This window comes from Eutrema salsugineum, unplaced genomic scaffold, assembly GCF_000478725.1.
Source record: "Eutrema salsugineum unplaced genomic scaffold, Eutsalg1_0 scaffold_15, whole genome shotgun sequence".
NCBI classification, from domain to species: Eukaryota; Viridiplantae; Streptophyta; class Magnoliopsida; order Brassicales; family Brassicaceae; genus Eutrema; species Eutrema salsugineum.
In genome coordinates, this window is record NW_006256867.1 from 889586 (window position 1) to 960106 (window position 70521).

The 70521-nt window shown below is 38.5% G+C and overlaps 8 protein-coding genes across 8 annotated transcripts; 4 read left to right on the forward strand and 4 right to left on the reverse strand.

Annotated features, from left to right (window-relative positions):
- Window positions 1-6082: 6082 nt before the first annotated feature.
- On the reverse strand, window positions 6083-9068 carry LOC112088166 (nucleolar protein 58-like). Its single transcript, XM_024158432.1, has 3 exons — window positions 9050-9068; window positions 7091-7225; window positions 6083-7028 (listed from the first exon to the last, which is right to left on the reverse strand). The coding sequence occupies exon 3, from the start codon at window positions 6982-6984 to the stop codon at window positions 6532-6534; it is 453 nt and encodes a 150-aa protein (XP_024014200.1). The 5' UTR covers window positions 6985-7028; window positions 7091-7225; window positions 9050-9068; the 3' UTR covers window positions 6083-6531.
- Window positions 9069-10121: 1053 nt separating this feature from the next.
- On the forward strand, window positions 10122-11922 carry LOC18021710 (peroxidase 17). The gene is made up of 3 exons (XM_006404633.2): window positions 10122-10541; window positions 10629-10820; window positions 10904-11922. Exons 1-3 carry the CDS (start codon window positions 10338-10340, stop codon window positions 11495-11497), a joined length of 990 nt encoding a protein of 329 aa, XP_006404696.1. The 5' UTR covers window positions 10122-10337; the 3' UTR covers window positions 11498-11922.
- Window positions 11923-22709: 10787 nt separating this feature from the next.
- On the forward strand, window positions 22710-24388 carry LOC18021712. Its single transcript, XM_006404635.2, has 5 exons — window positions 22710-22889; window positions 22977-23250; window positions 23333-23423; window positions 23509-23792; window positions 23823-24388. The coding sequence occupies exons 1-5, from the start codon at window positions 22710-22712 to the stop codon at window positions 24386-24388; spliced, it is 1395 nt and encodes a 464-aa protein (XP_006404698.2).
- A 3504-nt stretch (window positions 24389-27892) lies between these two features.
- LOC18021713 (probable signal peptidase complex subunit 1) lies at window positions 27893-28300 on the forward strand. Its single transcript, XM_024158434.1, has one exon. The coding sequence runs from the start codon at window positions 27893-27895 to the stop codon at window positions 28169-28171; it is 279 nt and encodes a 92-aa protein (XP_024014202.1). The 3' UTR covers window positions 28172-28300.
- Window positions 28301-33668: 5368 nt separating this feature from the next.
- On the reverse strand, window positions 33669-34426 carry LOC112088225. Its single transcript, XM_024158515.1, has 2 exons — window positions 34248-34426; window positions 33669-34178 (listed from the first exon to the last, which is right to left on the reverse strand). The coding sequence occupies exons 1-2, from the start codon at window positions 34401-34403 to the stop codon at window positions 33897-33899; spliced, it is 438 nt and encodes a 145-aa protein (XP_024014283.1). The 5' UTR covers window positions 34404-34426; the 3' UTR covers window positions 33669-33896.
- Window positions 34427-43964: 9538 nt separating this feature from the next.
- LOC18021714 (homeobox-leucine zipper protein ATHB-6) lies at window positions 43965-45881 on the reverse strand. Its single transcript, XM_006404637.2, has 3 exons — window positions 45500-45881; window positions 45031-45404; window positions 43965-44730 (listed from the first exon to the last, which is right to left on the reverse strand). The coding sequence occupies exons 1-3, from the start codon at window positions 45567-45569 to the stop codon at window positions 44251-44253; spliced, it is 924 nt and encodes a 307-aa protein (XP_006404700.1). The 5' UTR covers window positions 45570-45881; the 3' UTR covers window positions 43965-44250.
- Window positions 45882-53550: 7669 nt separating this feature from the next.
- On the forward strand, window positions 53551-56059 carry LOC18021715 (monofunctional riboflavin biosynthesis protein RIBA 2, chloroplastic). The gene is made up of 7 exons (XM_006404638.2): window positions 53551-53804; window positions 54045-54354; window positions 54441-54662; window positions 54745-55067; window positions 55181-55310; window positions 55386-55658; window positions 55751-56059. Exons 1-7 carry the CDS (start codon window positions 53749-53751, stop codon window positions 55868-55870), a joined length of 1434 nt encoding a protein of 477 aa, XP_006404701.1. The 5' UTR covers window positions 53551-53748; the 3' UTR covers window positions 55871-56059.
- A 2506-nt stretch (window positions 56060-58565) lies between these two features.
- LOC18021716 (protein MIZU-KUSSEI 1) lies at window positions 58566-59294 on the reverse strand. Its single transcript, XM_006404639.2, has one exon. The coding sequence runs from the start codon at window positions 59292-59294 to the stop codon at window positions 58566-58568; it is 729 nt and encodes a 242-aa protein (XP_006404702.1).
- Window positions 59295-70521: the final 11227 nt, after the last annotated feature.

The window sequence follows — 70521 nt, forward strand, 5'->3', positions numbered from 1 at the left end:
GAGCTTTGTTCCCAGCTTAGCCCAAAGCGTTCGCCGAAAATGTCCTAAGAACTTTGTGTCTCGATCTGAAACGATGACCTGTGGCATTCCATGCAATCTTACTACTTCCCTGAAAAACAAGTTAGCTACATTCACAGCATCATCTGTCTTGTGGCTAGCGATGAAGTGGGCCATCTTGCTAAACCTGTCAACAACTACAAAAATAGAATCTCTACCATTTCTGATTCGAGGTAAGCCAACTACGAAATCCATAGCGATATTAGTCCAAGGTTGAGAAGGAATAGGCAAAGGAGTATACAAACCGTGAGGTTGAACTTTACTTTTAGCCATCTTACATACGACACATCTAGAGCAGATTTTCTCAACGTCTTTCTTCATGTTCGGCCAGTAGAAGTGCTCTTGTAGCCCAAGAAGTGTCTTTGTGACACCAAAATGTCCAGCTAATCCATCTCCATGAGCTTCTCGTACCAGTAACTCTCGAATGGATCATTGTGGTATGCACAATCGGTTACTTAAGAACAAGTATCCATCCTGTCTATAAAATTTCTCACAGGCAAACTTATGACATTTGGCATAGCTCTCAGAAAAGTCAGTATCAGATTCATAGAGATCTATAATGTGCTCAAATCCAGTCAACTTTGATGTTAAAGTCGAAATAAGAGTGTACCTCCGGGATAATGCGTCTTTACCTTTTTTGTACTTAACAATGTAGGGGAATGTCTCAATGAACTCCATCCATCGCCCATGTCTTTTGTTAAGCTTCTGCTGACCCTTGAGGTGCTTTAGAGACTCGTGATCGGTATGAATGACGAATTCCTTAGGCCATAGGTAGTTTTGCCACGTCTGGAGAGCTCGAACCAATGCGTATAACGCCTTGTCATACGTGGGATAATTCAGCGTTGATCCTCCTAACTTTTCACTGAAGTAAACGACGGCCTTCTTATCCTGCATAAGAACTGCTCCAATACCTACACCAGAAGCATCACATTCAATCTCAAAAGTCTTAGTAAAATCAGGAAGTACTAGTAATGGTGAATTGATAAGCTTCTCTTTAAGGGCTGTAAAAGCCTGTTCTTGCGCCTCTCCCCACTTGAACCCCACGTCTTTCTTGTTTACTTCTGTTAAGGGCGCGGCTATGGTGCTGAAATCACGAACAAAACGCCTGTAGAATCCTGCTAAGCCATGGAAACTTCGGACTTCTCCAATATTCTTGGGGGTTGGCCACTCCTTGATAGCTTTTATCTTCTCTTCATCTACTTTAACTCCTCCTGCACTTACTACAAAGCCTAAGAAAACAATTTCGTTAGTGCAGAATGAACATTTAGATAAATTAGCAAAGAGAGATTGAGAGTGAAGAACATCAAGAACCGATCTGATGAGATCTAGATGTTCTTCCAAACCTTTACTGTAGATGAGGATATCGTCGAAGTAAACCACTACGAACACGCCAATGAATGGTCTCAGGGCATGGTTCATTAGTCTCATGAAGGTACTGGGAGCATTGGTGAGACCAAACGGCATAACTAGCCACTCGTAGAGTCCTTGCTTTGTCTTGAACGCCGTCTTCCATTCATCCCCTTCCTTCATTCTGATCTGATGATACCCACTCTTCAAGTCTATCTTAGAGAAGATTGTCGATCCACAGAGCTCATCCAACATATCGTCTAGTCTTGGAATCGGATGCCTATACTTCACAGTGATGTTGTTGATAGCTCGGCAGTCTACACACATCCTCCAGGAACCATCTTTCTTTGGCACCAACAGAACTGGAACCGCACATGGACTCAAGCTTTCTCGGATATGTCCCTTGCTCATCAGCTCTTCCACTTGCTTCTGCAGCTCCTAGTCTCTACAGGATTGGTTCGGTATGCTGGCCTGTTAGGTAAGGCTGATCCTGGTACCAAGTCGATCTGATGCTCTATTCCGCGAATTGGAGGTAGCCCTGGTGGAATTTCGTCTGGAAAAACGTCCTTGTATTCTTGAAAAATCTCAAACATAACACTAGGAAGCTCCTGTGAAGGGTTAGTACTAACAAGGGATTCCTTGTACACAAACATAAAAGTAGTCATTTCAGGATCAAAGAGTTTAGAAAATTCACTGTGGTTTATGTAGAGGCTGTTGGCGACTTTCTCCTTCTCCTTGAGCTTCATCTGGATCTGATCCTGGTAAATCTCGGTAGGCGTGAGAGGTAGGAGGGTAATTTTGTGACCTTTGAACTCGAATGAGTGCTTGTTGGTATAACCGTCGTGTATCACCCTACGATCTGATTGCCACGGCCTGCCTAGCTACACATGACTCGAACCCATGGGTATAACATCACATAGAATCTCATCTTCATACTTCCCAATAGATAGAGAAACCATGACTTGCTGTGATACGGTCAAGGCTCCACTGTCATTCAACCACTAAAGCTTATACAGTCTTGGATGAGGAATAGTCTTGAGCTGGAGCTTCTTAACCATCTCTTCACTTGCAGCATTAGTACAACTTCCTCAATCTATGATCAGGCTACAAACTTTTTCTTTAATGAAGCATCTCGTATGAAACAGATTCTCTCGCTGACAAGTCTCTTCAGTTTGACTCTGAACACTCAAAGTCCTTCTGGCAACCAGCATCTCGCCCACGGCATCAGCTTCTTCCTCTTCCTCCAGTTCATATTCGGCCTCTGAATCCTCTTGAGGAACTATCTCTCCTCCCTCTTGTAACAAGAATACCTTCTTGTTTGGACAATCTCGAGAGTAGTGTCCTATTCCTTGACATTTGAAACACCTCACATTGCTGATAGAAGTACCACTTCTTGGTTTGAACTCAGCTTTAACGTCTTCTTTAATTCCAGTAGAGGGTGGTTTGATGTCTCTGGAGTAAGCTGGTTTGCTGATCTCCTTAGGCTTAGGCACACTAGGCGTGAATGTGGACTTGAAATTTTGCCTCTTGACTTGAGATTCCACCAATTCAGCCTTATGCACCATCTCTTGTATATCTGCGAAATCCTGAAGTTCCACCTTGTCTTGAATTTCTCGGTTAAGTCCTCCAAGAAATCTCGACATTACCATCTCTTCTCCTTCTCGTAAATCTGCACGAATGAGCAAAGTTTCCAATTCTTGATAGTAATCTCGAACAGACTTCGTACCTTGGACGAGGCGCTTGAGCTTGTTGAGTATTTCGCGCTGATGATGGGCTGGAACGAATCTCTTCCTCATCTGTATAACAAGCTGATCCCAAGTAGCAATCGGAAGTTCCCTCAGGCGATTTCTGGTGACTCCCAACTGCTCCCACCATAGAAGCGCATACACATGAAATTCTGAAACTGCAATCTTCACCTTGGTTAGCTCGTAAGTTCCTTGGACCAGAAAATTAGACTTCATCTTCCTTTCCCAATCTAGATAAGCTTCGGGATCATTAGTTCCATGGAAAGGAGGATACTGGATTTTGATGTGACGCAGCTGCTGACGTAGAGGATCATAATCTCGACCATGTCCTCGTCCTCAATCTTGTCTCACAGTTTCTCTGCTATGATCATAAGCTTCGTCCTCCTCATAGTATTCTGGGTCTGATTCCAGGGTAACTCGATGCCCAGCAATATATTCCTCTCTGTGGTGTTGGCGTTCTACCCTTGGGCCATCTCGATCTACACCAGTAGGGTTCCTCCTCGGATTAAACGTAGTCTCTCTGCCCCCAATTTGGCTTCGGCTGGACTTAGCTTTAGTTCTGGCTTCAGAAGGTGTTGGGTGGCGTGGGAGTTTCCAGGAAGATCCTATGTGCCCTTTACCCTTCGCTAAGCGCATTGCTTCCGACGGAGTTGGAGTTTGAGACGACTCTTCTCCACTTGCACTGAGATCTTTGAGCAGATCATTCATCTTTGTCTCGAACTTTTCATTGAGTTGTTTGATTTGTTGTGTGAGCTGAGTTGCTATGGCTTGATTCGCTTCTTTAATTTGTTGAGACATTGCTCGGTTCAGAGCTTCCATCGCCTCAGCCGAAAGCTCCATGATACCTGAAAAAAACTTTTAAAAAAAAAACTCGCAGTAACTTGTTCTAGAAGGAATCACAAAAACAGCAGAACTAAACTCATCATAACAAAAAATTAAACGATCCCCACGAAATCTAAAAACAAACTTAACGAAACTAAAGAATTTTAACGAATTTTTTTTTTTTTAAACTAACAAACGAAAATATAAGACTCTCTAATCAAATCTAAACGAAACAGCCGAAAATACACGGATTCTTAACAACCTAAACGCAGACGACAACTCAAGGACTCTTATCAAATCTAAACGAAAACGAAACAATCAAAACCCTAGACACGATCTACCAAATTCGATACGAAGCGATAAGACTCGACGCAAAACAAACTCGACTTGAAATACACTTGAGACGAACACGATCTAGCAAATATCAAAAACAAAACGAATGATACGAAACTTGATACAGCGATTAAAGAGAGAATCAGTTCGATGCACGCAAACACAGAACTCGCTAAACCCTAATAACACAGATACAAAAATTTAAAGCACATAGATTAGGGTTAGAGTTTTGCTCAGCCTTTGGTTCAGAGTTGTCTCTGATACCACGTGATATGATCCAAGGTGATCTACTCTGAAGAATAAAGGCTAGAGAGGATTCGATGGACTTATGATGGTGGTGTGATGAACGCGACGATGAGTGACGATGGTGGAGAACGGATCGAGTGGATGACGATGATGGTCTGGTGGCTCGAGTCGATGGTATGGTGGAAGAGATAGAACCGATGGAATGGTGATGGTAGTATGATGGTTGAATCGATGGAATGGAGGGATAGAAGAATCTCTTGTAAACAGATTAGTTTTTAAGAGATTCGAATTTCAGAGTTTTTTTAGTTCTCAGAAATCAAAGAGAGAAGAACACGTTAAAAGTTTGATCAAAATTCTTCACTGAATATGACTTAGGCGATTTTCTCTTTTTATAGACTAAGAGAGAAAATCGCAGCCCTAATAACAAAACTACATAGCGTTTGAAAATAAAACAACAAGAAGTTTAATTTAAAAATAAAACAGCGAGGCGTCCCTTCTAAACCTAAGTGGTGCGCCTAAAACACTAGTGCACAAGTCATTGTGACTTTGCACGTTATTACCCATTAGTAACAACTTCTAAGTAACTCGACGTAGCAATGATTTCTGCCTCGTTAAAAACCTTGGAGAAGAACCTCCTTGCCTTCCAAAATCCTCACCAAGGAAAAGAGTACAGAATCATCACCTAAGTTACCTAGTCATTGTTACTGGGTTCTTCATTCTTTAAGATAGAGATGTTGAAGATGTGAGCACCAGCCTCCAGTTGATCGATGTCCTCTGCAGCTATGAGTGCGTGAGCCTCCTTAGCCACCTCTCTAGCTCTGGAACGAGTAATCCTGCCAGCTACCTCTGGTTCTTCCTCCTCTGAGCTAGTCACGATCATATCAGTTTTGTTATGCTTAGTTTTATCTCGTAACTGTTGTCCTTTTACGATTTAAATTGCGAGCTAATACTTAGAAAAAAGAACATTCATTAATGAGATTAGGTCGAGTCATTACAGAAGCGATAACAAAGAGAGAAAAGGCAGATGAGATCTATTCTTCAGGCTGAGTGCCGTCCTCGTGGTTCTCTTGATCTTCGACGTCGTCATGGTCCGAACCACCATCCGGAGTTTCAGGGTAAGGCGGAGGCAAGTCGCCCTCCTCGAGATCCGCAAGACCGAGGTTCTCCAGCTTTTGCTCGCAGTCTTGCTCCTTCAAAAGATCGAGGCACTCCAGTGTACCTCGAGCTTGAACGAGATCGAGCTTAACTTGCTCGATCGCCTCTTGTTGAGCGATGCGAGTCCTCAGTCGATCTATGCGACCTGAATACTTAGCCTCAGCATCCGTCCAAATTCGAGTCGTCTCCGCCTCGATCCTTTCTTCAGCATGTCGCTTTGCCCGGATAACCTCGGTAGCGATCGACTTCTCAGCCTGGATCTTAGCCTCATTAACCAGCTGAAGGTTATTGACTAAGTCCAGATTCTCTTGCTTCATCGCCTCGATCTTCTCAGTCAGTTCCTTCACCCCGGCATCCAGCTGCTCCGCTTTTCTTTTCATATTCTGCCAATTATCCTCGGCGACACTTCGCTGCTTGATAGAAATGTCACGCTCTTTCACTGCCTTTTCACCGGCAGCCTGGGCATTTTTCAGCCGAGCATCACCATTTCGGAGCCAGCGCATGTACTGTCCCCTTGCGCGGTTGCAGCTCGCTATGAACTAAAAAAAAATAATGATAAAAGGAACTATTTTAGTCGACCTCACAGATAGACCACGAACAAAAGTGTTAAGAATTCCAGACATACCTTGAAGGCGAAGCTCGCCATGTCCTTAAAAGCCCCATCGGTGCCAGCAGGAACCTCGGAGGTGGAGCCCCTTATCATCCCGAACAGCTCAGCACATTTGTCGACGTTGTTGACAAACGGTTTGCTCAACTCGGGGTACTCGAACGAAAAACTCCAATCGATCTCCTTGGCCTTGTCATCACCAGCTGGATCGACCTTAGTTCATTTGCTCGCCTCCTCGCCTCCGACTTGACCGCCATCGTTGCCCTCTCCAGATGGCTTCTTCCTTTTCTCTTTCGCCTTGGCCTTGGCAACCTCTTCCTTCTCAGCAAGGCGATCGGCCTCGATCTCCTCTTTCCTCTGTTTCTTCTCCTCGTGCTTCTTCTTCTTTTGCTTCTTCTCCTCACGCCTCGCCGACTGTGTGGCTTCATCGGCTTCGTCATCTGCTTGCCGAGTTGCCACTTGATCCTCAGCGATCTGAGTCTCGACCCCACCTTCAGCAACAGACTCGAGGTTTGCGTCTCGTTGGGAAACTGCCTTGACCTCCTCTTGAACTACCGGCGCCCGATCTGAATGCTCGGGCCGAGAAGCAGAAGGGCCCCGATCCTTGTTCCCGCTCTTTTTAGCCTTCAGACGTGCAGCAAGGCTGGGCGGGTTCACCTGAATTGGAGCCATTGCAATCGCTCTCTCCCTTAGAAGATTTTCTCTCCTCCAGCTAGCTGAAACAAAAGCACATGTTAGGCGATGTAAAATCTCGACTCAAAATAGACATCAAACTTACCGTTTGTGATGCGGGTGATGGCAGCCTCGATTCTTCGGCGATGTATATCGGGCCAATGTTGTATCCCAACAGCCCTGATCTTCTGAAGATTTGCGTGATAATTCTCCGGGAACGCTTCGAGCTGAACGTTTCGATCTGCAAAAGACAAAGAAACATCAGTAAGAGACAAGGGAAGACTCGAAATATGACCAAACTGACAATCTACCGATGCTTTTGCTCCACTCGTTCCAAAAATCTTTGGTCGTATCGACGACCAACGCCTCGTCCACCTTCGCGTAAAAGAATAACGCCTCCCAGCTTGGTGTTCTGTTGACAGGATATACTAGGGAACAATCCTTTCTGGCCTTTATCGTGTACGTGCCCGGGATCAAGTTGTTCTTTTGTACGTTGGTCATCTCCTCGAAGAAACGCCAATCGACATCGACCCCAACCTCGCTCCCAAATAACAGAGCCGCAACCATAAACCGGATCCCCGCAGGGAGAATTTGCGAGAAAGCAATACCCCTCCGATGGACGTAGTCTGTCAACAACCTCGGCAAGGGCACCCAGAGATGACAAAGACTGAACCATGCCTCGTAAAGCGTGACCCAGCCCTCTGGCGCTTGCCATGGCCGATCTTCGGGTCCCGGCGCCATCAGCTCGCCTCGAAAATCATATCGCGATCGAAACTCCTCTAGGTGCTGAGCCGTCATCTGGGATGGAATATTTTCCAAGCGATTCTTGATAGCACCTTTACGCTTGGAACCTTTTCGTCGAGGTCTAGCTTCCTCGCCTTGTTCTTCTTCCTCGCCCCCTTCATCAACCTCTTCCTCGGCGTGCTCCGTAGCCTCGCCATCACGTGGATCTTCCTCGAAAGGAACTATTTGAAGACCCACAGTTTCACCTCGCGGAGACGTCCCGTCGGAACGGACTCGATCCGCCAATTCGACCAATGGAGACTCTCCTCGATCCGATTGGGTGTCGGACCTCAAAGACACCTCAGGAGAAGAGCTAGCACTCCTAGAAGCTTCCTGATCGGATCTGGAGCCAGACTCTAAGCTTGACTTGATACGCTGACCCCCCAAAGACATTACTCGATGTCGGATAACAATAGAAATAAAATCGCAAAAGGATGAATTCTAGAGAGAGAAAGGAATTCTAGAGAAAAGGGAGAGCAAGATTACCTTTTGTAAACGGAGAAGAAAATGAGAAGAAGAGAAGGAGAGCAGAATATATTAAGAAAAAAATAGCGGTTACCGAGGAAGATAATAATGATCCGGACGCTTCCCAGTATCTTATTTAGATGCGGATTCCACTCGCTTCCCGCGAATCACGCTTCCACTCGCGACCCTTCGTTTCCCAAGTCGACCGTTGCTTTTTGCGACTCTTCATTTCCCAAGTCGACCGTTGCTTTTTGCGATTCTTTGTTGACAACGTTAAGGATTACACGCCATTCCCCGACTCCCAAGTATCACCTCGATTCCGAAGACCCCACATCGATATCGAGGTCCAGAGAATTGGAAGGTCTCCAACTCGATGCGTTGAATATCGAAGTAACATCTCCATCAACGGACTGGGGGGGACAATTGTTGTAGGTGGGCTGAGCACAGCCTCCTTTTCTGTAATTTCGACCAGGCCCATTAGCAAATACAAAAAGCCCAACAAGACCGAAAATGGACGAGCCCATTCGCCAAGCCAAAACGAGGTCGTTCGAAGAGATGAGCCTCCCGTATCGAAGGAGCAGCTCGCCACGTCGATGTTGATGAAACAGCTCGCCACGTCGACGTAGAGGAAATAGCTCGCCAGCGCGACATTCCGATAGACGGTCGGTCAGGTCTATCTACCCGGCCGCCCAAGCTAATCTGACCGAGATGTAACCTAATTTGAACACTATAAATAGCTCTGTAACTTTATTTATCACGGGATCCGTAATCTGAAATAAAAACTAAAAACTCGAAACTTGTGATCACTAACTCTTACCTCGCTTAGTAGATCTCGCTTAAAAAACCTCGATAAGACCACATCGACTTCACTTCTATCTAACAAGAATCTCCGAGCTCCACCTAATTATATTTACCGAATTAACCTTGTGTGGGGATACTAAACAACAACACTAATTACTCATTGGGACCAAATAGATAAGAAGGAATTAATAAAAATTTATAAATGACATTTGGAAACGACATTTGGGTTTTTATGTTCCTTTTGTGGGATGATTGTACCCTTTGCTGGGTTTTCTCTCATTTGATTTCTTAGGCATTTGGGAAGCTCACCACCACACTTAACAAAAAATCCATTTAAAGAAAAGCGTTAGAAATTTAGAAATCATTCTCGAAAACCAATTCCACAGCTATATAATTTGTTAATTTGATAGAAGCTCTTTTAAGCAGAAATATGGTAGAAAAAGAAAACTACTCTAGGTTTTGTTGAAACCAACCAATATAAAATTAAAATTAAAGTGGACAAATGTCAGAAATTTTTAGAACTACATATGTAAAAAAAAGTATATACTCTTTTGCTCGACTTATTGGAGGATCCCATTGGCGTGCATCCAGTAGGAATTGAATTTTCTTTTTTTGACAAACAATATTTTTTTATTTCGTCCTTTGCATACCATACATGCCCTCCAATTATATCTTCCAAATCGTCCACATTAAGTCATTAAATGAATATGTTTGCGACGCTGAGATGTGCCCGAATAGGTAAGATCTCATTTACTCTTACTTTTATTTCATCTTGTTTTTTCTTTATTTTATAATCAAATAAAAAAACAAATTTCCCAATTTTTTCCCACTTTCTTAAAATCAAACGAGTCAAACCCAGAGTAATCCTTTCTTCTTTTGGATAACTATAGTAGACTAAAATACTCCACTAATTAATAATTTTAATTCATTCCTCAGTTTATTTACAATGTTTGAACAAATACTACATTTATCGTCTTAATGACTACACTAATTATCCATTGGGACCAAATAGATAAGAAGGAATTAATAAAATTTATAAAATGACATTTGGACACTACCTTTGGGTTTTGATGTTTCCTTTTTGTGGGATGATTGTACCCTTTGCTGGGTTTTCTCTCATTTAATTTCCTAAGCATTTGGGAAGCTCACCACCACACTTAACACAAAATCCATTAGGAATTTAGAAATCATTCTCGAAACCCACAAAAAAAAAATTCTTTATAAAACCAACAAAGTGTCTGCTTCTTCCATCACTGAAAACCAAACACGAAAAAAAAAATATTATTATAAAATTAGAAAAAAGTATGTCTCCTCTTCTTCCCCATCTTGTCCTTTACCTACTTCTCTTGACGGTGGTTACCGGAGAAACTCTCCAACCAAGATTCTACAGCGAAACATGCCCTGAAGCTGAATCCATAGTAAGAAGAGAAATGAAGAAAGCCATGATCAAAGAAGCAAGAAGCGTCGCTTCCGTTATGCGTCTCCAATTTCACGACTGTTTCATCAATGTAAAATCATACCAATCTTTTCTTCTCTCTCTCTCTCTTCTTGATTTTTTTTTACCTTCTGATTTCTCCGATGATAAATCAAATCAGGGATGTGACGCGTCTCTGTTGCTTGACGACACACCGAACATGCTTGGTGAAAAACTATCACTTTCCAACATCAATTCACTGAGATCTTTCGAAGTTGTTGACGACATTAAAGAAGCTTTAGAGAGAGCTTGTCCTGCTACTGTTTCTTGCGCCGACATCATTATCATGGCTTCTCGTGACGCCGTTGCTCTGGTAAAAATCTCAACTTTTTCTCCAATTTCCTCCGGTTTGGTGATTTTTGTTCGGTTTCGTAAATTTTGGTTCTTGAAAACCAGACAGGAGGACCGGATTGGGAAGTGAAGTTAGGGAGGAAAGACAGTTTAACGGCGAGTCAGAAAGATTCAGACGATGTAATGCCGAGTCCAAGAGCAAACGCAACTTTCTTGATTGATCTCTTCAAAAGATTCGATCTTTCTGTTAAAGACATGGTGGCTTTATCTGGGTCACACTCAATTGGTCAAGGCCGGTGTTTTTCGATCATGTTCAGGCTTTATAACCAATCCGGGTCAGGTAAACCGGATCCAGCTCTTGAACCGGGTTACAAGAAGAAGCTTAACAAGCTTTGTCCTTTGAGTGTAGACCAGAACGTGACGGGAGATCTAGACGCAACGCCACAGGTTTTTGATAATCAGTACTTCAAAGACTTGGTTTCAGGGAGAGGGTTTCTTAACTCGGACCAGACTCTGTACACGAACAGAGAGACGAGAGAGTATGTGAAGATGTTTAGTGAGGATCAAGGAGAGTTCTTTAGAGCATTTGAAGAAGGGATGGTGAAGATGGGTGATTTGCAATCTGGGAGACCTGGTGAGGTTAGGTTTAATTGTAGGGTTGTTAATAGAAGGCCTATTCATGGATTGCTCGAGGCTTGAAATTAATAGAGACAGAGCGAGAGAGAGAGATGTTATTTGATTTCTAAATAGATGCGAATCTTTTAAAATACTTACATAAATAATTCTTTGGTCACTGTTGCAACTTTATATCCGTAAAATTGGCGAAAAGAAACAAAAGAAAAAAATATCGCGAGCTTTGCCCGTTTCGATTTTATTAAGACAATCGTTTCTTCTCTTTCTCTCTCGCAAAAACCCTAGCCGACAAATCAGATCTGATCTCCGAGCATCTCCTTCGTCCGGCGTTGCTAGCCGGCGATGTGAGAGGGCATCTCTAGCTCGATTAAAGTAGCGCTTCATCTTGGAGAGCTGGTTGCATAGTGGTTTCGAGGTTTTCTACTGTTTTCTCTCCGGCAGTGCTGAGGCGTGGTGTAATCGTGGCGGCGAGGCAATGCGGTGGCGGACTCTTACGATGAAACAGTAAATCGAGTAGGATAGATGATTCCGATCCAGAAGCTCACCGAGAGCTCGGGGAAAGGAGAATAAGGGCTAGAAGATGATCTACGAAAGAGAAGAGATCGTCTCGGAGCACCAGATTCAGGTGGAAAGAGGTTGATGATGATATGAGAGAGAAAAGATAGATTTGGGAATAAAAATGATTCTGATTACTTTCTGCAAAAGGCCGTTAGGCGGTACATAAGGTGTGACAAGATACGCACGCACGAGTCCACACGCGATCGGTACAATAAAAACCAGGAAATTAAACCGAAATACTACTAAGGTTCTCAACCAAACTTATTCAAGCAATAAATCATAAAGGTGGATAAGGAGAGTAAGGAGAATCCGATATCAATACTCCCCTCTCGACAGCAAACTTGTCCTCAAGTTTGAAACTCTGGATACTTCGCCATGAAGTCTTTGTAGAACTCCCATGTCGCTTGATTAGGAGGGTAGCCCTTCCACTGAACAAGAACCTTAGTCACTGCAGTATTCTAACGCTTAACCATCTTCTTCTCCAGAATGGCTTCAGGTGTTTTATCAGTGCCCAAGTCGACCCAAAATTGAGGCAGAGCAGGATCGGATGAAGGAGGATTTGGGCATAGTTTGAGCTGACTCACATGAAACGTGTGGTGGACAGCAGCCTCAGGAGGAAGTTGCAGCTTGTAAGCGGCTGGTCCCACAGTATCGAGAACACGAAATGGACCATAAAATCGTGGGGATAGCTTATGCGGTGCCCTTTTGCCTTTCAGTGAGTTCTGTCTGTAGGGTTGGAGCTTAAGATACACAAAATCCCCGATTTTGAACACACGGTCTGAACGATGAGAGTCAGCAATCTGCTTCATTCTGTTCTGAGCCCTGAGCAGGTGGAATTTGAGAAGATTGATGACCTCTTCTCGCTTTTGCAGGTTACGATCTACAGTAGCAGAGGAACTCTCGCCCGGAAGATAAGGGAGGTGAGTAGGGGGTGGCTGACCGTATAGGATTTCAAAAGGAGTACTTTTGATGGCGGAGTGAAATGTCGTGTTGTACCACCACTCTGCCCAGGAGAGCCACTTGCTCCATGAATGAGGTGTGTCTGAGGTCATGCAGCGTAGGTAAGTTTCGAGCGTCCGGTTGGTAACTTCGGTCTGACCATCCGTCTGGGGGTGGTACGCCGTAGAAAACTTCAGATCAACGCCGTGCACACGAAACATTACCTTCCAGGTGTCACTCAGAAAAGTGGGATCTCTATCACTGACTATATCCTTTGGCATCCCGTGTAACTTGAAGACCTGATCCAGGTAGAGCTTCGCAACATCCATTGCTGTGACGGATGAGAGAGAGGCAGAAAATGCGCATATTTACTTAACCTGTCGACGACGACCAGTATACAGTGTTTGCCCGCAGAAGGAGGGAGACCCTCTATGAAATCCATGCTTATAGATTCCCAAACAGCAAGAGGGATTGGTAAGGGGTTAAGAAGACCTGGTTTGGCTGATAAGTCATTCTTGTTCCTTTGACATACAGCACAATTCTGCACATAATTCTGAACCTTTGTACTCATCCTTGGCCAGTAAAATAGAGACTTTACTCGCTGTAAAGTTGCATCGCGACCTGAGTGCCCCCCTATAGCGGAGTCATGAAGCCACTTGAAAATGTGTAGTTTGACCTCAGTGTTGTTACCTACAACCAACTTGCCTTTCCTGCGGAGTTCGCCATTGCTGAATGTGAATGCTGGATGAGAGTGCGGGTTATTCTCGAGCTCGGTAATAATACGAAGAAGAGATGGATCTGTTTTCCACAGTAATTGCAGAGTCGTAAAACTCCTGATGAGCCTGGGAGAGTGTGATATGGAGGAGCTCAGACCCAGTGACCCGAGACAAGGCATCAGCTGCACAGTTTTCCTTACCTTGTTTATAATGGATCTCATAAGTATATCCCATGAGTTTAGAGAGCCATATCTGCTGAAACGGAGTAGATACTTTTTGCTCCAACAGATACTTGAGGCTCTTTTGATCGGTCTTGATGACGAAAGGGCGATGAGCTAAGTAGGCGTTCCAGGATTGCACTGCGTGTACTACCGCCATAAGCTCCTTCTCGTACACTGAGAGCGACTGATGACGCGGTCCAAGTGCTCTACTAATGTAACAGATGGGGTGATTATCCTGCATAAGGACAGCACCGATACCAGTGTTAGAGGCATCCATTTCCACCACAAAAGGCTTGTCAAAATCTGGCAGGGCAAGAACAGGGGATGTTGATAGGGCAGTTTTGAGAGCCGCAAAGGCAGTGGAAGCCTCAGAATTCCAAGTGAATCCGTCCTTCTTAAGCAAACTGGTTAGAGGACGTGCCACAACACTATACCCTTTAATAAACCTGCGATAATAATTAGCCAAACCAAGAAAACTCCTTAGCTGCTTCTGAGAAGTTGGAACTGGCCATTGGGCAATGCTCTGGATCTTGGAAGGATCCGTACTCACACCTGCCTCTGAAATAAAGTGTCCCAAATACTCGATAACAGTAGCTCCAAACGTACACTTTGAAGGCTTGAGGAACAGCTGGTTCCGACGTAGAATAGAGAAAACTTCAGCAAGATGGTTGAGGTGGGATTCCTAAGTGGAGCTGTAGACCAAAATATCATCAAAGAAAACCAGGATGAACTTGCGCGTCACAGCTCGAAACACATGATTCATCAGACCCTGAAAAGTGGAAGGGGCATTTGTCAGCCCAAAGGGCATGACCAGATACTCATAATGGCCTGAATGAGTTTTAAATGCGGTCTTGTAAACATCATCAGGGTGCATCCGCAGTTGGTTAAACCCAGCCCGTAAATCCAACTTGGAGAAGTACTTAGAACCACCCAACTCGTCCAACAGATCCTCCAGAAGTGGTATCGGGTATTTGTCCTTCACCGTCTGTTTGTTTAGTCCTCTGTAATCAACACATAATCGCCATGTACCATCTTTCTTCTTTACCAGGACCACAGGAGAAGCATACGGGCTGTTGCTGTATTGGATAATACCTTGGTTCAACATTTCCCGGACCATTTTATCAATCTCGTCCTTTTGGAGGGAAGAATATCAGTACGGGCGTTGGTTGACAGGGTTAGCCCCGGCTTCAAGCGGGATGTGGTGATCAAACCCATCTCGGAAAGAAGGGAGAGTTGCAGGTGCTTCAAATAGATCGCTGTATTCACTGAGGAGGGGCTGTAGTGAGCTATCCGCAGAGGGGTCGGTTTCTCCTGCTGAAAGGTGGGAGAACAACAGGTCGGGTGTAAACGGGGAATCATCATATTCCCGAACTTGTAGCATAGCTATCTGAGGTTCCTACAGCAACAGCTTGTTCAAACAACCACCCTTGACAACCTTCAAACCGGATTTAGTAACTCCTCAGAGTTTATGGTGAATACCATTATAAGTAAATTCCATACGAAGGTTCAGAAAATCCCATAAGATTGGTCCCAGAGTACAGAGCCACTGAACACCGAGAACCAAATCACAACAATCGAGGGGTAAAGTACGCACTTCTGTAGTAAAGGTGTAACGCTGCACTCCCCAAGTGAAATCTGAACACTTGAAACTGGTGAGAAGACGGTTACCATTTGCAGCTGCCACCGTCATTGGTTTGATTTGTTCTAAAAGGCAACCAAGTTCCTTGGCCATTGCGATATCCAGGAAATTGTGGGTGCTTTCGTGATCAACCAGAATGTGGATCTTTCGTTTGCCATAATCCCCTACTACTCGCATACAGTGAAAAGTTGAGGTGCCACTGAGAGCATGAACGGAAATCACAGGTGATTTCTCGGAGGAGTCATCAACTTCTTGCACCTGTACCCCTTCGGTGGTCTCTTCCTCATCAGAGAACTCCTCATCATCACACTCCATCATAGATATCCTGGCCTTCTTATGCTTGAGGTGATGTCCGGGTGTGTAAGGCTCCTCACAGAACATGCAGAGACCTTTGTTACGGCGTTCTTGCATCTCGTTGTAATACCAAGTGGTGGTCTTAGGTGGAGGTTTCTGGTAGTAGTCGGACTTGTATGTGATAGCCTTTGGTGCTTCAGAGGGCTGTGGGAGCAACGGTGGGGACTTATAAGACTGATAAGCGGAGGACCGTTGGTGGTGTGGATTGAAGGAAGCTCTTGAGGTTTTAACTGGAGTACACAAGAGAGCAGATTCGTGAAGTTGGGCTATCCGAGCTGCCTCAGAAACGTTGGTCACCGGGAACTGTCGTGTATGGAGAGAAAGATGAGGAGCCATGTTGGAGAGGAATATGCTCAACGTGTGGGCCTCAGATAGTGGTATTCCTGAAGAGGCGGTTTCAAACTTCTCTAGATATACTTCAACAGAGTCATTATCTTGCTTCAGAGCAACCAGTTCAGCCAGAGGATCATCAAAAAGCTTATTGAACCGCTTAGAAATCGCAGCGACATAGTCATTCCAAGAGGGAAAGATACCAAACCTGGTAGACATGTAGTTGCTGTGCCATTGCCAGGCTTTCCCTTGCATATGTACCGAAACAAGGCGAACCTTCAATTCCGGCGGAGTACCATCGAGACTGAAGAACTGCTCACAGCGATCTAACCATTCTCGTAGTCTCGTTCCATCAAAAACAGGAAAACCCATCTTGGTTAAGCGAGATGAGAGCCCATTGGGAAGGCGAGAAGATCCATCCAGCATAAGATCTGTGCCGTTAGTGTTTTGAAAAACCCCACTCAGACCGCGTGGATCTGGTGACTGGAACATCTCTTGAGAAGAGACTCCAACAGGAGGCAACACAGATTTACCGGCAGAGATGCGATCGACCCCACTCAGATCCGGTGGATCTGGTAACTGGACCATTCCCGAAGAGGGAACTCCAACCGGAGGTGAAAGCGAGCTGGATCCATTGAGTTGACACGATCCCGAGTCACGGATGATATCGCGTTGCTGAGGAGACGTCAAGTTGGGAGTGAAATGGGTTAAGATCAGCGATTCGAGTTTACTGAAGCGAGCTTCCAGAGCTTCGAGCTGCTTCTCATGGTGAAACCCAGAATCCCGTTGTTGATCGACCTGAGGTTGTTTCTCCGTAGCGAACTTGTCCATGGCTTGTTTCTCTTGGAGACGCGTTTCCGGAGGCATCGTCAGCGTAGTCCGAAGTCGGAAAGCTCTGATACCAATGAAACAGTAAATCGAGTAGGATAGATGATTCCGATCCAGAAGCTCACCGAGAGCTCGGGGAAAGGAGAATAAGGGCTAGAAGATGATCTACGAAAGAGAAGAGATCGTCTCGGAGCACCAGATTCAGGTGGAAAGAGGTTGATGATGATATGAGAGAGAAAAGATAGATTTGGGAATAAAAATGATTCTGATTACTTTCTGCAAAAGGCCGTTAGGCGGTACATAAGGTGTGACAAGATACGCACGCACGAGTCCACACGCGATCGGTACAATAAAAACCAGGAAATTAAACCGAAATACTACTAAGGTTCTCAACCAAACTTATTCAAGCAATAAATCATAAAGGTGGATAAGGAGAGTAAGGAGAATCCGATATCATACGACGAGACGGTTCGTATCTTCTCTGGTGCTCTGATGCTGCTAGGGGACGGCGGCGAGAGCTAGGAGGAGGTTAATCGGGGGTCGAAGAAGAAGCTGCGGCAGCGTAGCGGAAATCGGCGCGGCGGTTCGGTGGGTGGCATCGCAAGTTATGGAAGAGTGATCTTTCTTGACCGGATTGAGGACTCGGTGGATGTGCTCGGCTTGTTCGTTAGATCTTTGAAGGTAAATCGCTCATCGTTTGTGGTGGTTCATGGTTTAATTTCTCTGGTGATGTTTCCGGTTATGGCTGAGAGGGCAACCCAAACTTGTCTCGACTACGCCGGAAGGTAGTGGCGGGGATCAGGTTAGCTTGACGGTTTCGGAAGCGGCGATTGGGGTCGGTTCTCCTTTATGCCTGCTGAAGGAACCTACGGTGAGCCGCAAAGTCACTCCTTGTAACCGCCGGTGAGCTCGTCGACAGTGCGGCGGTTGCTTTAGTTTCTCTATTTTTTCTTCAATTTCGGCGATTTTTTCATTAGGTTTATTTGTAGCCGGTTCACCTTTTATCTCGGTTTTTCTCTTTGTAAACCTGCTCCAATTCCCGGTTTGGGACGATATAATATAATAAAAAATAAATAAAAGAAAAATAAAAAAAAAAATAAAAAAAATACCACAAAGAAACTTAAAATTGATTTACGATATCAAAACTTAAAAATGTTCTACACAGTTAACAAAATGGAGGTTATACCTCAAATGATAACCAAAGACGAAGCCTCGCAACCGATGAACTCACTGTGTACAAAAAATCACTCTTTGGGGTTTTTGTCGGCTTAGTTTTCTATTGATAAAACAGAGGGTTTATATTGGTTGAGTAAAGGCACATTTTAGCTGATCTCATCAGGTTGAACCGGTATCTGAAAGTCTAATCTTTTGGTTCATTATTAAACCGATTTTGAGAGAATTTTTTTTGTAATGACAATTATTCTCCAATTTTGAAAAATCAGGTTGCGAAATTCAGTGAGATAAATTAAAAAAGAGTAGGTAAACCGTAACTCAAAAATAGTTACATGAATTGGTGGTATATAATTTATTAATTACATATTGTATATAGGTTTGGTTTGTACATGTGCCAATACTAAAAAACATAACAAATAAAAATAATATTAAATAACAAATGATTGCTTTGATGAAGAACAGTTTACATAACGAAGTTAGCATCAATCTCGTTGTTCCGAGGTTTCTTAATACATCAGATAAATAACCTTATAGAAACTGTAACATCCCTATCCCAGGCTCCTAAGAGAGCGGGGAACCAGGTATGTTAGATCGGTCATCGAACCGCGTCCGGTAGGATGTCCAATTTGATGAGCACATAGGATCGCTAGGAAAACGCCCAGGTAACAATCAACAACACAGACTTAAGCTGATTTCTCTACTAAACCTGAAAGACAAGGGGAGAGGAGGGGTGAGTAATTGGGATTACTCAGTGAGGGTGGACCTTAAGGAGGCCCACAACATCATCAAACTAGCATAAATTGGTTTTAAAATATCTAATCCTAAAGCAAGCCCAAGCAACACATATATAGATATAAATTTACTTATATATATAGACAATTCATTCCTAACAATCAATCACACAGCATTCAAGGGTAACCCTACAAACAACTACACAAGCAACGGGTCCCTGGATGCGGCAGTAGTGGGCTGCCACATGGGCCCCCATGCCTCACCCGGAAAGGCAACCAGAATAATCCCATCCAATGGCTGGCCTATTACCATACCCATTAGTCAGGTTCACTCTGCCAGTCACACAGACTGATCCACAGCAATCACCGAGACAGGCTATGACACTAACGGTCACTCAGACGGCTGCTCATAGCGGTCTCACCAGAAAGCTGTACCCAGCGGTCCCTTTGGACGGCTCAATAAACAGTGGATCGCTAATCCACTCCAGCGATGGCTCTAGTCGTGCCTCACACGACAGCGATAGCCAACAAACAACACTGACTCCTGCCTCCAGGAGCCAGGGGTCCTATCAGAGATCTATATGCACAATCATCCATTTCAAAGAATCATCCATTTCTTAAAGGTCCTTCCATTATTAAGATGCACTTTCGGTGATACCAATTGTAACAAAAAGGAACATTAATCAGGTCAACATCACACAACCAATATTTTAAAGTCCAATAAGTTTAGATCCAAGTTCAGGTTAATTATCTCATTCCACCAGCAACCAGCAATCATCAACAAACAGGCAACACAGATCCAGGTCCTAACAATTCTAACAACCCTAACAAGCAGATCTAAGCCTGATCTAAGAAAAGATCACTTAAAAGACAACCATGCATATGTAAGAGAGGATGAAGCCACAGAGCCCTCACCTTGGCTTAGAAGGCTGAGAAACTGGAGGAGGAGGCAGAGGAGAAGGAGATCTAAGAGGAGATCTATCAGAATCAGCTCCCATCTCACCCAAAGGAGAAGGAGGCGGCGCAGACATCACAGCTGGGCAAGGAAGCTTCGGCGGCGAGGGAGGCTTGGAGGATGGCGGCGGCCGCGGCAAGGAGAGAGAGAGACACGGCCAAGAGAGAGAAAGAAGAAGAAGAAAACGCAGAGAGAGAGAGGAAGGGAGCAGCTCGGCGCAGAGAGGAGAGAAAGAGAGAAGAAAAAAGTGGCTAGGGTTGATTAGGAGCTTAATGAGGGTTTTAGGGATTTAATTAGGTATTTATATGGAGGTTAAATAGATGGGCTGGGCTTAATGGGCTCTTAGAAAGAAATTAGGAAAAGCCCAAATAAAAAGGAAATAAATAGAAAAGGAAATAGAGATGGTTTAATTTAATAAAACCAGAATTAGGAACTGGTAACATCCGATATTTAGTTAACTAAAGTCGGGATGTTACAGAAACGGTACAGGCATTTAAAAGAACATACTGTGGCCAGAGCCGTTCCCAGCATTTCATAGACCCTAAAGAATTTTAAAAAAAATTCTATAATAAATAAATTTTTAATACCATTATAATTTAAAAAAAATAAATATTCACTTTTAGTCCATATAATAGTTTAAATATCATTAAATTAAACTTTTTTGATTAGTCCCTGCGGCAGGCATTATCCGGGAACGATTATCGGAAGCCTACCGTAGACCCCCACACAAGACAAAGTTCACTAATAACAAAACTGTATAGGAAAAACTATATTTTGATACACCAAACTCTTTTTAAAGCAAATGTAACATAATCCTTTATTTTTTCTGAAAATATAACATAATATACGTTAAATATTATAATTGATACAATACTTTTTGCAATTGATAAAGCATTACGAAATTAAAAAAAAAATCTTAGTGATATTTTTAGAATGAATTATGATGAGGTTCTACATATAGTCAATTTTTAAAAAATATATAAATTTTTTTTCTATTTAATTAAAAGTCAAACAAAATGAGATATTGCATAAAATAGAAAGTATAAAAATGAATGATGTTTTAATTATGTTGAATTTGATCTATGTATAATAATTTAGTAGACTTATCACTATAACTAAACTTCAATATCAAAATACAGCTCCAACAAAAATTGTTCAAAAAGGTCTCTAGGTGAGTATTTACATTTTTTTTTATCTAGGCACGGCCCTGACTGTGGCGTCACCACGTCCTTCTAACCTAATTTTGGATCTCTTCCTAGCAAACATTCCATATGGAGTGTAACTCCACATTCATTGCATGCATATCATATAATCCTCTTTTTCGATTGATACCTTCCTCGCATATCTCACACCAATAACCCTCATCATCTATATCTCTTTCATAAGAAAAAGTGAGCAAATGTTCATCATGCTCATACCTCGTCTTATGTGTAAGCGTGGCGCAATGAAAACACACAAAAATATTGCATTTGTTACAAGCTAGAGGATCTCTCGTAATCAAGGGACATATGGAACAATGTTTGGCTAAATACTGTTCAGAAGTTAAGAACAAATGATGTGGATGAGAGTGATGGTCAAACGGCTCACTTATAGAAGCACAAAGTGTGTCCATCTTCCAATCACACCGTTTGATACCATACACATATTTGAAACCACTGGAAGTACGATAACATTATCTACAATAGAACCATTCTGGACTGCATTGTAGAGTCAGTGGATGTAAATGTAGCATGAATTGCTTCACACGAGGAAGATGTGCACATGGTTCGTGGAGAAAAAAATCACATTGAATGCACTGATAAACATTATCATCAACATGAAAAGGAAGTCTGCACGCTTGAGAATACTTGGTTTCACCATACACTCTTTGGATATTCTTGTCAAGGCGCATTTGATGAAGTGGACGACTCAGATGTCGTATAATCCCATTACCCTCTTCCTCAAACATTTTCATATTTTCATATACTTCTTCAGGCTCTCCTTCATATTCTTTGCCATCACACACATCCCTCCGCATTGCACATTTAGAATGAACTGCATAAGTGCATCCTTTTATGCAAGAGTATTCCTCGTACTTTTCTTCTATCTTTGCATGACAAACTCCACAATCAGTCAACTCTTTGTTAGGAAGAGTAGGGTAAAAGTGAGATGATGAATGTGACGCGACACTTTTATAACATACGGTAAGTAAACACACTGTTTGTGGACAATGAAATCACATAGGAGACATACATATAAAGAATCATTATTGTCTTCAAGCCCACAAACATCGCAAACCAAAACGAATCTCCTTGGAAAGTAATGGAGGGTATGCTCATGCCTTTTTCGATTGTCTATTGTAAGGGGTTTTGGGATTTTGGGATTTTTGCACAAATAGGACGGATCATATATTCACAAATAGAACAATAGTAATCTATTATATAATGGGAGAGTTTTCTCTCCTCTTAAGGTGTCCACATCAGTACTCTTTTTCTTATTAAAAACGTGAACAGAGCCTATTAAAAACAAAACTCTTAAAAACGTGAACAAAATCTTTCTTTCTTCACCGTCTCCATCGTTTTCTTCAACCTAAACGTAAGCTCGTCAGGGAATGCTTATCGACTGTTGTTCAACGAATTCAAAGGTAATTAATTTTGAAAATAACTTCTTCCCCCACTATCTTCTAATATGATGTTAATCTTCAATTCTAAAACTCTTCGCCTTCCAATCATCCACCTCCTTCGTAGCCGTAACAGTAATCTCTCAGACTGTATATATAAATTAGCCCCTCTTCCCCACCTTAACCACAACTACACTGCTTCATCCTGTAAAAGAAACCCAAATCAAACTCCAAAATGGCTTCAATTGATTTTGTTGCAATCCCAGCTGCCGCTAACTATGTCACATTCGATGATTTACGCTTAGGTCGCTCTTCTCAGGAAATTGTTGGCCGCCTTCTCCGTTTCTGGGATGCGAAGAATATCAAAAAAGATGGGGAGTTCATGGGCATCGTCCTCCTCCTGTTGGATGAGAAGGTCGTATATGTCAAACATTTTTAACTCATTCATGCATCTAATATTAAATTTTATATCACTGCTAATCATTTGTAATTATTTCTTCAGAACTCAGTCATACATGGATTCATACCAGCTGTCCGTGCAAGCCAATACCGTCAGCAGTTACGAGAAGGCCTCATCGTCAAACTCACCGACTTCGAAGTGGGCCGATGCACAAACCTTTACAAAATCACAGACCACCCTTTTGTGATCCGTTTTCTACCTGGGACCACAATTTCCGACGTCTCAGATGTTGGGCGGTCAATTGCAAAAGAAAAATTCATGCTACGGAAGCTAGACCACCTCCAAGCTTTGGCAAACACCAATCTTGAACTTCCTGGTAAGGCCTACTACAAAATAATTTACAACATGTTACCAATCTCAAATTCACACATGTAAACACACATATTGTGCCCGTACAGATGTTGTTGGCCAAATCCGTTTTGTTCAAGGCTCCAACCTAAGAGACGCTTCTTCCACGCAACGTCTGGTCGTCCGATTCCAAATTGATTCGTAAAACATCTAACCACTTTTGAAATTATACATTTGATGTAAAGGAAATAGATCTGCAAACTGACATTTATAACCTTCGATGCAGATCTGTTACTGTATCTCTTTCACTCTGGGATGACAACATTGAAATTGACGATGCCTTGATGCTTCCAGAAACAAATAATCCACTAGAGGTGCTATGTCAATCAGTCTTTCCATATTTTGGAAAAGCATACCAAGATTTGACCAAGCTTCGAGAATCTGCTATTTTAACACCACGGAATGAAACGGTCGATGAAATCAACGCTTATCTACTATCTAAAGTACCAGGACCACAGAAAGAGTACTTAAGCGGTGACAGTGTTGGACAAGATGAAGCATATGCAGGAGGTTCAGGGGAAGAAGAAGAAAATGCAGGAGGATTTGAGATGACTTATCCTTTGGAATATTTGAATGCATTAGAGTTCCCAGGTTTACCATCACATCGGCTGTGCCTAAAAGTTGGTGTTCCAATCAGGCTTCTAAGAAATCTAAACCCAAAAGAAGGGTTATGCAATGGAACAAGGCTTATTGTCACTCGACTGGGAGAGAAAGTAATCGAAGCAGAGATACTTTCAGACCAAGCAGAAAGAAAAAAAGTGTTGATCCCTAGAATTATTCTATCCCCTAGAGATTCTGAGCATCCATTCACTCTAAAACGGCGGCAGTTTCCAGTTCGAATTTGCTATGCAATGACTATTAATAAAAGTCAAAGACAAACCTTGAACACAGTGGCATTATATTTGCCTAACCCCGTATTCACCCATGGGCAATTATATGTCGCCTTATCAAGAGTCACTTCACCAAAGGGTCTTACAATCCTAGACACAACAAAAAACAACAGATGGAGAAGATATGTCACAAACATTGTCTACAAAGAAGCATTCAGAGATCTGCCAACAAGTTCAGGTACGTATTCTGTTAAAAGCAATTTAGTGACCAAATAATCACAAGAAAACAGGTAGAGAATTAAGTTGAAAAGGATGCCGAACAATGTAATATACATGTAATGATTGCATAGGAACTCTTATATAGAGTATTCAACATTTCATGACAAAACGATGTTTCCAAACAAACTAATTCAACATAAACCCAACAGCAACAAACGTATATTACACAAAACTAACAGAATCTTACCATCAACGAACACTATTTTTCAGGGAGGATTGAGAAAACGAAAATGGCGCAGAGAGGAGAAAGTACTCAGGCAAATGTCTTCCATCTCTCAAATACAGAGTGTCTAAATCGGTCCAGATAGAAAAAAGAGAAGATAAAGGAGAGGTAATAGTGGACATACATCTCAATAAGATATGACTATTAACCAGGATGGTGAAACAAATACATATGTAATGAAAATTTGCAGGAACAAAGACAACCACAAATAACATCGGAGATAAAAAGAGGAAGCGAGGGACATATTTATGGAGGAGCAAAACACACAAGCTACAGATCAGATGTTCTCGCAATTGTTGTTTAAATTTAGCAAATAAGAGTAACAAAACAAAAAAAAACATTTGGACATTTTTTAACGAAACAAACATACATGAATGTTGCGGAAGTAATACCACTATTAATTATTAAGAACCACAAAATCAAAGATCACAACAACAAATTTACAAAACAAATAAAGCATCGTAGAAGAAGAAATTAAAGGAATAACAATTACCGCAATTAACAATGTGGGTTTGAAAGGGATTTGCGAAGGCTTTTAACAATTACCGCAATTAAGAATGTGGGTTTCAAAGGGATATGCTAAGGAAAAGCCACAATATTTACAGACAAACAATGAGTTGCAGCGAGAGGTATCTAATTTGGGATATGTAGCAGAAGAAAATTGAACTTCAATTTCGGACGTATTTACCAACAAAATCGGTTCAACTATTTTGGGAATCATGAATATAAAGGGGAAAACAATGAAACCTGTTCTAGACACTTCGACAAATATCACCACTTTTTTTTTTGGTCAACGATATTACCAACTTCTGTTTACCAAATTAATTAACAATCAACATAAAAACCCTGCGCGCAGCGCGGGAACGATCCCTAGTATAGTATAATGTATGAGTATAGTTACTTCCACAAGAATGACATCCTTATATTACTAAAGCACAAGTCACTTCACAATTAAAAGTTGACAAATGGCAAATAATCATAAATTAAAGCCACAAAATTATATATAAAAATTTCTAAAAAAAATCTCTAAATTTTCTCATTCAAAGCCACGATTTCACGATCTTTGAAACGGTTTCTATTTTCTATATCATAATCTCACGAAGAAACTGTAATTCAATCTCATCATGATTTCAAACTGTTTCATGTTTCCTTTCTCTATCTTCTTCTCCATCAATCTATCTTTTGTTTCTCATATTCACCTTTATCTTTTGGTTTCTAATCTCTGTTTACGGTGCTCTATTTTGCATAATTTCTTATGTGACAGAGAGATAATATTCAAATTTCTGTAAAATCGGGTAAAGCACGAAATGCAACTAGCAAGTGCTCAAGCTTTTTGACAGACGGAGAACGGTAACAAAGTACTGATCACGCAAACTTCAACAAAAAAAAACTTATTGAATTTTTGTTTTCTAACAGGAAGCATCAAAGAGAAAAAAGTTATGGGACTCATGGTAATATTTTACACACACGGGAGATCCAACAATAGAAAGCTAGGATGATTATCTAATTATAACTCCCTTCTCGCATCTCAGCGCAATTATCTAATTATGTTTATCTCTTGAAGGTAGGATGATTATCTGAACAACTATTATGACATAAACAATGGCGTGGAATAGAGAAGACTATTCCCCCGGCTGGCAAGTAAAACAAGGATAACACCAGCAAAGAATGACATCTGTCTATGTTGTATCTTAGATAACAAGCAAAATATCAAGAAATGGCTAATGGCAAGATTCATTCATCTCTCTCATGCAGCCATACGTCTCTGTCTATATATCTCAGTGGTTGGTTCTGCTCCCAACTTAAAATTGTTTTTTGTGTTAAGGGTTTGTGATGTAATAATTCCCCTAAAATTCAGATCTGTAAAACAGTTGGTATAAAATAGAAAAAAAGATATTTCATGGAAAGAAGATGACTCAATGTGTGTTTGAAGACTCAAGAAAACATCAACTTTAATTGTGATATTTCAAGTTCAATTTTTCACTCTTTCATTGTTCTTTAATTGTTCCTTAATATTTTAGTTCCGTACGAAGTACGGGTTCTAATACTAGTTGTGACTTATAAATTGTGGTTCCGAATAACCAAATAAGTTAAAGAGGATGTTTTGGATGATGAGAGGAATGAAACATGGAGGGAGACTCAACACATTCTTTGTGGTAGTCGAATTTGCAATAGTTACAACTTAAATAATAGAGATTACCTATTATTAGCTTTTGAAGACAAGAGCGACAAAATTTGCAACTGTCTCTGTCTTCTTCTTTTTCGTTGCAACGGAACAAGAAATGACGCTGACTGTGGTTTTCGTATTTAGTATCAGCAACTAAATGGGAACTACTGACTATGTAATAGAGGTTTCCAAGAAATTTTATAACTTTTGGGATTTTTATCTTGACCATATCGTTCTCGTGGGCATACAAGACTACAAGAAGAAATGTGGTTGAGAGGTTCCATGGATTATTCAACTCTAAAGAAATTTTCTTTCTTTTTTTTTTTGGTTGGGACAAAGTTGGGTTTAGCTGTGACGAAAATTGATCAAGTTATACAAATATATATACAGATCTATTGGCCAATTATTTTAATTTTTTACGAAGACAACATTCCACGCTAGGTTTTGTAATTGATGTTCATTTCAAGAATTCGTTTCTTTTTAAAATGTTGCCTAGTTTTTAGTTCTGAGCTTCTTTTCTTAATTATTGTCTTACTTTAATAGAAAAAGAAAGTTTTTGAGGGAATCAAAAACATTATATGTTCTTTTCTTGACTAAACTGATAACTAATTTTTATCTTCTTTTATAGGTAACCAATTTTCCTTCTCTTCTGTTCTGTTATACTACAATGAGTAATAGTAGTTAGTTAAGGGAAATGTCAGTTAAGAACGGTATCTCATTATAACATTAATTAACTTTTGACCCAGAAAACAGATGCACATGCAAAAATCTCACTTTGGATTTATGATGGGCTGAGAGATACTATAAGGCCCATTTTAACAGTACCGGTATACGGTTATACCGGTTAAGGAGTACACCGAATCTGACCGTCAAATCTTCCCGGTTTAATTTAGAGGTCATAAAATTATTGACAGTCCTTTGACCTTTCCTTCTTCTCCATTGTTGAAAATCAGTGAGATCAGATCCATCAAGTGTGAAATTAGGGTTTACTCGATTCGGTAACCAAAGGTTTGAAATTCTCGTTCGTCACTTTTAATTTGGATTCAAAATCGGAAGGATCTAAGGTTTTTGATTTTCGGATTTCTCTCTCTCTCTTTTTGTTTGTGTAGAAATGGATTGGCAAGGGCAGAAACTGGTGGAGCAGCTGATGCAGATCTTACTGGTGATTTCCGGCGTCGTCGCGGTGGTTGTTGGCTACGCGACGGAGTCGTTCAGGACGATGATGCTGATCTACGCCGGTGGTGTCGTTCTCACGACGCTGATCACTGTTCCTAATTGGCCTTTTTACAATCTCCATCATCTCAAATGGTTAGATCCAAGCGAAGCCGAGAAGCATCCCAAACCACAAGTTGTCGTTGCTTCTTCGAAGAAGAAATTCTCTAAGAAATAAGTCTGTATCTCTCTCTCTCTCTCTCGATGTTGTTTTTATAGGAATTGTTTCTATGAGATATTCTAAAATCGGGATCTTTTTGTTATGAATTGAATTTGTGGAGTTTCTGTGTCGATTCTTATCTATCTCTTTTCTTCTTCACCATGTTGTTTAGTCTCTGAATTTGATGAGGTCATTTAGGCTCATTCAACTGATAAATGTAGAGACATTCATCAGAGATTCTTAGCTGAAACTCTTTTTAATTCTCGTGGTAAGAGACTCAAATAATTGATAAGAATCATCAAAAACGATAGAAATCTGAAAATGCTACACATCCATTGCTCCTAGTCATGTACTTGAAGCACAATGGGTTTTGTTAATTCTGAATGTGTATCTATAAATTCACAAGAACAGTGGAAATCTATTATAAATTGAGTAAACAAAAGTCTCTCTCTTTTCTTTTTGGAAACCTAAATTTCTCTTGCATCTCTCTTTCAAATGGTGTCAACTAATGTTGGATTCAAGTGTTTGGACGGTTTGTTTTGCTTCGTCTATCCTATATTCTCACTCTTTTATGCAACTTTTTATATTTATTGGATATTGTCATATTGTACAAATTTTCCTATAATCGGTTAGCCAAAACAACTTACAAAGTGAAATTATTTCACATTTCTTATGTAATAGTAGATATTGGGTTTTGTTATAGTGTATGTGAATATGATCAATTTCAAGAGGAACACAAATCCAAAAAGCAAACATGAAGAACTTCACCATCAAGTTCATGAGAATATATGTCTAACTAAGCCATCAGAGTCTACACATCGAAATTCATCGATTCAAAAGTGTATACTCAAATCACATAAACATACCATGCAAATAATCATGAAATCGTGTTAGGCGATTGTGAGTTGAGACCTCACGTAGTGACGACGAAAGGCAGAGGAGATAAGCAATATCACACTGGAAAGTTATTAAATCTAGAGAGGTGTGCGTTGTAGAGTTTGATGAGAATGAGATCGATAGGTAATGATTAAAAAACGCTTTTCCATTTTCTTATCCTTCGGGTTTTTGATATTTATTCACTTTTGTAAGTTGCCTTAGTTTTTTAATATTTTATAGAAGTATTTGCAAAACTAACATTTTCGATACTATACACAAATATATTTGCCGATTTTGACTATCAAAACTACAACGTATTGAAACCACCATCGAAGTTGTCGTCTGTAGGTGAAGAAGATGTTCTCCATGGTGTTCCTCCCGTGTCGATTCGCTTCTGTGAGTGTATCACCAACCGGGTGGTAATGATCTTCACATGCTCTTGTGGTGCAAAAATCCACCTCCGAGCCTATAGGGAGAGGTTTTATTTCTGTCGCAAAGAACCCCATGTTGTGGAGGAGCCGGACGTGGAGCTCGAGTTCGGGCCACTGGTGGAAGTGGTGGCACGCAGAGAAAATTAAGGTGGGTAGAAAAGTTCATTACGTGTTAGGCAAATGCAGGGATTGTTAGACCGGTTGTTTCTTCGTAGGCAGTGATGATAACTTTGGATCTTTCGAAGCCGAGTTCGAGTTTTTGAGGACGTGCGAATAGACTATAACGAGTTTGTGGTGATAATGTAGAAAGGTAGCATCACATGAGGTCTCGTGAAGATAGAAATAGAGAAAAGCTTTAGCATTGCTCTTTAAACTCTAGTTTCAGTCTATTTAAATTATAAAAACTAAAGCCAAAGACAATAGTGTCTAGTTTTGCCCTCTTTTGGATGAGGTTTTGTTCTGGATTTGTTATGGCAGATTTTTCAGAAAAATACTAATATCATATAAATATTTAGTCGGTTTAAAAAAAACTACAACGTATTGTGTTATGTATAATATGCGCACTAATCAAAACAGAAAAAAAAGACAAAATAATATTATTACTTAGTAAATATAACAAAAAAAACAAAAAAAAAAAACAAATTAAGAAAATTAAGATCATTTGTGCCAAAAAAATGAAAAATAAGTTGTTAGTGTCTGGTTAAACAACATTTATGGTTAAACAAAAACAGATGATTAATGAATGAGATTATAGTTTATGTTTCATAACCTCCAAAGTCCAAAAAGGATCAAGCTGCTGATATGGAAATCAAATATATGATCAGAGATTGGCTTGTTGAGTGTCCTCAGCCGCAGAACACTATGATCATAACTGGAGATAATGGATTCAAGAGTCTTTTGATGAATTGGCTAGAGCCAGACACTACACTCTTGTTGCCTTGCGCAACATCAAAGGTCAAACTACTTCAGCTAACCTGACAATGTAAGGAAAAAAAAGTGATCGAAGCAAAGACGAAAGAAGCATTTCATAACTTCAAGCATATTTTTCTCTTCAAATATGGTAGAGTGAGCTTGGAAAAGCAAGACGAAAAAATGTCAAGTTTGTGATATTCCATACATCATCAAGAGTTTTTTTTTTCCTTGAAATGTGATATTATTGATAAAAAAAAAAATTACAATGGTAAAGAAAACATCAAGAGTAACATACATAGTCCATAGACATAGGTTAAGTATAACCAAGACAACATTAAGCTAAGAGCCCATATACAATATAGTAGCCCACTAAATGAAACAGCACTTCCCAGACTAGATGCGGTCTATAGGCGATTTTTCATTAAGGATAACTTGCTTAAGAATTGCATATTGTAACCAAATGCTTTTTGTTTGTCAACACTTCTTCGTTTTTAATGGTGTTTTTCACAATAGAGGCTGATCTTTACAAGACTGATTGATTCATTAGATAAGATACTATATATATTTACAAATTAGAAGACACGTTTACTTGATCCGGTTTAAATGTAGAACATTGAGTAATCATCATTTTGTATTACGCTTTGTTGAAACATTGCAACATTGAAGCATTTTTTGGGATTGACGAATATATTTATCTGCTAATCCTAGGACAATGAGAAAATTGTCGTATAAATGTAAGCAGGTACAACAATATATACACTTGCAATACAGGGGAAAGAAGGATAATAGCACAATATACATCTATATACCAACTCAAAACCAGTGAAGAAAAAAAATGAACAACGGAGCGAAAAAAATTACAGAGCAATTGCTAATTATTTGATAGTTTTATGTACTTAATCTAAGCTATCATACAAAATTTCTAAGTTTTTTTTCCCTAAATTAATAAATGAGGTCACAAGGTCAAAAGTCAAAACTAAAAACTAATCGACGGCTAGAAAAGAGCGATCTTTTGGCGTGGCGTGTGGGAAGCGGACACTGTTGATGGAGACGGCAACTAGCATTAGCAAACACGAGACGTCGCCGTTTAGGGACAAATCCTCACCGGAGCGAGAGCGACTCTCCTTTCTATCTTTTTCTTTTGCTTTCTTTTTAGTTTGTCAACAAATACGTGTTTTTAAAGTAATTGTCTTTGTTTAATATTTGTATCATTCCATTTCTTAAATTATATATGCTTAGAATTGCCAACTGCGCTATAAGTTTTTTGTTTGTTTTGCTAAAAACTACGATATAAACTTAAACCTCAATACATTCAAAAAATGGATTCTATGGAAAAACCATTTTTAAATAATTATTAATTTATTACCTTTATCTCTAACTCCCAAAGAATCAGATTTCACATGTTTCTGTAATTTATCATGAAAGTATCTTTAATTGTATCGTTCTTTTTTTTTATAAAACCTTAGCAACCGTAACATGTACTATTTAGTTAGTGTTTGTTATCATGCTATATAATTTACTGATTCTATTGAATCATTTTTTAGCCATGTTCTTAGAATAATGATCGGCTATACACTTATACCTTTAGAACTATCAAATCTACTATTTAAAAAAAAAATGAAAACTTGTTTATAAAAGATCTAATATATATAATTTATTAAAGATCTATACTTTTATAATTCTTATAATTATATATAAAGAGTACATTCCTTATTCTTTTGATTCGAGCTACTATACCATTTTATTCAAATCGGCTTTAAATATGATATAATATAACAATTTAAAATTTGTTATTACAGAAATATCGTGATATAGTTTGTTTTATATAACTCAAATTTTTTTTCCTTATTGGATTAAAAGTCTACTACATAAAGTAACTCCTTGTGTGCATATGTGAAGACACACGCATATGATAAAGTTTTTTCTTTTTTCAGCCAGCAAAAAAGTTTTCTTTTTGGCGAAAAAATGTTTTTTAATTAAAAGGCCGAATTTTTTGACTTTGAATATCTGCAAAAAAAGGTAGGTCCCATCAGTTGCTGACTCGAACTATTCCTCGGGACCACTTGTAAAAACCGACACGTGTCTTATCTTTCGAGACAAGACAATATATAACCTTAGATATCTTTTAAGCCGATATGAGCCGTATAAGCTGTCTCCTTCAACGGGTATTAAGAATCGTATAATCGTATTCGAGTTTTTTTTTTATTTTTTAATAAAGATTTTCTCTAATTTTGTAATTAATTATTTTATTGTATCTAGTTCATGCTCAGTTTACTACACTGTCAGATGAAAACTGACTATATAAAATAAACTATTCAGAGAAGATTTGCAACAACTCTAAATTTCCTAAATTAGAATATTAAAAATTTCCAGAATTAAAGCTTTGAAAGGGACCATTCTTAACGATCACATCTCTTAGCCAAAAAAAAAAAAAAAAAAAACGATCACATCTCATATTTTCTTATTGACAAATTAATGTGACTTCAAAGGCTTTATATGGTTATCTTCATCAAATAAAATAGACAGTCATCTTTGAATTCGGGAAATTGCTTTTAAATATTATTTGATATTTGGTATTTGATATTTGGTATTGGTATATATCGATTTAGTGTGCATTTGATTTTCTACAGGCGGACCCCCAAAAACACGGGTGTCTAAGAAATTTTGGAATACAAAAATACTATTTCTGTAAATAATTACATTGAAACTGTCAAATTTAAAACTCAACTAGAACATAGCAACATGTGAGATTTGTAATGGTTTGGACAAAAATACTGTCCATATTGTAATGATGAATTTTTTTTTTTTTTTTGGGGGCTTCCACTATTTTCATTTTGTCGGACTAGGTAAGAACAAACAATCTATTATTTTGTGCTAGATTCATGTTTCGTGTTCTTCCACAACCCAAGTTATTTTTTGGCTCGCCAAGCTTTTTCCTTGATAGTTGGCCAATAGCAAATACTGATTGTTTGTTTTTTCTCAACCTTACTAATTAAATTAAAAAGCCCTGCACATCATCATTTGGGATCTTTTGATATTATTTTATTATGAATGCTGGTCTACCATCTAGAAAAGACAATCTAAATACATCCGATCAAATGGCTATGGACGAAATTTATGACGGTTAGCTTTCCCCACAACAGAAAAATTCACAACTGTAGCATATGAAGTTGTACAGTTCCATCTGCAGCATGCTGAAATCTCTTATAATCTTGCATCCATAATCTACAACCTATTGTATTTATTTAGGATTTAAACGTTAGATTTGGTATATATATTTATTTTTTTTTGGTCGAACTAAGTTTGCATTCAAATCAAATGAGTTTTGCCTCTACTAAGAGAGGATACACAAGGCTACATGGAGCCAAACAAACCAAACCAACAACCCACAGATTGGTCGAGGTAATAGTAAAATTTAAACAACAATAACAATTCAAAGAAAGACATACAGATAGAGGGGAGTTCATAAGCTCAACCCAAGTAGCTTCTAAACAAAGGCAGCGCAAAAAGAAAACTTTTTTTGCTTAACCGTCTTGATCGATGAAACCACAAAAAGGAGGGATCCAAGCCTCCGGTGGCGTTAATGCTAAATCGTCAACAACATCAAGTGCTAAACGAAAGACAATTAACATCTTTGTGCCTGTTCTAAGCAGAACAACCTTCAAGATAATGCTCCCTGTAACACTCAAAACAAGTGAAATATTTGGGAGGAGAAAAGACTCCAAAATGGAGAAATCAGGACTATGAAAGTCCAATCGGACCAGATTCACTAAAGGGATGCAACAAACAACAGTTTTCTTAGCAATCTGCCACAAAGAAGAAAACAATATCAAAGCAACCCCCATCAAGGCGAAAACGGAATAGAATCTGCATACCGCAGTAAAGGAACGCACTGGTGCGTTATGGTTGAATACAACAAGGACACTGTATACCACAGTAAAGAGACTGCATAGAGCAGTAAAGCATCGCACCAAGTCGACAATGATGCCACTACTGGGCAGAAGAGTGGAACCGAAAGATAAAGAATCCATCGGAACATAACAAGCTAAATCCGGATTCCACCAAACCAGAGCAATATAAATAGTACGATTGAAATAATTGTTTAGTGGTCAGAGGTCTAATGGCTTATGGCTTCTATACTGTCTACATCATGTACCATAAAATGTAGTTTCTAGAGATTAAAGTTTATCGAAGACATCAAAGTGTTGAAAGTTAATTCGTTTGTCGTGGTCTTGAGTTTACAGAAATTTTTCTATCGTTTGCTGCATGTAAAATCGTTCGTTATAGAGTTGCATCGTGGATGGGGCTTTGTCTCCGGATGGATTTCTTTCCATGCTGGCTAATGGCTTGAGCTCTGTTTGTAGTTTTGAGTGTGCGACTCAATTTCTAATAATAAGATCAGATGACAAAAAAAAAAAGAGTTGCATCGTGGAGTGACTGTTTGTGTAGTTGTTCATCATAATAGCATGTGCTGCATGTAGTTAAGTTTGATCGATTAATCATCATTTAGTTGATCACAATTATTCAATCGTACTTTTTGTTTGGAGTCATTGTTTGTAAAATTGTTCTTTTATGCATGTAGTTAAATCCTTCTCCTGGTTACAATTAGGCTTTACTCAACACCTATCTTAATTGGGCTCTTTTGGTTGGAAATTACGAAAGAAAACAAGTAAAAGTATGAGTATAGATATTTTCTTAAGATCAATTATTTCATTTTTCCAGGATGCGGATAAATTAAAAACCATGCAAAAGCATGAATCGTCACGTAGTAATGTTAGCTGAGCGGTGCATCGAAATGCAATACACTTTATTGGTTCTTTTCGGTACAAATTGACTATATATATTGTTTTATTTAGGCATAAGAACCTACATAATGTGATCATTATGCTTTATAGCTTTTAGTTAAATAATTAAACCCAAGATGCTTTGCTATTTTAAATAGAAAAGAAAGTATCATAGAGATCCTACGATCCTCAGTGTTATTTGCCGAGAGAAAGTGAAACACAAAACGCAAGTGTTCGCCACCAAATAAAAATTAAAGGGAATGCAAACATAACTTTATACTAAAAATCAACAAAATACCAATAAAAATTTAACTAAAGCGTATCGAAAACCAAGGCACAATCAATAAATTAACGCATATTAGCTATGACATTTTCTTATGCACATCGAGAGATACGCATTAGTTACTTTTTAGTGATGGATTTGATTTCGGTTTAAATTTTCGGTTTTAATTAGGTTGGCCCGCAACGACCTGTCTCGCGAAGCCCGTGTGATAAAAAAACAAGCTCGCGAATTTCACACAAAAAAAAAAACTTAGGCTTTTGTGATTAAAATAATATTAGCAAAACTAAAAACATGCTCACGAATTCTATATTGGGAGAGGGAGAAGAATACTCGAAGACATGGTGAACTTTCCTCAGCCTTCTTCTGCATTATCAATGTCCAAATTCAATTAAGTTCCATCAGAACCGCATGAGATCATTCATACAAATACAATGAGAGTTTTAATCATTTGCTTTAATTTATGATCCAATTGAAAACGACTATACTAACTTTGGACTCTCGGTTTTTGAAATTCTTTTCTTTGTAAACATACATTTATTGTATGAAAAGGTTTTTTTAGTTTGAATAAAAATTTACATCGAATTCAAAAGAAAAAATAACCTTAAATGAGAAAATTAGAGTTTTAAAAGGCTTTACCTGCGGAGATGATGCAGTTAAACTCTGAATCTAAGAGGCCTTGGTTCGCGTTGGACAAAGTTCAGTTAGTCTCAGTTTTAAACATTTGGATTTGATTCGGTTAAAATTTTTGTAGTTTTATTGTTATTGTAGTAACTTTCTTTAATGTTTGCTAGTAATTATTACTCCCTCTGTTCAGAATTATTTGATGTTTTAGAAGGTTTTTTTGTTTAGAATTATTTGATGTTCTCACTTTTCAATACAAAATTTAATGAATTTTTATAGTTTTTGACCTTTTATATTCTGCAGATTGTCTTATTATTGGCTGAATGATATTTAAATGAATTATAAATAATATTTTTAGTATAGAAAAAATAAAAATTAAATGAATCTTTAAACTGTATGCAAAAACCTTAAACATCAAATAATTCTGAACAGAGGAAGTATATCCTAGTGTGTATATATATATATATATATATATTGTTTTTTGTAAAGAGCCTTCAAATAGTTTTTGTTGTTATTAAAGCTAGTTTAAGATAGTTTTTAATTTTTGGCCGGTAGATTGACCAAATTTATGCATTTTAAAAGGTTTAGACAAAACTTAATTTAAGATATTTTAATGGATATTTATTGTTGAGTGTTAGCTTAAGTTATAATTTATAAATGCACTCGATCCAACTTGGTATATGCACCATGCCACTTATTAAGTGTTTTTTTTTTAGTTTTGTTAATGTTCCAGTAGAACTATATTTCCGGAATAGTTTTCTTTACAGAGAATCGCATGAGATACACAAAAGACAGCCTAGACTATAAGATGAAAGAAAGATCAAATATATCAAGAAGCTTCAAAATTCACAATGTATCATACCCTAATGCTTAGACAGTTAGACGACGATAATCATTTTGTGTAGCTAGCTGAAGTTTACGAAGGGAGATCTGAGTTCAAAGACAACATTACAATCACATAAATAATCTGTGTTATCCAAGTGATTAATAAGTGTATTCGTGTTTTAGGAACTCCTACGGTTTAAGCTTTCATATTCGTGACATGAAATATAAAGTAGAACGTAATAATTTAAGTACTGATTCCTATGTATTTGATATGAGTCAAATGTCATGTTTTGGAGTATACTGTATGATGATGTCAAAAATTACACAAAATGTGCTACAAATTAAAATAAAATAAGTAACCTCTAGTAATTTTAACTTTGTTATTTTTTTTTTGTCGTCTTTAACTTTGTTATTATTACAGTCAATTATGAGTATTTATATTTTGTTATAATAATAATTGTAATTTCTGGATATAAATTATTTCTCATTCGATTTAGAAGACTTTTAGTATACTACAAAGTACAAACTACAAAGTATCGATTAATATGTATATATCTACGTCAACAGTAGTAGTATGTATCCTCCATCTTTCCTTTGTGTGACGTGTCGATCGATGATTGGATATATAAAGTGGTGAAATAGACGGCTGTGAATAGTTGTATTGGTTGAGCTGTCGAAGATCGGAGCGGTAACAAGAGGGGACCGTACACGTGCCTATCATCCTCCTCTAGCCTTCCTGCGAGGTTTATTTATTAATTAATTAATTACAAAAAAATATTAAATCTACAAAGTGATAGTGACAAATGGCTACGAAGAAAACGACATCTTCTTGATGCGTTTAAGGTCCCACGTCACATGGGTAGGGGCCCCCCCTAATTTTCTCATTAGTTTTCGTATAAAGAAAGAAGTTACAGTGTGGGCCCAACTTTGGCAATTTGTCAGTACACGAGAATAAGGAAATGAATATTACATTTTAAACACACAGAAAAAAATCACAACATTTAAGAATCACATCTCTTTCTTATATATATTTTTTTTTTTCTTTTAGTTTAAAAATTAACAGTAGCACAGTGACAACGTAAACCCACTTTAATTTGAAAACATTATCATATACTATTCTTTACTTTCAAAATTAAATATCATTTTATAGTTATTTTTTATTCTGAGTCGTCTTAAACTTTCAATATATATTTAATCTTGAAGAGTTTAAAAATTTTAAATTATTTTCTTAATTTACGTCTAAATCATAAACTTATATAATTTAGAATATAATTTCATTTTATTATTTTTAATCATATAAATTTATCATAATTTTTTTATTGAATATAAATATTAAGTTAAATATAGAAAAATATATTTTATTATTAATCTAATGATAATGACATTCGTCAATTTTTTATTATATATTTTCTTATTGAACGTTTTAAAAAACAAAGATTAAACAGTTAGTATTTACAAGCCATCCAAATATTTTAGGATGCAAACTATCAATACAACATATAAACTCAATTTTCCTCTTAATTGCAACTAACATGATGCAACAACATGATAGTACAATAAATCCAGAAATTATAGTTATAAGAAGTAAAAAATAACAACGAGTGTATATAAGCTTTTAAATGGACTGAGTTTTCCAAATTCACAAAAACACATTAATTTTGTGAGTTTCCCAAATTCACAAAACGAGTTACATATACTCATTGTTCAAAATATCGGCTGTCTAATTGGCCGTCTAGACGTTAGGCGATAAGTGACCGCCCCGACTAGGTGCTAGGCGGCGGCTCTTGGTGGTTCTCCGATTTTTCACCGCCTAAAACCGTTCAAGACCGCTTAAAACCGCCTAAAACTGTCTAATTTCGATTAAAAAATAAAATTGTCGCCTAATTTTTAAAAATCAATCCAAAAAATCTCAAAAATTTGAAATTGGCCCAAATTTATTAATAAAATTTCTATATTTTTCTGAAATTAGCCTAAAATCAGCCTTATTATTTTTCTTTCCTAATTAAAAACGACATCACATTCAATACTTAACCAATTAACAATTTTGACGATCTAATTCTTAATTAACAATTTCAATTCAACTAAATTACAATGAAATCAAATCAAAATCAAATATAAGCGAGTTTAAGTTCCAAAATCATATAAAAAGATTAATATAAATAATTAAAAATTAAATATAATATACATTAATCAAAAAATTAATCACCGATTAAACAACGATTAATTACCGATTTTCGACTTAAGCGCTAGTCGGAGTCCGTCCGCCCGTCTACCGCCTGACGATTTTTTGAGCACTGTATATACTATTGTAATTTTCTTATATTTCACACGTGCATTTTCTTATATTTGAACTCGAATTATGACAAATCGACTGTATTAAAAAGTAAAAACCCACTAAAATATAAATTACAGACTATAGTTACTGTTTAAAAAGTATGTATAGAAATAATCCAAGCAATAAAATATAGGAAGATAACAGCACAATAATATAAAAGAAGTAATACAGATACTGTGTATTGTTAAGATCTGATTGCCTCAATTTCAGATGCTATTCATGACGTGAGTAAAGCTTCTGAATGTGTCAGAAGGTTTTCATCATCTTTTGATTTAATACTATTTCTTCGATAGATTCACTAAAAATGATGCCTCATGCTTCCACTTCACGTACGCGCACAATCACGACTGACGACCTTTTTTCTAAAAGCACCTTCATGATTTATCCTTCACATCCAATTATATTTTATTTCCTGATTTTATCCAACTGATAAACTATATATTTCCTTAAAAACTATCACCTTTTTCTTGGAGTTTTTGTTTTTCTTTTGACATATTTTCTTGGAGTTTCCTAAATTCTTATTACTTTCTTTCACTAATAAATTATAGATTTATCTTTTAGAGCTTCTAATACCCTGTTGTAAAACATTTTTATTAGAATTACCAACTCTGACTTTTAAGGATTTTATATCATAGTTTAGGGATTTCAGCTCATGGTTTTTTTTTTTTTTCAACACATGCATTCTTGTTTGTATTATTTTGATATTTTAAAAACTAATCAACAATGATTGAGGTAATTTACAAATCTTATGAATTGCAAAAGAACTCTAAACAATGATTAATTATATATTTATTTCACTTACTGTATATGCGAATGCTATTATATGTTATCGCATGTTATTTAGTAATGTAGTAAAATTATGCGAATGACAGTTTGGTAAACCGAACAAATAATTTACCATTATTAAGATTTCACCACCTAAATGTTAGTCCATAGTTTGGGTATATAGCATATAGCATGCAAAACAACTTAATGACAAAAACTCTTAAATTAACATTTAAACAAACAAAAATCAATGACAAAAACTCTAATTCATGTTTAACTCAAATATAATAACGACGGAATAACTCGTGTACTATATGTACGTTTTGTTGGACTATAATTGCAACTGAATGACAACAACTCTTTAACTCATTTTGTCATTAATAAAAGAGAAATGACGAAACATTATGTGAATGGTAAAAAATAAAAACATCATCCATATAAATCATGTTTTAATGGCAATCTCTATATTCTATTTACAATTAATATTAGATCGAGTATTGAATATAGATAGTTGTTGTCCTTCATTATTTATTTTTTGACTTCTTCATATTTGTCTAAAAATGGGAAAAAAATACTTTTGATGCTTTATAAAAATTAAGAAAGAAAATAGAAGAGATATGTCGTGGTCGTGGGATTAGGAAAGAAAAGATGTCTTTGATGTCCAATCACGTGTTCCCTTTCTCTTCTTCCTTCTTTTGTCTTATTACTTTTATCCCCCATGTTTTCTAAAACCCCTAAATTCTACCCCTACTTTAACAATTTTCACTTTTAGCCGCAAAACCTAGGCTATATCATAATCGAACATTTTATATAGTCAATCTCTATTTGGACCATCGTTTGCCTAAACAAAAATGTACATTACTTGTATTAGTATGCGTGAACGAGTTAGGATTAGGCAAAAATACTTGTTATACGTTATGTATACTTATAATTTTTATTACAAGCAAGATTAGGTCGATAACATGTATCTTGTATTTAATTATCCGATTTGTTAAGGAATGTGGGTACATTTAGATCATTTTTTCAAATTGACTTACATTGACTTGTAGATTCGAATTTAAAGTAGATGAATATGTTTCGTGTTAAATAATGTGGAATGTAAAATATCCAAATCACACAAGTCTTTCATATAAGAATAGTGAAATACCTAACTCAAAATATCCTTATGCTGAGTGCCTTAGTTATCTTATACAAAATATCTAAACATCAATTATAAAATATTTATATACCTAAATATTCAATTCAAAGCAAATTTCTCTTTATAATTTAAACAGAAAATATTGGGGGTAGCAAATCGAACCAAGCTATTTTGCGAATGTTAAAGCTTTATCGAATACACGAAATGCAACTATCTAGATCTTTAGTGTTCAAACCCACATATATTGATAATATAATCTACCAACCATACAACCAAAATAAATACATAATGTGGGTTAACTAATTATTTGGTTTTGTTGTTGACTTGTAATAGGTCTGTTTCACATCTTGGTGTCATCCGAAAGACAGATACATAAAAATTTATTGTTGTTATGAAAATTATGTGGATGTCTTTTATAAAGTTCATCTTCCAAAATATTATAAATTGTTTTTAAGTTTTATTTATCCCAGCAAATAATTAAACTTCTGTATTGTATATACAGTAAAACTTCTATAAATTAATACTCGATAAAATAATAATCATTATAAATTAATAAATTTTGTTGGTCCCAAGTTGGGCCAATGTAAAAATCCATCAAATTCGATAAGATAATAAAATAATAATTTTTTTGAAAACCCTTATGTAAATATATGATCCCAACAAAAACATAAATTAATAATTATATAAATTTATAAAAATATATGTAAATATGATATTCTAAAATATGACTTATGTCTTTGTTTTTACTCAAAGTTGAAATCTTATTGGTTCCCATCTCTCTAATTATTAAATCAGTAGCTTTGATTGTTGTTTTACTATATACATTCAAAATTTGTGATGATTTTTTGATGTGATAATTGATTTTCTTACTTGTAAATGTTTTTAAATGTATTGTAGTGTTATCTTCAATTTTATCATCAATAATATTGATAGTAGCCATGTCTTCTTTATAAATTTTAAACTTATGAACATGTATATTTTTACATGGACAATCTAATATGGTGTTAAAAATCTATTTTATTGCGATAGTTATGATTGTTAATCATAATTTATATTATAAGATTTGTTAAATTTTAAAATATAATATTATTTAAAAAAATTTAAAAAATTATCTGCGGAAAGCAAATTTTTTTTTATAAATTAATATTTATTAATTTATAAATAAATTAATATCACAATAAATTAATAAAATATCATGGTTCCAACATTATTAATTTATAGAGGTTTTACTGTATATCTTTCATTACTCATCGAATAATATACAACATTTTTTTTCTATTTCTATTTTATTCAGGGTTGTAAAACTATTTCCATGTTTTTAAGTCCATGTACTCGCCCAGGCGTAGTTAATATCGAAATTGTTTTTCGTCGACTTCGTTTTACTCTACTATTTAGTTATAGTGAGCGTGATCGTAAATGCGAGAATCGGAGGAAATTTTGATTTTGAATTTCAACAACTAGATACTTCAACTTTTCAGAATAGTTGCTCCAAAATAATTTATTGTATAACATTATTCTCTATTACTCTATCTACTATATATGCTCCCTCGACTTTATTCCCTATCATAGACTCTACTCATATATATATTTAATTTGTCCTTAACCCGATAATCTCAATAAATTAGCCATCCATGGTAAGCTAGGGCTCGATTGTATTCTCTCACGATGGAGACGGCTAACCGACTTTGTAATTAGAATAGAACAAACACTAAGCCAAAAATTGACCTTAAGCTTAACTTTTATATATTTTAATAAAATGTAGAAATATATATACCGAATAGTGATAATTAAATATAGCACAGTGACAGTGTAGTGTAAGGTGTGATCATCGATATGTTTCAGTTGATCTAAATATATTTAGTTTTTCTTATTTTGTAATAATACACTGTTGGTTACACAAACCGAGACAACTCGAATTCGAATCAAATCGAATCTGAACAGGAAACCTAATGATAGCGTTTAAATGATAATCATACCATTTTGAGAAACTTAAGCTCGACACTGCATAAAATTAAGATGGGTATCAAATGAAAAAGGTTTGTCTATTTTCCATGAGTTTTTTTTTCCTTTTTGTTAATTAAAATTTCACCATGGTTTTTATGAGAAAGGTTTATGTATATCCAAGGACGAAGACTTAAGGCGATGAGTTTCATTTACCTATGTTTTGGACCGGGTCTAAACGTTTTTTTTACCAGACAACATAGCAATTACTTTAGCAATTCAAAATAGCGTTATAAATCCAAGTTGTACAAATAATAAAAAATTGGCAGTAAAGAGTTTCGTATCGTCAATTTTGTACCATAGTTATTTTGAGACGATAAAAAACAAAAATTAGTAATAATATCTTAATTACTTTAAATCACTTAATAAAATACAAATAATCAAAAAAATTAAAATGTTATTTTCTATATTTTTAGGTTCCACTCCAATAGTTTTTGTTTTAAAATCGTACCAAAATTTCTTAGCAATGAAATGTATAATTGAATTGTAATCTTTTACGTAGAATCATATCCTACCACCATCTTAATTTGACTAAATAAATTTTGATTTGATTGGAATATTTTCATCTCTGCATGATTCGAAAAATAAAAATCGAATAAAAAACACATGGAAAGATGATAGTAAAAAAAAATAGCATTATTTTGTAAAACAAATTGACTATACCAAGTACTTCAGTGGTTTGTGCATAATCGTTCCGATTAAAATTCGATATACTAAAAAGAAAAAAAAATAGTCACACAAAACAAATCGAACTGAAAAACGGAATCAACAATTATAATGTTGTTATGCTTTATGATTTTTATTTAAGGTTCAAAATTGTATAATTTAGATTTAAAGGGATTGATATTGATTAAAAAGATTCCGTGTTGAAATTTTTACCCCTTTCTCAATTCTCATGATCCTTAATTACAAGAAGTGCACGAAACGCCAGAGAAAGCATAATTACAAATCCACCCTAATTAATTATTTCCCGCCCAGGTTTAACCCTCCTTATTTTCCCATTCACCCTTCAAGTTTGACGATTATTCCAATTTTGCCATCCTCTGTTTCTATCTTCTCCATCGAATTCACAGAGAAGAAACAGAGCATTTAATCCAATCCAAAATCTCTACCCGTTTCTAAAGATTCAAGTCCAGTGATCAACGTTGGAGTACCAGTGTAGAGACGGCGGTTGTTCATCGGAGAAAAAACCGCAAGCTTCTTCTCCACTTAGAAAGTCGTCGTGATCCTCCGCCTGCTCCATTTTCACAAACTGGAAGAAATTACCGCCGGGAACCGTCACCGGAGCCACCGTAACGTTAGAGCTACTTTCCTCGTTTAACACGGCGCTCGAATCGCTGCTGTCTGAAGATCCAGCGGCGGCGAAGGAAGAAGCTGCAGCCTTTAATGGAAGAAGATCACGGAGATCGGTGAAACTCCGGTAATTGAAACTATCGGAATGTTCTAGAAGCTGCGGAGGAGATGACGGCGGTTCTGTCATCTTCTCCGGCAACGAAACTTCTTCCTCCTTGACTGAAATATCACTCTCCATCGTCGCTGCGTTGTTCTCTTCCTCTTCTTCTTCTTCCTCTGCTCCTCCGTTAAGCTTAGATTTCAATTTACTAATCTGCATCGAAACAAACCAAAAAAGTTTCAACTTCTTGAACCGGGATCTCAAAACCGAAATCTAAAGTAAACCGAAATCTAGACTAATCTAATTCTAAAACATCTTAATTGGCAGAAAGTTTCAATTTTTAGTTTGGAACGAAAAAAGTGTAAATCTTTTAGCAACAAAATTGAAATCTTGACCAATCTTCAAGACTGTAGAAGAAGAGGATATATTGACCATTTGAAACATCTACGCAATGGGAACTAAAAAGTTTCAATCTTTTAGCAAAAAGTTTGAGTTTTGTCTTTTCTTTTTTACCTCTTGGAGGAGGGATTCATTGTCACGGCGGAGGGAGTCGAAATTATGGCGGAGAGAATCGTATTGGGTTTTAAGAACACCGTAATCTTTCTCAAGCTGTTTTGTCTTCCACCGTGCACGGCGGTTCTGAAACCAAACAGCTACTTGACGAGGTTGAAGACCAAGTTCTTGAGCCAACTTGACTTTCCTCTCAGGCTCAAGCTTGTTCTCTAACTCGAAATTCTTCTCCAAGGCTTTAACTTGGTTAATGCTTAACCGTCTCTTCTTCTCAGATAAACCGGTTTGTCCTCTTTCCTCAATTATGGCTTCTTCCTCCTCGTAACCTTCAAGCATCGACTGGAACTCTCTTCCGTATCTTCTCGGACTCTGCTCATCTGTGTATAATAAAAGCCAAATTAAGATAATTAAGATGAAATTTAGGGGCTTGATTGGAAATTAGCCAAAAAAAATTTGGTTAATGATTAAGAACCTGTAGAAGTAGTGGGACATAAAGAGATGAGACCACCCACTGAATCTGAGCTGCTTAATCTCTTCATCATCAAACAACACTAAAAAGAAAGGTCTATCTTTAATTACTTTAAAAAGATTAGAATTTTTTGGATTCTCAATTTAATGCATCTAAAGACTTGATGATGTTGTTTCTCTTAACAAAGGAGCAAATTTTTGAAGGAAGAGAGAAAAGAAAAACTAGAAATGCACGGGAATTAAGACAATGGGAGATTCTTCTATTTACAGAGAGAGGAGAGAGAGGAGAGAGAGGAGAGAGAGGAGAGAGAGGAGAGAGAGGAGAGAGAGGAGAGAGAGAGGAGAGAGAGAGGAGAGAGAGAGAGAAGGAGATTGGGTTCTTCGTTTTCCATATGAACAAGCTTGGTTTCACACTTTCTCTCACTTTAAATAAACTCAGCTTGGGTTAGAAATGTAACCATGGTTAAGTAGATATTGTTGGGTGTTCTTTTGGTAAATGAAATTTTTAAAAACCCAAAAAATTGAATGTCCTCGAGTGCAATTTGCGGGCTCCACCGGCTATACCCAGTTACCTCCAGGCTTCTTCCGGTATCACTGGAACTCGAGTGAGGAAAATGAAAAAAACCCAAAAAAAAAAAAAAAACTCAAGGGGAGATTGATGGCTCGGCTTACTCTAATCGGCTCGTTTCGGCTCAGCTCAAAGATGATTTCTTTTGGGATAATCAGAATGCTTCTTTTCGGTAATAAAATGTTAATTTGTTTTTAATCTTATGAAAAAGTCACCATGTAAGTCATTTGAAAATTGGTCATAAACAAGCTCAAGTTATTATCATAATTAGATCATCCAATTTAGATGAGACCATCACAACATTTAAAAAATATTGATCAAATATACAGATGCAAACATGGTTTAATTATCTTATAAGACCATCTTCAATGTATATCTTTATTTTTACATCTAAAATAGAAACATTTTAAAATAAAGGTGTATTTATCTTCAATACATGCTTCTATTTTTACTTCAACCAAATATTTAAGTATATTTTTATTTATTTATTCTTAACATCTTTGATTTATAAAACTAATAAATTAACCTCATTTATTTTATATGTTACAAAATTTCCACAAATTTTAATTATAAACATAAATATTTGTTAGAGAAGTTTTATATTTTATAATATTATATATTTTTAATTTATTCCAAATTTTAATCAAAGTTACACATATATATTCAATCAATTTTTTATAATTATTATATAAATAAAAATATTTTAAATTCCAAAATTTACTTTATAAATAAAATTTTTACTTTTATTATAAAGAAAAAATAAAATCTGTCTATATTTAGAAGTTAAATATAATTTATATTTTAAAAATAAAAACATAAGTAGATTGGAACATATTTTTCTCTAAACTCTATTTTTATCTCTAAAATAAAGATACGTTAAAGATATTCTAAAGAAAATGTAAATCGTAGTACCTTAAATTAGGAATAAATAATTTAATATATGTTTAGGATTTTTTCTTTACTGTAAAACGTTGGTATCAGAATTCTTAATAATTTTTTTTTTGTATATTGCTAAAACCAAGAATGCTTTTGAGATATTTATTTTAATTTTTACACAATCTTTTTGTAATCTACTCATCCCCTTTTTTAAAGCTGTAAATAATTGGATTATGTGCTTTTTATTTGTTTCTCTAATCCATTTTTAAAATTATTATATTAAGTTATGGGGTGATGACTTTCGTGGCAATGCAAAAGGAGACAATAGCTGTTGGCCCTCGATGACAGCAACAAGAGTGAGTTTTTTTTTCTTTTTCTCTTTGGTTTACATTTTTTTAGCTGGGTTTGGTTATTTGATTCTTTCAGCTTATTATAGGTTTCTATAAGCCATTAGTATTAAAATATAAATAATATTGTCTAGATGTAACACCAAAAATTGTATATATAATCAAAATAATTTCCTCTAAATACACATAACTTACCTCATTATTTAATATTTTTCAAACATAAGTGTCTTGACTCTATCTTATTAAGATAATTAAAATGAATTTATATAATTAAGCTGACTCTATCTTGACACAGCTTACCTCTGAATACCACCGATTTTAGTTGAAAATTTACCTTTTAGTGTGAATATAAGGCCTTCTCTCTCTGAGCGATAGTGCGATTAGGGTTCTTTCCTAACCATACCGGCAGCTAGCCCCACGCTAGTCGACGAGAATCCCCCTTTGTCCCCTTCTTCGATTAAAATCTTCAATGGCTTCCCCTTTGGCTGCTCCTCCAGATCCACCCGACCCCTCTTCAGATCCACCCCTTCCCCCTCATCTTCAGTTACTTTCTTCAGATCCAATCCCTCCTTCCGATGTTACTGTTATTCCTCTTGTCTCCTCTGCTCCTGGTGCGATTCCCTCTACCACCGCTCCTTCGTACGCGGCTTGGTTCAAGGCTTCGCTAAGGAACTTAAGAATCTTGGCCCTTATCTCCATCGAGGATGGCTCCCCAGTTGTTCAAGCCCCGGAATCGATTCTTCTCCAAGCTGCTGATTTGTGGAAGGGCCATATCGTTGCTCAATTTCATGGTCTAATTTCTCCTCCGGCAAAAATCTTCCATGACCTAAATCCGATCTGGGGGAAATTTGGCAATATTACAATCCGCACGGTCTCGGATACCTCTTGTCTCATATTCATCCCTTCGGTGCAAACCAGAGAATGAGTTCTTGCAGTGGGATATTGGCAAGCTGCAAACTGTGCTTTTTCTGTCTTCCCGTGGTCCCCTGACGGCAATCTCCATTGCCAAGAGTTGCAGACAGCTCCTACCTGGGTCGTTTTAAAGAATCTTCCTCCGCAGTTATACTCCCTCGGTGGTATTAGTCTTGTTGCCAGTGCTATCGGCGAACCGCTACATACAGAAAAATCCAAGCTCGACCCATATCACTTCGAGGATATGAAAGTTAAAGTAGAGATCACTCTCGACTGCTCCCCACCTGAAGTCGTCATCGTTCGCGACACTCAGGACAACTCGGTGCGTATAAGGGTTGAGTATCCCCGTCTCCCTCCCAGGTGCTGAAATTGTGGTAAATTTGGACATCTCCTCAATAGGTGTCCGATGCCGCTAATGAAAAAGTTGAAGGGCAAAGAGATCCCAAAATTGCTTTCGCCTCTTCTAGAGTTTCTCTGGCCGACCCCCAATTCGTTGCTGAGCTGGAAGAACAACCTACATCTCCCTCTCACCTTAATAAAAAAACGGTTAAGCGGTCCTTAGCTCGAAAAAATCGTCGCGCTAATAGCCCACCACCTTCATCCTCTAATCTGGAGGGTGGGGAGTGTAGTAACTCTGCTTTGGCTCAGGATGCTAAGGAATCTCCGGTCTCAGGTTCGGTTCAAGTGGTCACGGAAATTTCAGATGCTGTAAAGGATGATAAAGTCTCCAGTGTTCAGGTCATTGCTAATGGGGAGGGTTCGGATTTTATTGACCCTCCAGTGGAGCACCCCTCTAAATGCTCTGTCTTGTCTGCTGACCCTCATTCGGAATCAAAATGGGAAATAGTTAAGCGACGCTCTAGGTCTAGTCCGACGAAGAAACCGGCCTTTCAGTCCTTTGGTAAAGCCAAGAGGTTGATTCGCGCTTCAGTGTTTAATGCGGTTTCTGATCCCAAGCCTCCAGATGTCTTTGTGTCTCCCAAAGGCAATCCAGCCCGTATGTCGGGTATGGATGGTTACCTCTGAAAGCATAGCTTTCCCTATATATTTTTTGGTATTATTATGGCGATGTTTTGTTGGAATATACGGGGTCTTGGATCTCTCTCTCGCCAGCGGGTAGTTCGAAACTGGGTCATCCGTAATAGACCAGTTATCGGCAGTGTTTTGGAGACGCATGTAAAGCAGATGGATGCGCCTCAAATTTTTTCATCGGCCTTTCCAGGTTGGAGATTCGAAAATAATTATTCAGCCGCTGATAACGGAAGAATCTGGGTCGTTTGGGATCCGGCGGTCTCGGTCATAGTGTTCTCTGTAACAGACCAAATGATGGTGTGCAATGTAAGACTCCCTGGTGTTACTACCTCCTTTGTAGTCACCTTTATCTATGCTCGTAACTGTGTAGTAGAGCGTCGAAGGTTATGGGCTGATATTTGCTTTCTCCACTCCGATCATCCAATGAGTTTGACCCCTTCCTTGTACATCGGAGACTTTAATCAAATTCTTACCTCAGATGAGCACTTTTCTGTAAGGCATTCTAATCTTCCAATAAGAGGTATGGAAGAGTTGACATCTTGTTTAGAGGATAACAGCCTCACTGACATTCCGTCTCGTGGCGCTTTCTTTACGTGGACTAACCTACGCCCTGAGGATCCCGTTCTCAGAAAGTTGGACCGGGCTGTGGTTAATGAAGCTTGGTTAAACGCCTTCCCCGATTCTGTTGCTTTGTTTGACCCTCCTAGCGACTCTGATCATTCTCCCTGTATTGTGCATCTTGCTGCTCCTGTCCAGGGCGGTAAGAAGAGCTTTAAATACTTTTCATTTATCTCCACTCATCCCTCTTTCGCATCATCAATAGCTAGAGATTGGAATGGTGTGGAGTTTGTCGGCTCTAAATTGATCACCTTTGGAAAAAAACTAAAAGCCGCACAACTGTGCTGTAAAGCTTTGAATCGTGAGGGCTTCAGCAACATCCAGCAGCGTGCTCAAGATGCTCTCACTCACCTGGAGGAAGTGCAGAGCAGGTTAATGTCCTCTCCCTCTCATGAAGTGGTTTTGGAGGAATGTGAGGCGCAGAAGAAGTGGATTTTTTTCTCTAATGCCTTAGAGAACTTCTACAAGCAAAAATCTCGTATTCGGTGCCTTAGTGAGGGAGACCAAAACACTAAGTTTTTTCACAAGTCCGTTCTTGCCCGTCAATCTCACAATCTTATTCGTTCTCTGAGGTTGGAGGATGAAACAAGAGTGGAGAACCAGGACCAAATCAAAGATCTCATTGTCTCATATTTCCAGAATCTCTTCGGCTCTGTTAATAGAGATGTTGTCCCTTACTCAGTTGATGCGCTTAGGTCCATTCACCCCTTCCGATGTTCTTCTTCTCTGGCCTCCATGTTAGTCGCTGTTCCATCCGATGAAGAGATTAAGAAAGCTCTTTTCTCTATGCCTAAGAGCAAAGCACCGGGGCCAGATGGTCTGCCAAAGGAGTTTTTCGTGGAGGCTTGGGAGGTCGTTGGTGATGATTTCATTTCTGGTGTCAGGGAATTTTTCTTATCCGGGGCCCTTCCTAAGCGCTTCAACCACATTTCAATCACTCTGATTCCCAAGATCACAGGTGCTGATATGCTTAAGCAGTTCCGACCAGTTGCCTGTTGCACCACCGTTTACAAAGTCATATCCCGTCTCATTACTGCCAAACTCAAGCTTTTTGTCCCCTCATGTGTTCAAGGGAATCAAGTCGGCTTTTTGAAGGGTCGCCTCCTCTGGAGAACGTTTTGCTTGCTTCAGAATTGGTTGCCAACTTCGATAAAGCTGGTCCCTCCTCTCGCGGGTGCTTACAGATCGACTTGGAAAAAGCTTATGATAATCTCAGTTGGCCATTTTTGTTGAATCTATTACACGCCTTTGATCTTCCTCCAGTGTTTATTCGGTGGATTGAGGCTTGTTTTTCATCTCCGACTTACAGTGTTTCTTTTAACGGCGAATTAATTGGTTTCTTTCCGGGAAAGAAAGGCATCCGTCAAGGGGACCCCATTTCTTCTCTCCTTTTTGTCTTGGCAATGGATGTATTATCCAAGAAGATTGATCAGGGTGCTACTTCTGGAGCATTTAATATTCATCCGCATTGCTCTTCGCCGCTAGTCACTCATCTAAGCTTTGCAGATGATGTTCTCATTTTCTTCGATGGCGCTGTCTCTTCTTTACAAGGGATCTTGGATATCTTGGATGAGTTTTACCTTGCCTCTGGTCTTCGCTTAAGCAGGGAGAAGACTGCGGTGTTCATTGGCGGCGGTGACCTCTCTGTTGGGAGACAAGTTGCAAATTACTTTGGGCTCCAACAGGGATCCTTTCCAGTTCGTTACTTAGGGGTCCCTCTAACGTCTCAGAAAATGCGTAGGCAGGACTTTCAGCCTCTGTTAGAGAAGATCTCCAAACGATTTTCAGCATGGACCACTCGCCATATGTCTTTTGCTGGCAGGTTACAATTGATCCAGTCCGTGATTTACTCTACGATCACCTTTTGGGCTTCCGTTTTTGTTCTCCCAAATAAATGCATTGAAGCTCTGGAAAAGATGTGTAATGAGTTCTTGTGGAAAGGAGCCCCAAACTCTGCAAGAGGGGCGAAAGTCTCTTGGGATTCAGTATGCTCACCAAAAAAATCTGGGGGTCTTGGTCTTCGAAGGTTATCTGCTTGGAATAAGGTTTTGGGGTTGAAGCTTATTTGGCTTATTTTTTCAGCGGGTGGATCCTTGTGGGTGTCGTGGGTTCGATGTAATCTCATTGGGACAGCAAACTTTTGGTCTCTTGACCCAGGAGTCTCATCTAGCTGGATTTGGAAGAGCTTTTGCAAGCCGAGACCCTTGGCTCGTCAGTTCTTAATCTGTCAAGTTGGATCGGGTATTACAGCGAGCTTTTGGCACGACGATTGGACCGGATTAGGTCCCCTACTCGATGTGGCTGGTCCCAATGGTCCTCGGGTCACGGGGATCAGTATTTCAGCTGCCGTGGCGGACGCCATGAACCACGATCAATGGCGCATATCCTCTTCTCGGTCGCGTCACCCCATTATCTCCATGATCAAAGCCTGCCTTCCACCTGCTGAGGGTATTGCAGAGTCAGAAGTTGACGACCTATATCTATGGAAGTCGACTAATGGCGTCGGCAAGGATTCTTTTTCTTCTGCGATCACTTGGGCTATTCTACACCCATTGGAACCGGAGGTGGACTGGTTTGCGGCCGTATGGTTCAAAAACAGAGTTCCAAAGCACGCTTTTATAACTTGGGTTGCTGCTCGGAATCGTTTACCCACTCGCGATAGGCTAATCAGCTGGGGGCTTAATGTTCCTTCCTCCTGCCTCTTGTGTAACTCTGCGGATGAATCTCGGCAACACCTTTTCTTTGATTGCAGATTCAGCCAACAGGTTTGGTCCTTCTTTACACAAAAAGCACATCTTAATCCTCCTTCCTTATTTGAGGATGGATTGAGATGGATGAAGGACCCTCCTTCACAGGCGAATGTTGCTCTTATCTTCAAGTTTATATATCAAGCTTCAATATACCTCATTTGGAAGGAAAGAAACTCACGTCTGCATTCTAATCTGGCTCGCCCTCCTTCTGCTCTTATTGAAGACATCTCAAAGACTATGCAATGCAGACTTGATCCATTGTCCCGTGCTCAGAGAAACCTTCCGTCAACGGTCTTCTATCTTACCACTTGGTTCTCTATATTTCAGCCGCCTTGATTGTGGTTTTTATGGGTTTTTATTGTCTTGTTCTTTTTTGGGCCTTCGGGGTTTTTATCCTGTTGTAATCTGCTTTTATTATGAATGAAGTAACCATTTAAGGAAAAAAAAAAGAATTTATATAATTTGATCTGTTCTTTTAGGTGATGCTGATATCAGCGACATGCGACCAAAAATTTAACGTAAACAGTGATAACAATACAGTAAAAAAAAGTGATACTGCAACTACTTATACAATGACGTTGGTGACGCTGAAAAAAACATCGGAATAGCATTGCGGTTGCTGTTATGACATGCTCTCCACAAATTTAAGCCATAAATAACTTATAATTAGAGCTTTTTACTCTGTAGGTACCACTAATACAGCGTCACCTAAAAGAAATAAAAATGATTTGATTCAATACAAATATTACTACAATTCCATTGAAAATATAGAATAATTTGATACCACGATTCTTATAAAATAAACACTAACGAGAGGTTTGAATTTGATGAATTAAATCATTATCCAATCAAAATTGTTTGTTTAATGAAACTTAAATATGTAAATAAGATGGAGTCAAGGCACTTACCTTCACCGATAAATGATGAGATCAAGGGGGATTTTGTGTTCCCACCTAATAGGACATCGTATTAATTCAAAACGACGCCATCACTGAGTAGGGAGTCCTCGTGCTTATCCATAAAAAGAAGGGAAATAAAAATATCTAACAAAAACTGCCACGTCAGCAGATAGCGAGAGAAAGATCACCGGCAAAAAACACAGTGATTCTATGGCGGTGGTTCACTCTCTTCCAAACTCGTCGTCTCTCTCATGAAAATGGCGTCGCTTAATCTGCGATGCGACTCGACGCATCTTCTTCCTTGCCGGTAATCAATTCAATTTCTCCGGCTTTGTTTGTATATCTACTTCGCAATTTCGATCCCTGCTTGTGTGTGTGTCGCGATTCGAATTGATAGGTTTTGATTAGATTTGTTTACTATTCGGAATTGGCGAATTCGAGATAAGTTGAATCGCTGTTTCTTAGAGGTTGTGGCTTTAGGTTTTCGATTGATTGTATATAGTCACGGCTCATGTGTATGATGATGTTTGTCTCCATGATTTTGTAGTGATGTTAAGAGAAGTATACCATTAAGAAAGACTTGGATGTGTCCTAGGATCATATCAAAGAGGTTCAATGTGAGAATGGGAGTGATGTCTGAGGAAGGAGATGTCTTCTCTTCCTCTAAGACTAAGAGTAATGGATCAATGGGGATTGAGACGCAGCCAGATTTGGTTTCGTTTGGAACATTAGCAGCAGAAATGATTCCCACAACAATGGTTTCATCTGAAGTTGAGGATGAAGAGTTTGATCTAGATCGGCCTATTGATGGATTTGCCTCTATTCCACAAGCTATAGAGGATATTCGACAGGGAAAGGTTTGTAAGAGTAGTTGGCTTTGCCGTCTTAGAAGGAGAGGATCTTAAGTGAAAGCTTTGTGTTGTTTTTTTGTTTTGTTTTGCAGTTGGTAATTGTTGTAGATGATGAAGACAGAGAAAACGAAGGAGATTTGATAATGGCGGCATCGTTGGTAACACCTGAAGCTATGGCTTTTGTGGTGAAGCATGGGACTGGAATCGTGTGTGTGAGCATGAAAGGCGAAGACTTGGAGAGGTTGGAGCTTCCATTAATGGTTACGCGAAAGGAGAACGAGGAAAAACTCCGCACGGCCTTCACGGTTTCTGTGGTAAGTAAAAAATTCGCTTTTTTTCTCTCCTAATGTTGAAACTACTACAGGACTCTTAGTGTTGTTTCACAATCTTCTTCAGGACGCGAAAAGAGGAACATCGACAGGTGTCTCAGCTCGTGATAGGGCACAAACAATATTATCCCTTGCATCTAAAGATTCAAAGCCTCAAGATTTCAATCGTCCTGGTCATATCTTTCCTTTGAGATACAGAGAAGGTGGTGTTCTTAAAAGAGCAGGGCATACAGAAGCCTCTGTTGATCTAACTGTGTTAGCCGGTTTAGAACCAGTATCGGTTTTATGTGAGATTGTAGATGATGATGGCTCCATGGCTAGACTACCAAGACTCCGCCAATTTGCTCAAGAGAACAACCTGAAAATAATTTCAATCGCTGATTTAATCAGGTACAATACAACTCACATCAATATCGGCTACTGATTTGCAGATTAGGAACTCTCAACTTTCTCAGTTAACTGATGTTTTCCTCTTGATTTCAATTGCATGCTTTGTCTGGCAGATACCGAAGGAAAAGAGAGAGACTGGTAGAGTTTACTGCGGTTGCGTCTATACCGACAATGTGGGGACCATTCAAAGCTTATTGCTTCAAGTCATTACTTGATGGAGTTGAGCACATTGCAATGGTCAAAGTAATCATATAAACCCTAATTCAAAACTCGTTCTTTGTTTCCTCGAAAATTTCTTACTTATACATCAAAACACAGGGAGACATTGGTGATGGGAAGGATATTCTGGTGAGAGTACACGCGGAGTGTATCACGGATGATATATTCGGAAATGGCTCTGGTGGAAAACAATTAGCGATTGCTATGAGACAGATTGAAGAAACTGGGAGAGGTGTTTTTGTCTACTTACGTGGTCCTGAAGCCAACGGCATTGACCTAACTCACAAGCCTCGTACTTATGACAGCAATTCAGATCACACCGAAGGGGTTTCATTTCCTGTTGCTTCAAGAGAATACGGCATTGGAGCACAAGTAACTATCTTTATTGAAAAAAATCGAATCTTTTTACTGTTTTTTGATAAGTGCAGAGGTTTAATCGAAGATTTGAAATGATTGTGGTGTAGATTCTGAGGGATCTTGGAGTTAGAACAATGAAGGTGATGACGAATAATCCGGCAAATTACGTTGGTCTTAAAGGCTATGGTTTATCAATCTCTGGTAAGGTTCCACTCGTTAATCCCTAACTCTTAGGTGTTTAATGCGCGCGGGAAAAATGGAGCCGTTATTTTATTCTGTTAAGATAGAACACGTGTCAGCTTAGTTATGGTTTTGGCGACTAAACTGTGTCATCCGATTTTGTACTGTAATTTTTTTCCTCCATAATTATCATCAATGTAGCTTGAAGAATATTTTTTCCAGAATCCCTTTTTTTTTCTTCTTTTTTCCCTCTTTTTTATCACTTATCGCGAGTTTACATATATGTTGTTAATCAGAATCCTGTTTTCATAATCAAGTAAAAACAATCTTGAAATAAATAAATTATTGTTTGGGAATTGGGATGATTTGTTTTGGAAGTATTATTTTGTAGTATATCTCAACTAAAAAATATACATTATTCTGAACTTTTGTATACTTAGTCTCAAGCCTCTCCTTAGTCCTTTACATATTTTGTTATGGACGTCAGATAATTAACCTTGGTCGCCACTCGTCAGAGAAGAAAACATAAAATAGAGAATATAACAAAACAGAGCATATAAATAAACAATTCACTAAGCTCGAGCACCGATTAGTAGCACGCTCCTCCCCACTTAACCCTAGTTTCTCTATTCCTTTCGAGGTGACTCTACTTTACATCATTAGATTTTTTCACGCTTGTACCGTACTGTTTCGTTGTTCCTTTTCTCATGGCGATGGCCAAAGCTACAGCATTGCTCCCATGAATGTGTGCTGACCTCTCTGGAGCTCGTTGCGGACGGCATCTGCAACATGTGCTTCAAAGATGAACCTATAGAGTTTCCCTGTAACCCTTGTAATTTCGATCTGTGCAAAGCTTGCTCGAAGATACCACAGAAGGTATCTCATGATTTCTACCCTAAGCACCATATAGAGTTTTGTGTACGCAATAACGATGGGAAAGTGTGATCTTGGACAAAGTTGCCAAGCATGCGGAGATCATATCGATGGTGCCCCGTTTGGTGACTCAGAATGCACAAGTCTCATCCCCACAAGTTGACTTATGCAGCTAGTGTCCATTATTATCAGGCGAGCAACGACATGTGTCAAATATGCTTGAGAGATGTGAGTTATGGTGGTGACCCTTGATTTTACTGCGTGGAGTGTCGAGTGAAGTTTCATATCGATTGTCTTGGGATACCAAAGTCTATTGTCAAGAAATGTGATCACATTCATCCACTTGTGTATAAACGATAGGATTATTGTTTAGAGTATTGCAGCGTTTGCCAGACAATGGTACACAGAAAACATCATGTATATTCATGCCAAGAGTGTGATTTTGTTGGCCACATCGAATGCGTTTTATCCGAGGTAATTAATTTTGTCAACTTTTCCCGCTTTGGATTACTTCATTTTGTCGTTTCTTTTTCCTTGATGATGATGATGACATACTCTTACTCAAAATCAACAGAAAGCCTCTTCCCCATTGTACTTGAAAGATCTGTATTCTTGTTGCAGCGACCACATGAAGAGGCCAACAGATCAAGAAGATTGTGAAACAAGACACTTGGTATGAATCTATACTATATAACCCACACTTGGTTGGAAGATTTTTGATGTTTTCTTATGTCTATGTTGCAGCTTAATGATATGATGCATACTCATGTGCTGACATTGAGCGACATTAAGAAGTCTCGTGTATTATGCGATATATGTGATCAGGGATATCCTTGATAGACCATGGGAATGCGAGAAGACCTGTGGATTCAAGGCACATGATAACTGTGTAAAGCTTGGGAAACCATCAAGGCATCGATTTCATCCCAAACATCCTTTGATACCATTGTCTGATCTCCCTTCAGGTGTTTATATGAAGTGCAATCACCTGCAAAATGAAGATATGTGGCTACAATCTCTTCTGTCGCACGTGCGACTATATCATCTGTACCAAGTGCATGGTAAGTGCTAAGATGCTTCATGGTGAATTACATAGAGGACATAAATTCATTGGAACCGTAGAAACAAGATGCTTCAGAGAGAGGCATTGCTTAGTTAAAGTTATGGTATCGAAGTCATATTCGGTGGCTTGCACCATTTGTGATCAGAGGCTGTGCTGAAATTTTTTTGTCTTGTGTCACATGTGAAGAGATTTATCATCATCTGTGCATTGAAAGTGTAATACAAGAGCGAATCCAGTCATCCTTTTCATTCTAATCACATACTAACGAGTGGATCCAAGTGAATTGCTTGTAAACAGAAGGTAAAAAAGTATGGCTATACATGTTCCACTTGCCATACTTTTTGGTAGATACGAGCAGTGATGACAAAGACAGTGATACTTCTTAGTTAGGTTTCCGTCTCTGAAACTAAGCTATGCTACACTTCCGTTATCTGAGAGGCTATACCTCAAAACCTCCCTTTTGTTGTTTCTTATGTATAATATTTACTCTCCGCTTGGTGATTTGGGACTTTGCAATATGTTTAAACACATAATATCTGTGCTAAACACATATTTAGAGATGAGACCATTATTTATGTAATGATAGCAACAAGGTGAATCAACACTTAAAAAACTCGAATCAATGGAGTATCGAATTGGTATGTAGATTACATACAAAAGCCAGAGCTAAAGCCAAAAGCTTCAAGCACGACTCAAAAACAAGTTCTTTTTTCTCTCGACCAAAGAAAAGAAAAAGAAAAAAAAAAGGGAAAGAAACTTAAAAAACAGAACAGTTATGTACGATCATATCTTGATCGGTAATAGAATCAGACCGATGATGGAACGAAGAAGATACTGAGTTCTTGTCCGATATTCCCAGCTGGATCAATCAAATGGAAAGCTTCAGATTCTTTAGAACCACAAACTCTTCTGAAACTAGCTCTCAAATACATCAGCTCATCATCAAACCTGCCAAGTTCTTTCCCGGTCACAACTCCGGCTCCGACCACCACCTTACTCAGAGCAGCCAACGCCGCCACGTCATCCTTCGACGGGCTACGTTTTCTCGCATACCCAACTCTTTTCCCGTTACAAAACATATTCCAAAACGGCGTCGACAAAACAGAGTCTTCTTCGTTGTTGCGTTCCAACACTATACGCAACGCTCCTCCTCTCATTTCTCGAGCCAATACCGTCGTTGGCACGGCAAGCTCGAGAAGAAGATCGAGGTTTGTCGATTTTCTCGGTGTTTGGATGCAGAAATTGATTTTTCCTTTACGGTATCCGAAGATTGTTCCTGTGACTGTGGATGAAGAAAGGGAAGAAGAGGAACGGAAAGAGGAAGTGCGTGATTTGATGTCGTTGTAGAGTTTCTTGCCACTCAAGTTAGGTTTTTCTTGTTTGAGTTCTTGGATTAATGTGGAGTTGCAAGTTGGAATTAGAAGCTTGATGACTGATCGTAGGAGACGCCATGATTGGACTTGTTTCTGGCAGTCCACGGTTGCTACCACCGTCGATTGAAACTCCATTGAAGCTATGACTTTGGTTTTTGACATTGTTAATGCTTGTGAGAAAGCAAAAAAAAAAAAAATGGAAAAAGAAGAAGAAGAAGAAGCTTGAGGATTTGGTGTTGAAGTGTTATAGGGTTTAAATAGGGAAACAGAGGATGAAGTTTACGTACGAATGCCTTTCTAAATATTCCACTATAGTATTATTTTACTTGTTTAAAAATTCGATTTTGGTTTTATTTATTTGAAAAAGGTATTTTTTATGTTTGGGTTATGAGAGACAATTTTTGAGCTCCGATTTGTAAAGTGTGATTCGTGTTGGGTTTTTGTCATTCACCCAAAAGATTCTTTCAGAATTGGTGGAACTACTATCTAGTACGTACTATTTTGTATATTTATTGTTGCAAAAATGAGTATAGAACCTGGTTGTTAAATAATTGGGGGTTTTTTTTTTTTTTAAATAATTGGGTTTTGATCTTGAATAATTGTTTGACATTTCTTTTTGTTGCAGTACTTGTTAGATACTATTTCATGAGGAATTTTACATAAAAAAAAATTAAAGACCTAAATCAAGTATACAAAGATTAACGAGGTATTTCGTAATTTGTATCAGATTGCATGCGTTCATGATAAAAATCACCAATTTTAACATAGTAATAGACTACATTAAATTTAAACAAGTCTATGAGTCTCACATCAACAAATATGATGAGACATGTGACTTATGTTTAGTCATTGTTACAAGGTATAGTAAATTAAAATCCAAATTGAATATTGAGAAGAAGAAAAAAATTAGACATATTTGCATATATAGACACTTTTTGAACTTTCATTAGTTTTCTAACAATTTCTTTAAGTCTTGAACTCAGCTCTATACCACTGCTGGAGGTGCAAATGCACTGGGTCCGCCCAACTTTAAAAATTATACAAAGCTCAATGGTTTTTTTTTTTAATTGAAAAAACAAAAAACCTATGATATCTAAGCTTCCTTGACTTTATGCTTCTTGAACAATGTTTTTTTAATCAGTATTGTAACAAAAAAATTTGGTGTATTTAGGCCCATTTTTCTTTACAGCACCGGGTCTCGCCGAGGTTTTAGCCGGCGCTGCTTGAACTTCACTAGGATCAAGATACATCGGAGTAGTATCATTTAGTTATATACTAAATATTACACTAATTAACATATAATCTTTTGCTGTTTAACATGCTGGCTGATGCACACGCGTATACTTAATGGGGATAACGATACATACAATCATTGTTGTTAACATGATGCACACGAATTGTCGCTCTTAACTTTATGATAGAGATATAATTTAGAGTGGAATAACGATAATAGTCTGTACAATTGTATGTATACTCACGTATAAATGTATTGTGTATATACAATAAAGTATTAATTTTGTTAAAATGTATATCCGACCACATGTATCGAACTATGGGTGACGTTGGAATACACATTTTAATATTGGCATACATATCATCAATTGAAAAAGGAAAAGAAAAAAAAAAGAGAAAAAGAACAAATGGAGTAATCCAAAAAAATACAGATTGGATGAAATAATTCCCTGGTAATAATAAACATTTCCGCCTTTTGCCTTTTCACCTGCTAAACATTATTTAAGTAAAATGAAACCATATACAATAACAAAAAGAAAGAAAATTTAATTATATATATCCGCACGACAGGAAAAGTTGTATAATTGCATAATGATTAGACCATTAGATCTCTACCACTTTCATTACAATCCAAACATTTAAATATTACTTATATTTTATTATGTCTATTGGAAGATTAATCATTTAGCACTTCAGAAAAAAAATTATTAGATATTTTTTTTTTATTTCAACAAAAATATTAGATATATTCTTCAATCTTTTAATTACGAAATTTCTTATTACAGCTCGATCATGCTATTCACTAAATAATAAGTTAATAACCATCTCTGCTGTAAGGGCTCATTATCTCGTTTCTTCTCCATGTTCTCCCTTGCCTCAACCTTCCCTCAAAAGATCCAGATCAAGTCCTTCTAAACTAAGCTCCTCATCTTATCCTAAAGGTTCATCCTGCATCTTTCAGACTGAACCCCACCAACAAAATCCCTCCTCGTCTCTCCCTCTTGTTTTTGAGCCAAAAACCAATAAAGCCAAAAATCATTTTTCTTCTACTCTTTTGATTACCGACGGTTCTCCTATTCCCCCAGGAGATGCCCTCCTTTTTCTCTATGAATACAAAACAATTTTTTTGGAATATCCGTGGTCTAAATGACCCGGATAAGCATCAGCCCTTTTGTAATTGGTTAAATTTTCATAAACCCCTTTTTGGCGCTATATTGGAAAGTCATATAAAAGATCTCAACTTGAACCAGATTATGTCGAAAGTTTGTAATGGATGGAACTTTACCTCTAACCATTCATCAGATGAGGATGGAAGGATCATTATCATTTGGAAGTCCCCTACAGTGTTGAGAGTTCTAAATCAATCCAGACAGTCTATTACTTGTGAAGTTGAGATTGCAAGCCTTCACAAATTCATCTTTACAGCTATCTATGCCTCAAATGTCAATCAAGAAAGGTCTGACCTGTAGGTTGAATTGTTAAATCTCCATCAAGCTCTTTCCCTTGATTCCTCCCCTTGGATGATAGGTGGAGATTTCAACCAGATTATTCATCATATGGAGCACTCCTCTCCTGCTGTATGCACCATCAGTCCCCCTATGAGAGATCTGCGTGATTGTTTATTCCAGCTTGGACTCTTTGACTTGAGATTTCAAGGACCCTACTTCACTTGGAGTAACAAGCAACCTTTCTCTCCCGTGGCAGAAAAATTAGACAGGCTGTTAGTAAACAGTTCATGGGTTTCTAACTATCCTAATAGTGCAGCAATGTTTTCAGCTCCGGAAATTTCAGACCATTGTCCTTGTGTTACTGACTTATCACTTCTGCTTCCAACAGCAGGCACAAGACCTTTTAAATTCTCCAATTTTCTTACTAAACATCCCGACTTCTGTCAAGTTGTGGAAGCAGCCTGGAATCGGTTGGGTCAATCTGCCTCAGATCTATCAAGTCTGTGTTGGAAGCTCAGAAACATCAAAAGGGATCTGAAACTCTTGAACAGGGAGAACTTTTCCAAGATCCAAGTCAGAGTCGCTGAGGCTTTCATCAATCTGCAATCTGTTCAAATTCAAGCTCTTCAATCTCCTTTTCCAATGCTCTTCCAACAAGAAAAAGACCTGCATACAAAGTGGGAATTCCTTAGATCGATTGAAGAAGCATATTTCAGGCAAAAGTCCAGAGTGAATTGGTTAAAGGAAGGAGACTTTAACACATCTTATTTTCATCGAATGGCCCAAGTCAGAGCAGGATATAATGCCATTCGCTCCTTCTGTCTGGATTCTGGTTTCATCCTCGATGACCCAATTGCCATGAGTCAGCATGCTATATCTCACTTTATGAATCTGTTGGCTCCTGCCTCCCTGATTCAGCCCACGACCTTTCCATCTTGGATTCAGTCTCTCTCTAATTTCAGATGCTCATCGGCACAGCAGACTGCAATGACTATTCTTCCATCATCTGCAGAAATTCATCAGATATTGTTTAAGCTGAACCCTAATAAGGCTCCTGGGCCAGATGGACTTACAGCTGGGTTTTTTAAGGCAGCCTGGAGTTTTGTTGGATCAGAAGTCATTAATGCTGTGAGACTCTTCTTCACTACAAGCTATTTACCTTCTTCAGCTAATGCCACTATCCTGTCACTTGTTCCAAAAAAGCCAGGGGCTTCTTTAATAAGTGACTATAGGCCAATCTCTTGTTTAAACACTATCTACAAAGTCATATCCAAAGCTTTGGTTAAAAGGTTGAAACCTATCTTACCAGACTTGATATTGCCGAATCAGACTGCCTTCATCAAAGATAGACTCCTCTTAGAAAATACAGTCCTGGCATCTGAAATTGTCAATGGATATCATCTCAACAGAGGTCAAAAAAGAATAACTATCAAGGTTGATATAGCTAAAGCTTTTGATACAGTGAGTTGGGGTTTTGTAATCAGTTGTTTGAGAGGGTTACTTGTTCCTGATCAGTTCATCAAATGGATTGAAGCTTGCATGTGTACGACCAACTTCACTATTGGCTATAATGGCACAGTTCAAGGTCATTTTAAAGGGAAAAGAGGACTTAGACAAGGAGATCCTCTTTCTCCTTATCTATTTGTCATAGTTATGAACTGCTTATCTCTTATGCTCAATAAAGCTGCTGAGGATGGAGAGTTCCAATACCATTTTAAATGTGAAAGGTCCAAACTCACTCACCTTTGCTTTGCTGATGATCTCCTTATTTTCATTGATGGATCCATCGAGTCAGTTCAAAGTGTGCTTCATGTTTTGCATCAATTTGAAAAACTCTCTGGACTAGCGTTCAGCCGAAGTAAAACAAACTTCTTTGCAGCCAGTCTTTCAATGGATGAGATTAATCTGATAAGCTTCTCCACTGGTCTCTCCCATGGATGCCTCCCCATCAGATACTTGGGCGTTCCACTGTGTACAAAGAAGTTATCCATCACCAACTGTGAACCCCTAATTCATCAAGTTAAAGGGAAAATTAGTACCTGGTCAGCCAAGTCCCTCTCTTTTGCTGGTCGTTTACAGCTCATCAATACAGTAGTGGCTGGTATTACCAACTTCTGGTGTTCCTCTTTCATCCTCCCCAAAAGCTGTACAAAGAAAATCAACTCTTTGTGTAGTGCTTTCCTTTGGAAAGGTTCCATTGAAGGTCATCACACGGTAAGGGTTTCCTGGGAAAATTTAAGTGTTCCAAAGAATGAAGGAGGTTTGGGAGTAAGGGATCTTACAATTTGGAACAGAGCATGTGTGCTACGGCTGGTTTGGCTATTATTCTTTCAAACTGGATCTATCTGGGTGGCTTGGTATAGAGAGGAATTGCTTCAAGGGTGTCTCCATAACTATTGGATCCTGCAGAAAAAAAGAGAATACTCTTGGTTAGCAAATAAGCTACTCAAGATAAAGGATGAAGCGTTTAACTTTATAAAGATGAAGATTGAGAATGGAAAAACATGCCGGTTTTGGTGGGATAATTGGACCCCTTTTGGTAGTCTGAATTCTTACTTAGTCACGCAAAACTTTTCACGCCTTGGCATCTCGGTTGATGCAACAGTTGAAGAAGTCTATAATCATGGTCAATGGCTTATCCCTTCGGCTCGCTCTGAATCTCAAGTCAATCTGCAAGCTTATCTTACAACGATAACTCTATCTGAGGCAGATGATTATTACGAGTGGATTATTGATAATTCTATCCAAAAGAGATTCACTACGGGACAAGTTTATAATCATCTGAGATTTAAGGGACCTGTAGTTACCTGGTGGAGAATAATATGGAACAAAGGTGGGATCCCTCGACATAACTTTTTATGCTGGTTATTCTTGCTCAATAGGTGCCCAACAAGAGATAGAATCCTGAGCTGGGGCTTACATACTGATCCGTTATGCTTGCTCTGCAATTCTTCTCCCGAGAGTCGTGATCACTTATTCTTTGACTGTGGATTTAGCTGGGAACTTTGGAGGCGAGTTGCAGTTAGAGCCAATTTAATCCCTAGCCGATCATGGTCAGATACGCTCACGGATCTGCAGAATCTTCAAGGCTCGAATCAAAGTAAGAGACTGTCTTTGCTAGTGTGGTAGTGTTCGATCTACACCCTTTGGACAGAAAGAAATCATCGCCTTCATCGGCAAAATTACAAATCTATTGAATCTCTTCTGGGTCTGATTGATTCAACGATCCGTAACCGTCTCTCAAGCTATCGTGAAATTAACCTCATTATTGCCTCAAACATGTTACAACTCTGGTTTTCATCTGGGGGTTCTTGAAACTCTGCAAGCGATTCGAATCTCCTTCTTCACTGGGCTCTCTCATCAAACATGCTACATCGTCAATCCCAAGGCTTCTCCAGTTCTGATATTACTAGATCTGGGATAAATAATTTCTTACTAGCTCTGGTCATCGCTCCTTGATTTGAATTACTGGCTTGGCAACTCTGAATTTTCATACACTTCACGATCAACCTCTTCTCCTCATCTTGACTGGCAAAGTTCTCTGACGACTTCATCGCTTCGTATTACTTTTTATCTGGTTCTTTGTTGAGTCTTACGATATAATTACTTCCCTTTTATTATTGGGTTTGTCCCCAACAACACTGCCTGGGCTGGGCTGTATTTTTTCTTCTCTTTCTTTAAATTTTAATGCAAATCCTTTAAAAAAAAGTTAATAACCAGTAATACTGAAGTTAATAATTCTAATAGAAAATATAACTTATACATTGTTTTACGTTTGTAGGTTTTCACGTCTTATAACTTATTAGTTGTAATTACTGGTCTCACTCCTCTAACCATTACAGCCTCCAGAGATCTCCCAGATATCAACCTCAACAACAATGGGTGGAGAAGAAAAAGTCCTATACACCCCCTCGCGGTGAACGGCTTAGATCAGAAGACGATACCTCTCATAAATCGTATGCGTCTGGATCTATTGCTATGGAAAAAGAAAATCAGCCCACCGAGCAGCTACCCAAAGAAGCAATGGAGTCAGCAATGGGGGAACTGAGAGATGTGATGATACAATATGCAAATTGTGTAGACTCTGCTGAGAGTGCTGCACGCAAGGAAAGAGTCAGATTAGCTGAAGAGCGGGCCAATTTGAAGAAACTGTGGCCAATATGGTTTGGGCCACTATCATTACCAGAGAGACTGACCAGGAATCTCCAGCAAAGTCCCAAGAAAGAATTCCAGCTACCTTGCGATTGGGTCCAGCAGTCTTGGAGGATACCACTATTCATAAGCCGAGAAAAACTTTTACCTCACCTCTAGCTAAAAGAAAGCCAGGAAGACCTCCAGGCAGCAAGAATGTCACTTCTGGGAGTAAAATGATGGGAGCTGCAACAAAGAAAAGAAAAGTCTCAAAAGTAAATCCTTCACCTAAGAAACGTAGCTCAGGTGTAAGCCCACGATTTGACAAGTTCTCAAGAGTGACACTTCAGCCACATAAGGCAAGTACAAGCTCCAAAGGAGATAAGAACACGATAGGAGATATACCAGGAAGCTCAAAAATTATACCTGCAACGAGGAAGAAGCCAGTGGATTTTCGGACTCCGCCACTTCCTCTTCCTTAAAGCTAGTGTGCTGGAACTGTCAAGGGTTGGGGAATCCCGAGACAGTTCGTCGCCTCCGAGGAATTAAAAAGAAATCCGACCCTGACATTATATTCCTCTCGGAGACAAAAAATCCCAACCACTTTGTCATGTGAAAAGTGGAGGAACTGTGTTATTCAAACTATGCAATAGTACCACCTCATGGGCATGGAGGAGGTGGTCTTCTCCTACTATGGAAGAAGGAAATATCTCCTAGAGCTTATTTCTTCATGTAAGAACTACTTTGATACACGTATAAGCTATGAAGGAAACATTTTCTATTCCACATTTGTATACGGAAATTCTGAGAAAAATGCAAGAAAAGCAACATGGGACCATCTCATTGACCTGGAAAATTTAAGGGACTCACCATGGTTTATATCTGGAGACTTCAATGACCTCCTAGGCAACGATGAAAAACTGGGAGGGGCAATCCGAACCGAAGGCTCCTTTAACGATCTCCGTACCTTTATTCTGAAGGTGACCTGTTCGATCTGGCATACGCGGGAAATCCACTATCCTGGAGAGGGGTCAGAGGCGATGACTTGGTCCAATGTCGCCTTGACAGAGCTGCAGCTAATAGCGCCTGGTCTGAACTCTTCCCTGCGGCAAGATGTGAGTACCTAAGATACGAAGTGTCACACCATAGACCATTAATCTCATTCCTTGATCCCAGGAAAAAGAAGAAAAGGAGTGCATTTAGATATGATCGGAGACTAAAGGAGAATTTGGAAGTGAAAAAAATTATTACCGATACCTGGGTTGATGCGAGACACCTAAAAGTCAAATAGAAGATAAACCGTTGCCGCACTGCAATTATCAAATGGAATAAGGATCAGCACAGGAATAGCAGAGAGCTGATAGACAAACTCAAAACCGACTATGACAAAGCTATGTCTGATCCTAGAACATCTGAGGCGGATATCCTGAAAACAAAAAGCGATCTAAATAAGGCTTATGAGGAGGAAGAAGCATACTGGAAACAACGCAGCAGACAATTATGGCTTAATCTCGGAGACCGAAACTCTGGCTTCTTTCACGCATCTACAAGGAAAAGGTTCGCCGTTAATAAGTTTGCTACAATAGAAAATGCCGAGGGTACAATGGTATATGAGGAGGAGCAAATTGTTAAAGTCATAGCTGACTACTTCAAGCACCTTTTCACTTCGTGCAATGTACAATCAAGGGCAAATGAGGAGATTGTAAAAAAGGCTCTCCAGAAAGTCATTACCTCCGAAATGAACCAAAAACTAATCAGAGCCCCCACTGATAAGGAAATTAAAGATACTGTCTTCTCGATACATCCTGGGAAAGCCCCTGGTCCAGACGGGTTCTCCTCATGCTTTTTCCAATCAAACTGGTCTGTCATTGGAGATGATATCTCAAGGGAAGTAAAGGATTTCTTTACATCGGGTAAGATGCCAAAAACCCTGAATGAAACACATATTAGGCTTATTCCAAAGATCAATAACCCAATCCGGATAGCAGAATATCGGCCGATCGCTCTTTGTAATGTATACTACAAGGTGATATCCAAAATACTTACCAGGAGGCTTCAACCAATCCTGGGAACCATAATATCTGAAAATCAGTCTGCTTTTGTACCAAAACACGCCATCTCGGACAATGTTCTAATTACCCACGAAGTCCTTCACTTCCTAAAAAAATTAAAAGCAGAAGAGAAGTGCTCAATGGCAATAAAAACCGATATGAGCAAGGCTTATGACCGATTGGAATGGTCGTTTATCAAACATGTATTAAACTCGATGGGTTTTCATGAAAAATGGGTTGGTTGGATTATGGAATGCATTACTACTGTTTCATTCTCATTTCTAATCAATGGATCTCCTAGAGGATATGTCAAACCAAACAGAGGAATTAGACAAGGAGACCCCCTCTCCCCCTATCTATTCATTCTCTGCAGTGAAGTTCTATCTGGAATGTGTAACGATGCTCAAGCTTCGGGAAAAATGAAAGGGATAAAAGTGGCAAGAGCATGTCCAAACGTCAATCATCTGCTTTTTGCAGATGACACTATGTTTTTTTGCAAGACCACAAAAAGGAGCTGTAAGGAACTCAAGAAAATCCTAACTAACTACGAAGCAGTGTGAGGTCAGCAGATAAACTATCAAAAATCGTCTATCACCTTCTCTATTAAAACCCTACAAGCCAAGAAAAGCCAAATGCAACAAATTCTCCAAATAGAAACTGAAGGAGGAGTGGGAAAGTACCTGGGGTTACCTGAACACTTTGGCAAGAAGAAGAAAGATCTGTTCAGTTCGATCGTTGACAGGATAAAACAAAAGGCAGCAAGCTGGTCGACAAAAAGACTGTCGAGTGTGGGTAAAATGGTCATGTTGAGAAGCGTGCTAGCCTCAATGCCTTCTTATGCAATGACCTGTTTCAAACTCCCCTAATCGCTCTGCAAAAAAATCCAATCTGCGTTAACAAGATTCTGGTGGGATACAGATCCAGACAGTAGGAAAACAAGCTGGACTTCATGGAATAAAATGGCTAAACCGAAAAAGTATGGGGGCCTGGGTTTCAAGGATATCAATAATTTCAATGATGCTCTACTAGCTAAGCTAAGTTGGAGAATCCTTAGAAACCCACAGAGTCTTCTTTCGAGGATACTAATTGGTAAATATTGCACTGAAAAAGGATACCTGGAAAGCACATCTCCAGCTAGCTGTTCGCATGGATGGAGAAGTATTCAAGTCGGAAAGGAACTGTTGGTGAAACAGCTTGGCTGGACAGTGGGGAATGGTACATCTATAAGGCTATGGAAGGACGCCTAGCTCTCCACATTGACTAAACAGCAACCATATGGCCCCCCTCCTGAACAATGACAAAACCTAAGGGTTAGTGACCTAATGCACAACAATTCCCACTCTTGGGATCAAGAAAAAATCGAAGCAGTGCTGCCTGAATACAAAATCCAAATCATGTCTATCAAAACAAGTTCTACAGGAGCGGAAGATAAGCTTATCTGGTTAAAACAGGCAAACGGAGAATTACTCGACTCAATCAGGGTATCTGGTGGCCTCAGAAGATAACGATGACAGAGCTAACAACCCTCATCTATCTGAAATAGACTAGAACAAGGTAGTATGAAAAGTTAAAACAGCACCTAAGATCTAAATGTTCATATGGAAAGCTCTTCAAAATGCCTAACCAGTTGGAGAACAGCTAGCTATTCGACATATCACAACCAACTCCAAGTGCTGTAGATGCCCAGCAAATGAATCTGTCTTCCATCTCTTGTTCAACTGCCCATTCGCGGTGGAGGTTTGGCACCGAGCCCCATGGACATCAGGGCCGAACTCTGCGTCTTGGACTGATGTCCTCTCAGGCTTAAAGGACGTTATGGAACTAACTACCCTACCACCTACGGGCCTCCCCAAAGGAAGTTTATATCCATGGATCCTGTAGAACCTCTGGACAGCGAGGAACCAAAAAAATTTCAGCTCCCGCCTCGGCTCGGCGGATGAGCTAATATCCAAAGCAATCGGTGAAGCCAGAGAATGGAAGGATAACCAAATTACTCCAAATCTGGACCCCCCAAGTACCATTCCAAATCTTCCATCTGTCGAACATATGCCGACATGAACTATCATATGCCATACAGATGCATCTTGGCACGAGGAGTCTCGAAGGGCAGGCGTGGCATGGATCCTCTCAGACGATCAAGGACAATCGACTACTTACTCCCAACTGGTGGAGCATGTCTCATCGGCACTGATGGCAGAAGCGTTAGCAATCAGATCGGCGGTTATGCATGCTAAAAATGCACAGATCAAGAACCTACTTCTGCTCTCTGATTCACAGGTAGTGATAAGAGTAATCGAAAGTGAAAGCTTGATTCTGGATCTCTATGGGATACAAGCGGATATCGACGATGTTTCAACTGCATTTAATTTTGTCCGTTTCAAGTTCATACCAAGAAATGAAAACTGTAATGCTGATCAAGCAGCCAAATGGGCCCTTATGGGCTCAAAAAAAAATTGCTGGTCCATGGTCCACATTTATATGATAGCTTCTCAAAAAAAATTCAAAAAAGTTGTCGACTAATCCCAC

What these genes read in the sequence shown, in the direction of transcription:
- LOC112088166 (XM_024158432.1), bottom strand. Translation starts at nt 6,984, where the DNA reads ATGGCTCCAATTCAGGTGAACCCGCCCAGCCTTGCTGCACGTCTGAAG.
- LOC18021713 (XM_024158434.1), top strand. Translation starts at nt 27,893, where the DNA reads ATGGATTGGCAAGGGCAGAAACTGGTGGAGCAGCTGATGCAGATCTTA.
- LOC18021716 (XM_006404639.2), bottom strand. Translation starts at nt 59,294, where the DNA reads ATGTCAAAAACCAAAGTCATAGCTTCAATGGAGTTTCAATCGACGGTG.
- LOC18021715 (XM_006404638.2), top strand. Translation starts at nt 53,749, where the DNA reads ATGAAAATGGCGTCGCTTAATCTGCGATGCGACTCGACGCATCTTCTT. An exon ending in AGGATATTCGACAGGGAAAG is followed by an intron (nt 54,355 to 54,440) that starts GTTTGTAAGAGT and finishes TTTGTTTTGCAG; the next exon opens with TTGGTAATTGTTGTAGATGA. An exon ending in TCAATCGCTGATTTAATCAG is followed by an intron (nt 55,068 to 55,180) that starts GTACAATACAAC and finishes TTTGTCTGGCAG; the next exon opens with ATACCGAAGGAAAAGAGAGA.
- LOC18021714 (XM_006404637.2), bottom strand. Translation starts at nt 45,569, where the DNA reads ATGATGAAGAGATTAAGCAGCTCAGATTCAGTGGGTGGTCTCATCTCT. An exon ending in ATGTCCCACTACTTCTACAG is followed by an intron (nt 45,405 to 45,499) that starts GTTCTTAATCAT and finishes TATTATACACAG; the next exon opens with ATGAGCAGAGTCCGAGAAGA. An exon ending in ATGAATCCCTCCTCCAAGAG is followed by an intron (nt 44,731 to 45,030) that starts GTAAAAAAGAAA and finishes GTTTCGATGCAG; the next exon opens with ATTAGTAAATTGAAATCTAA.
- LOC18021712 (XM_006404635.2), top strand. Translation starts at nt 22,710, where the DNA reads ATGGCTTCAATTGATTTTGTTGCAATCCCAGCTGCCGCTAACTATGTC. An exon ending in CACCAATCTTGAACTTCCTG is followed by an intron (nt 23,251 to 23,332) that starts GTAAGGCCTACT and finishes GTGCCCGTACAG; the next exon opens with ATGTTGTTGGCCAAATCCGT. An exon ending in GTCCGATTCCAAATTGATTC is followed by an intron (nt 23,424 to 23,508) that starts GTAAAACATCTA and finishes CCTTCGATGCAG; the next exon opens with ATCTGTTACTGTATCTCTTT.
- LOC18021710 (XM_006404633.2), top strand. Translation starts at nt 10,338, where the DNA reads ATGTCTCCTCTTCTTCCCCATCTTGTCCTTTACCTACTTCTCTTGACG. An exon ending in TTCACGACTGTTTCATCAAT is followed by an intron (nt 10,542 to 10,628) that starts GTAAAATCATAC and finishes AAATCAAATCAG; the next exon opens with GGATGTGACGCGTCTCTGTT. An exon ending in CTCGTGACGCCGTTGCTCTG is followed by an intron (nt 10,821 to 10,903) that starts GTAAAAATCTCA and finishes CTTGAAAACCAG; the next exon opens with ACAGGAGGACCGGATTGGGA.
- LOC112088225 (XM_024158515.1), bottom strand. Translation starts at nt 34,403, where the DNA reads ATGGATTCTTTATCTTTCGGTTCCACTCTTCTGCCCAGTAGTGGCATC. An exon ending in CAGTGCGTTCCTTTACTGCG is followed by an intron (nt 34,179 to 34,247) that starts GTATGCAGATTC and finishes TCTTTGTGGCAG; the next exon opens with ATTGCTAAGAAAACTGTTGT.